The sequence below is a fragment of the Castanea sativa genome, chromosome 6, assembly GCF_040712315.1.
Source record: "Castanea sativa cultivar Marrone di Chiusa Pesio chromosome 6, ASM4071231v1".
Classification (NCBI taxonomy): Eukaryota; Viridiplantae; Streptophyta; class Magnoliopsida; order Fagales; family Fagaceae; genus Castanea; species Castanea sativa.
Genome location: NC_134018.1, coordinates 50,025,067 through 50,096,860, shown reverse-complemented (window position 1 = coordinate 50,096,860; position 71,794 = coordinate 50,025,067). Strand labels below are relative to the sequence as shown.

The 71,794-nt window shown below is 36.1% G+C and overlaps 4 protein-coding genes and 1 long non-coding RNA gene across 7 annotated transcripts; 2 read left to right on the top strand and 3 right to left on the bottom strand.

Annotated features, from left to right (window-relative positions):
- Positions 1-23,204: 23,204 nt before the first annotated feature.
- LOC142640127 (uncharacterized) lies at positions 23,205-23,765 on the top strand. Its single transcript, XM_075814221.1, has one exon. It carries the CDS (start codon positions 23,205-23,207, stop codon positions 23,763-23,765), a length of 561 nt encoding a protein of 186 aa, XP_075670336.1.
- A 10,594-nt stretch (positions 23,766-34,359) lies between these two features.
- On the top strand, positions 34,360-45,981 carry LOC142640441 (uncharacterized). 2 transcript variants are annotated; one of them, XM_075814542.1, is made up of 4 exons: positions 34,360-35,091; positions 35,534-36,394; positions 38,053-39,189; positions 42,644-45,981. In XM_075814542.1, the coding sequence occupies exons 1-4, from the start codon at positions 34,935-34,937 to the stop codon at positions 45,688-45,690; spliced, it is 5,202 nt and encodes a 1,733-aa protein (XP_075670657.1). In that variant the 5' UTR covers positions 34,360-34,934; the 3' UTR covers positions 45,691-45,981. The 2 variants fall into 2 exon arrangements, with proteins under 2 accessions (XP_075670657.1, XP_075670656.1); XM_075814541.1 differs by having other exon boundaries at positions 42,641-45,981.
- A 332-nt stretch (positions 45,982-46,313) lies between these two features.
- LOC142640442 (RNA pseudouridine synthase 5) lies at positions 46,314-56,319 on the bottom strand. Of its 2 annotated transcripts, XR_012845193.1 has the most exons (15): positions 56,114-56,319; positions 55,755-55,812; positions 55,248-55,275; positions 55,103-55,149; positions 54,891-54,981; positions 54,530-54,677; positions 53,859-53,946; positions 52,230-52,314; positions 51,972-52,047; positions 51,671-51,738; positions 49,836-49,905; positions 48,614-48,830; positions 48,399-48,477; positions 47,564-47,657; positions 46,314-46,703 (listed from the first exon to the last, which is right to left on the bottom strand). XR_012845193.1 is itself a non-coding variant. In XM_075814543.1 (14 exons), the coding sequence occupies exons 1-14, from the start codon at positions 56,217-56,219 to the stop codon at positions 46,629-46,631; spliced, it is 1,113 nt and encodes a 370-aa protein (XP_075670658.1). In that variant the 5' UTR covers positions 56,220-56,290; the 3' UTR covers positions 46,314-46,628. The 2 variants fall into 2 exon arrangements, 1 of the variants encoding a protein (XP_075670658.1); XM_075814543.1 differs by lacking the exon at positions 48,614-48,830 and having other exon boundaries at positions 56,114-56,290.
- On the bottom strand, positions 52,412-52,787 carry LOC142640444 (uncharacterized). Its single transcript, XR_012845194.1, has 2 exons — positions 52,652-52,787; positions 52,412-52,551 (listed from the first exon to the last, which is right to left on the bottom strand). It is a non-coding gene; the product is annotated as an uncharacterized LOC142640444 (long non-coding RNA).
- Positions 56,320-57,592: 1,273 nt separating the features above from the next.
- Positions 57,593-60,682, bottom strand: LOC142640691 (uncharacterized). The gene is made up of 4 exons (XM_075814899.1): positions 60,423-60,682; positions 59,301-59,457; positions 58,730-59,023; positions 57,593-58,464 (listed from the first exon to the last, which is right to left on the bottom strand). The coding sequence occupies exons 2-4, from the start codon at positions 59,433-59,435 to the stop codon at positions 57,844-57,846; spliced, it is 1,050 nt and encodes a 349-aa protein (XP_075671014.1). The 5' UTR covers positions 59,436-59,457; positions 60,423-60,682; the 3' UTR covers positions 57,593-57,843.
- Positions 60,683-71,794: the final 11,112 nt, after the last annotated feature.

Sequence of the window (71,794 nt, the reverse complement as noted above, 5' to 3'; positions counted from 1 at the left end):
TAAACTATGTAAAACAGTTTATATGCAGTAAACATAGCCCAAAAATAATAATTGAATTCTATGGTTTTGTTGTTGAAGTGGAGCTGATTTGACTAATTGATATGGTTAGTTAGTATTGGACCAATTAAAGTTAAATTGTAGGAAATTGCATAATACACAATTGCAGATGATATGCTCCAATAATATTCTATTAATACTTTGACATTTGTGGCAATATGAAACGTATATAATGGGAAGAAAAAAAAATTTTATCTCTTGTGATCTACAATTTCTTAATCATATTTTGAAAAATAATGTGTCCCCATTGAATACTTCAGTCGGTAGGTGCAGTGCCAATATCTACTGCTTTTTTCCACCTCCCCCATTAAAGTAGTTCACTCATTGTCTGCTTTATAATCCTGATTAAAATATTTCATATTATTTTAAAAAGAAAAAAATTGCACAAATAGTCAACTGCAAGTGCAAAATCTTTGGAGGAAAATCTGTTGAGTGATTACTGAAACAAAAGGTCAGCTGATGCATAATGCATTTCACTTCCCTCTCCACTGTTTCGTTCTAACTTTTCCCCCATGGTCTTCTTTAAAACAAAGTAAAAAACACACACACACACACAGGCCAACGTGACAACATAAGCCTTGATGCGGCTGGAACGATGTATGATCGTGTTGTAACCTCTGTTTTAGAGGCCGGCTAGTTTGTTAATGAAGTTTCCTTTTCACCAAAAAAAAAAGACAACATAACTCAAATAAGAAACACATGGCAAGTAAAAGAACACATGATTAATCTGCCATTGTTTTTGGTTCAAGTCACATTCAGAGCAAAAAAAAAAAACCTTTAATCATAATATCCTCCTTCAATTTGTCTAATGGCCTTTTTTTTCCCATGAAAAAAACAATTACAGTTGACCACACTATGAGCTTTTTTATTTATTTTAACAGTAGTTCGATAGTTACTATAATGAGCGAGGGGGAATTTGAACTACGATTAACCTAATAAAAAAAAATACCATTAAATTATAAGGCTTTAGGCAAAAACCACATAATACACTCTTAAGTTTGACTTCTTCATTTTCTCCAAAAAGTTATTGTTTCTTTTTTTGAAGTTTCTCCTTCAACTTTCATTATGTTTTCAATGTACTCATTCCAATCCCATCAAAGGGTTGCTATTAAGGTCACCAAAATGATGTAGTTCTATGTTTCTTTTTTAGGTCCCACGTTTTGAAAATGTTAAAAAAATTCATGGTTAATTATTGCAATTTTTTTTTTCATCTGACTAATTGATTTAAATGAAAGGTATTTCAAACTTTAAAGTTTAAATGAGACTTACCAGAAACTCTAAGGTTTAAATAAAACTATCTAAAATTATGAGGTTTTAATTAATAAAATTTAAACTTTGAGATTTAAATGAAATAATTTTTGAAAGTTTAAGGTGTAAATGAAATAAACTCAAAACTCTCTAGTTTAAAAAGTAATTTACTTAAAAATAAATTGTAATCTATGTCTTGTATACCAAAAACTTAATTTTCTTGTCAAAAATAAGGAGAAAAAACACTTTGTGTCATTGTCCCCCCCCCCCCCCCCCCTCTTTCCTCTACACCTTCTCATCAGTCATTCTCCTTTTCTTCACGGGGCCCCATTTTTCTCTATCTTCTTCTCTCTCATCCTCATTTTCATTGACCTCTCTTGATGTAGTCCATCAATACTATTATGGGTTGGTGTAATTAATGTTTTTGAGCTTTTGAGGCCTTCATGGTACAACATTGTTTTTTCTCTGTTTTTTTTTTAATATAAAGAATATATAATACTTTATAAATTACTCGAAATCTTTATAAATAAATAAAAAAGGGAAAAAAATCAAGGTTACGTTTTGTTATTGTTAAAAGTCATAAAATTACATTGTTTGGAGAACTTAATTGTAATCCACTTGGGGGACAAAATTGAAAACAATCAAAGTTTAAAAAAAAAAATTCAAAATTCAAAATTAGATAATGTAATTTGTGAATAAATTTTGTTTTCAAATCACTTTTAAATTCCAAAATCGTGGTTTGTAGTTTGTAGTACTTTGTACTGCCCATAGGTTAAGACATTTAATATTTTTGTTATTTCTTATTTAGAAGAAATTAGTACATTTAAAAATAAACTTGAGTTGGTTTTTTTAGTTTAATTGTTTTTTTATTGTCTTTTTTTTTTCCTTTGAATAAAAAAATGTTGTCTTTGGTGTGAACTCATCGATCTCATATCATATGACGACAATAAATAATATCACACGTATCACTGAGAGCTTGATAAAATTGACATTGTGAATACAACAAATTCGTTGCAACGAGACTTGAGTTTGCTTTTTTATTCTAATTCTTTTTGCTTGATTGTCATCCCTACTTACTTACTTACACGACATTCATCAATAATTTTTTGACTTATATGATAACCAATCACGGGCTCAAGAGGTGAAATCTGGTACATTTTCATTGGAGCCTCCCCACTCCCCACCAAAGACCACAGACAATGAAGCCGCTCTGAAATAATATTTATATATTTTTGCTACATGTAACATCAATTTCTAGGAGTTTAAATAATTGACTTTGGCAGTGGAGAAGCCCACGTTATCTTTGATTCTTTGATTGCTACTGATTCGAGCTGAGACTTGATAAATTGTTAAGAAACTTGTTTCGGCTTCCAAAGCACCAAGGTATCCATACTTTCCACACTACTTGAACTTTAGGGCATCAAAATGTTTTCACTTTACACCGTCAAGTTCTCCAAATTTTATTTTAAAAAGCATTTTAATTACTTCACTTCTTCTTCTTTTTTTCTTTGATAATCTTTTTTTTTTAGGAAACTTTTCTTTGATAATCTCACAGTTGAAAGATGGGGATTTAGTATCAAATAAGTTACAATGCTCTTTGCATTAGCCCATTTTTATGTGTATGCACTGTGCATACATCAAACTCTTTATTCATTCTCTATTTCCTTTTAAATATTTCTTATTCCTTTTTTTTTAATAACAAAAATACATCTTTGACCCTTAAATTTTAGTTTATAGGTGATTTTTAGTCCATTGAGTTTAAAATAGTCGGTTTTAGCTACTAACAATTTTAGTATGATAGTTTTGAATCCCAATAACATATCTAATAGAGTGATATCTGTCAATTTTTCGTTTGACCATATCATCTAAGAAATTAGATGGGATTGCTTTAAACTCTAAGTACTAAAATTGCCTATGAATTAAATTTTAAGGACAATGAACAATATGTTTTACCCTTTTTATTTTCTAAAATTATTTAAAAATATTGGAACAATTTTCAATTGAATTGAATCGTTGAAGTTAAAATTAAAGTAACAAAACAATTTTAGTAAAATATGAAAAAAGTCAAAATTAAAGTCCCTTAAGTGAAAAAAATATAAAAATAATGATTATTTTATCATTAAGGGATTAATAATCGCTTATACTAAAAACTTTGGTACGGAGTTTTTTTTTATTATTCTTTTTAAAGCAAGATTTCACGAAAATGATTTGAGATAAAAACAAAAAAAGGTTACCTCTAAATAGAGATAGTTGAAGAAGTTGGTCACAAGACTCACAAATTGACTTTGGACTCAAGGAAGGCCTGCTCTTACTTAGGGAAATTTAGGCAACTGCATTAGGGCCTACATGGAAGAAAGCTCCATAATCTTAATTTTATCATATAATACAAAAATCTAAAATAAAATTTATCATGCTTGTTGACTCTCTCTCTTTTTTCTTTTTCTTTTTTCCCTCCCGAAATGTGGTATATGGTTTTTGTTTTGTTACTTAACCCCTCCTCAATATTTACCCATCTAATTTTTTTTTTTTTAAAAAAACCTAACCAAGTAGTTTCATAAAATATTTCAATAACCAATATTTCCACTAAATTTTCAAATTCTTCGAAATCAATCTTTGTTAATAAGATCAAAGATGCTTGTCTTTACCAAATAATACAATTTAAGATAAAAGATACTTGCCCTTCCATGCTAGTAATTCATGCATTTTTCTGTATGCAATATCAAATATGATACGCTTTCAATGCTTCATACATTTTCCATAATTTATTAACAGAATAGTACAAAAAAACACATTTTAGGAAAACCATGAACAACACTCTAAAATGGGTTTAACCATCAAAATTTTAAGTGCAATAATGATTCTAATCTTTTTTTTTAAATCTCATTAATAAGCCACTTACTTTGAAAAGCCAACCAATTTCACCTCTAGCCAACACCACGTAATCAACCAATCTAGTCATTAGGTCTATCATCAAGGATCTATGAACCTACTTGTGATTGATGGTACACTCCTCTCTTCAGCTCAGGCTTATAAGTGAGAAAGTGGGGGAAGTAACTTTCGATGTGGGATTGCAAAAGTTTCCCAGGGAATACGCAAAAATGATTCCCTGGGTAAAAACAAAAAAGCGCCCACACTACTAAATACAAACCCTAACAATCTCATTAAACTAGCCAATTAGTACGGCTCAATTTGATTACTTAAAATATTGTATACTTGTATTTTATACCATTTGAATATAAATGTTAGATAGATGTGATCCGTAAGGTATGCAATATGGTTGATTTTTTTTTTTTTTAATAAAAAAATTTTAAAGTTTTTATTTTCAAAACTAAATAGTGTCCCCATGTGCTTACACAAGATATATAAGCTATTTATATAAAACAAAAAACAAACACAAGAGAGAGCGGGGAACAGAAAGAGAGAAATTTATTATTTATGTTATATGCACCCGTTTTTTATTCATTCTTATGATCTACTATGCGTAGAAAATGCTTTAAAAAAATAAGAATTTAAAAAAAAAATGTCGGCAAAAATAAAGATGAATTTAGAAAAAACACACGTAAATATGAGAGACAGAGGGGTTTTTTTTTTTTTTCTTATAGACTATTGAAACAACCTAAACAACGAAATCAATATATAATTAGAATCATGACTTTTGAGTGGAAATTGTAATGTATCTTTATGTTAGAACTTCATTTCCTATCTCCTACATGTGTGTGTATGTGTATATATATATATATTTTTTAAAGTTTTGAAGTGTTTAGATTTTATACCCTAAAGTCTCAGAAATTGGAATTTATCCTCTGAAATTTAGGGGCGTTTGGATTTTACATGCTGACGTTTTAGAATTTAGATCTTACCCTCTAAAATTTGGAAGTGTTTGGATTTTATACTCAAAATTCTAAAATTTTAAAGTATAAAATTCAAACACCTTCAAACTTAAATAAGTAAAATCCAAAGACTCCTAAAAAATTTATGGGGTAAAATCCAAATCCTGAAAAGTCAATGCGTAAAATCCAAACACCCTAGTGGCGGCTCTAGAAATTTTTTTTCTAGGGTAGTTACTAAGAAACTTAAATTATACAAAATTTAATAAAGAGAAAATTTGAATATATCAACGTCACAAAAAAACACACAAATATATGAAATATTACAATTTTTTTGTACTAACAAAGAAAATAAGAAAAAGTAGACTGATAAAAGATAAAGTGTAAATTGAAAATGCTGATATGAGAATAATAAAGTGACCACAACAATTTTATAACAAATTTTATGCAACAAATTGTTAGCCTGCTATTGGTGGGTAAAACATATCCATATTGAACCTAAATTAGAATTAGTAACAGCTTAGCACATAAGATTTATTATGCAATTATTGTGAAAATTTTGTGGATGTAGCATTACTCTTATATTTATTGAACTCAAATTCTTATAATTCTCAAATAAAGGTGTTCAACATTTTTATTAGGTGGTCAAAATAAGTTAATTTAGTATATAATATATTTTTTAAAAGTATATATATACATTTTTTTCAGGTGAGGGTGGTTACTGAACATATTAGTTTAAAATAATTATTTATATAAAAAAAATTTTGCATGTATAAATTTTTTTTAACAAGCGAGGGTGGTCCTAGACCACCCTCACTTACAAGTAGAGCTACCAATGAAACACTCCAAAACTTTAGGAGATAAAATTCAAATTCTTAAACTTTAAGGTATAAAATCTAAATACCTCAAACTTTACGGGTATAATTTGTAATTTATCAAAAAAAATTAGGACACATGAGATATTTAGTATCTGTTTGTAAACAACTTATTTAGCTAAAATTGAAATTTTTTTGCTGATAAATAATGTTTAAAGTTAGCTGAAATAGTACAGTAGAACTCATGAATAGTACTATAAAGTACAATGAGACTATTAAGTATTAAAAAAAAAGCTAAATAATAAAATAAAGTGATTTTTTAAGCAAATACTAAAGGCAACCATAGAATTGTCCATCAAATTTTACTCCTATCAAGATAATTATACTTGTCCATATAAAAGATTGAATACAAAAGGTTAAAAAAAACCTAAAAACTGAAAAGTAAAAGTAAAAAACTCAAGTACCAAAAACTTTTTTTTTTTTTTGATACAAAGTACCAAAAAGTTAAGAAACATGTTTAATATATATATATATATATAATAAATAGTAATACTCAATAGAATATATACGAAAATAATAATATAAATATTTTAAACTGAAATTATAACCGGTAAACATTAAACATAGGCAACTAATATTGAAAACATGTTTAATACTTAGAACTGTAACAATAATTCTCTAGACATCCACAGGATAAAGACGCTATAGTATAAATAATAATATTTTATTACAAATATAAGTCTAAAACTTGGGGAAGAGTGTTGTAAGAAAAAATCTAAAAAAGTCATAAATAATTAACTTTACATTGCAAAACAAAAACAAAAAAACTAATAAAAAATAAAATAATCATTGAGCGGTGAAGAATGGAGAGTGTAGAAACTAAGAAGGAAGAGAGATGGTGTTTAATAGAAAAAGGATATTGCTAATGTGTGTTTAAAAGTATACAATAGTTAATTATTTTAAAAAAATATTTTAAAATTAAAAAAATATTTTTAAAAATATATAATTTAATGTGTGCTCTAAATAAACCGAATGCATAGAAAAAGGAAAATTGATTCGGCATATTGCAGGCGGCAAGAGAAGATGCCGTGTAAGATTCGCCACGTCAGCGCTCGAGTAGGTACACGCGCGCTTTCCGAGTGTGACGTGGGAGAGTGGCAGTTTTGATCAAGCTTGAAAGTGAGCGCACAGGCACGTGTTAGGTTGCGTGCCAAGGACAACGCCAAGCGCGTCGTACTCGTGCGTCCGCACGTGTCGTGGCTGACGCAAGTGGAGAGAGGAGAAAAAAATTGTCGTTTTGTGGTTTGACTACGTCGTTCTGCGAGCTGAACTGAGAGAGAGAAAATAATAATAGTTATAATAATAAGGCGGGAAAGGGCCTGTCCTCTATGCCTTCAACCCCCTTCCCCCCAAAAAAAAAAATTAGAAGGGCGGGAAAGTGTAATTGCGTAAATGTCACAGATGAAGGATCATTATTACAGAATTGTCATTGAATTTATGAAGTTGATTGTCATGCTAATGTTAGTTTTTTAACATGTCCATAGGGGTGTGCGCGGTTCGTTCGGCTCAATTTTTTTTCAAAATTGTTACCAAATTGATAAAGATCGATTTTCTCATAATTAAAATCGATACATATCAATTAAGGTCGGTTTTTCGACCTATAACGATGTGATTCGGTCAGTTTGGTTTAATCGATTTAGTCAGTTTAAAACATTAAAAATTTTATTTTTTTATATTAAAAAAAAAATATGTTCAACCTATTTAGTATTCAGTGGGACTAAAGTAACAATGTAACACTACAAAATCCAAACAAGTGCTGAAAAATTGATTAAAAAAAATGATAAATATTAGTAAGTTTATAGTTTATAGCTTCTATTTTTACTAGTGATTTCGCGGCAATTGCATGGATTGGCCTCACTGTACAGAATGAGTATTAAAGATTGTGGTGAACTGTAAAGTGGGCCCGTTTCTTTGTTGACTAATAGTAACTTAGTAAGCTAAAAAGAACAGCAAGGTCTACTCATGTTTCGTCAGAGAGAAACAAACAAATAGAAATTCCAAAAAGCCTTTCTCACTAAGCTTATCATGTTTTTGCCGAGAGGTGAGAGAGGAAAGGCGCCTAAGCTTATGGCTTACCGGTGGTTTGTCGCGGGCCTGCAGTGAGCTGGTGACTGTGCGCGCCTACTGCTGCTGCTGTAGAGGCTAGCTAAGCAGAGCGACGAGAGCTCAGTGGCGAGCATCAGGCCGGCGAGAGACGAAAGGAGAGAGGCGAGAGGCGAGAGCCGAGAGCGAGAGAGAGAGAGAGAGTTGAGGGTCTAATGAGAGAGAATAGAGCGAATTTATAATTAGGGAATTCGAAAACCTAGCAACAAAACGGTACCGTTTTGTGTTTTTTTATTTTTTTTATAATAATACCCAATAATACGACGTCGACGTTTTAGTAAAAAAAATTAAAATGGATACTCAGCAAAACGACGCCGTATCCAAAGTTCCAAACATCTGAAACAGGGGTTGGTTCGGTTTGGTGAGCCTTCGATTCTAGATTTGCTGCTTCGATGATTGCACCGCACCGAAGTCGAAACTCCCTTCATGTTCCGATCGCCGACATTGGCTCCGTCGGTTGGTTGTAGCGGCAGTGCGGGAAGGTCAGCGCTGGTCAGTCTTGTTGGCTCCGATACTGGTTTGCACACCCCTACATGTACTTGCATCAGTAAGTGCAAAATAAAAAAAGTGTTGAGATATTTACATTTTTACCAAAAAAAAAATCCACATTAGTAAGTGTAAAATTGTGCATTTAATATTTTAGTATTTTTTTGGTAGTGTTGGGTTTGTGTGAGAGAGGGATAGTGAGTGAGGAAATAATAAAAAATTGTAAAAGAATGAATATTTTATTGAATAAATGTGTAGAATAGATAGACTGATGTGGATGTTTTGTAAAAATTGGTGTAAAAAATAGAAAAGTAGGTTTTTTTTTTTTTTTTTTGCAAAATAGACGGAAAGTTTGCATTTACTGATATGGTTGCTCCTAGATGATTGATAATTCCACTTACAAAATCTTAACTTGTCAACTAAGAGCCTAGCTTGTTACTGTGTTAGTTTTTTTAAAGAAGATTGTTACTATGTTAAATTATTAATAATTTCACACACAAAATCTTATCGTGTTATCGTGTTCAACTGTGATAGGAATTACTGCATATGAAGTGTGTGTGTGTAAGCAGATTTGTGCTTTGGAGTATGTTAGTGTTATGCTCCTGAGTATGTTAGTGCTAAGCATGTTAATTAGGGGGATTAGTTATGGGAAGTTAGTTAGGTATCAATTGTAAGTGCCAGCTGTATGCTGAGCTAAGGATGACCAATGTTGTAACTACCCTATTGTAACTACCAATTGTATATAAAGAAAGCTATGAGAATGGTATGGACAGACAGAATTTACATGAGCATATCCTTGCTTCCCTTCCTTCTCTAATCTCTCATTCCTTCCCTAACCTTACTAATTCATATTCTTCCCTTCCTTGGAGGTTGGTTCCCCCGAAGAAACCTTGAACATAACTACCCCCTTAAGCTGTTTCCTATCAAATTGGTATCAAAGCCTACTTTGTCTCCATGGCAAAAACAGGATCCTTGGATGCTTTCAATGAGAAATACAATACTCTTTCATTCACTTCTGATCAATATGAGCAATAAATACTAGGCATTCACCAGAAAATTGATGCTATGACTTTAGTGTTACAGACATGGACAAAAACTGTGCAAGGACTCACTGAAGCTATAAATCAATGGCAATAAAGGATTGCACCTTCATCTCCAGCTACTACATCAATACCATTTGACTCACTCACTGTAGTCCCAAAGTCAATGAGATTGGAGTTTCCAAGATTCAGGGGAGAGAATCCTTAATGTTGGGTCTATAAGGCTCATCAGTTTTTTCAAATGTACAACACACCCCTTAATCAAAGGATCCTTTTAGCTTCCTATCACATGGAGGATGAAGCTTTGATTTGGTTTCAAGATGTTGAGGAGACAGGGCAGTTCACAAGTTGGGAAGCCTTTGTGAGAGCTTTGCACACCAGATTTGGAGCTTTGGCCTATGATGATCCTATGGAAGCATTAGCAAAATTGAGGCAGGTAAGTTCCGTTTCTACTTACAAAGCTCAGTTTGAAGCTTTATCTAATAGGATCAAGGAATTGTCTGAAAAACACAAACTTAGTTGCTTTTCGAGTGGGTTAAAAGATGAAATTTGTTTGCCTATCAAGATGTTCAATCCAAAAAACGTTAATTTTGCCTTTGGACTTGCTAAAATACAAGGGGAATATCTCCTTAGTAATAAGAGAACTACTAAGCCCTGGATAGATGTGCCTAAACCCTCTATTCTTGGACCACCACTAGCAATCAAGAATGATAAGATAGATGTAAAAACTACCAAATTACTTGTTCAGAGACTACCTGCTGCACAGATTGAAGAAAGAAGGAAGAAAGGACTTTGTTTTCATTGTGAAGAAAAGTGGCATGCAGGTCACCAATGCAAGATTCCAAGAATTTTCCTTATGGAAGGCTTGCAAGAATTACACTCTAATGCTTAATTGCAGGGGATGGTGTCTGATGATTCTAATGGAATGGATCAAGGTGTGATGGAAGGTATGGTAGGGTTAAGAGGCATTGGTATTGAGGGTATTGTAGAGTTAAAGGGCAGTGTTGCTGAGATTACTCTTTAGGCATTGGTTGATCAACATAGGTCTGGTAAGTCTTTTAGTGTTGGTGACTGGGTTTACCTCAAACTCCAGCCTTATAGGCAATCTTCTCTGTGCATGAGGGGGTATAATAAGTTCTCTCCAAGGTTCTTTGGTCCATTTCAGATTGTCTAACGTATTGGTGAGGTGGCTTACAAGTTGGTTTTGCCTGAGGACTGCTCTATTCATCCTGTGTTCCACATTTCTTGCTTGAGACAAAAGCTGGGAGACCATGTTACTCCACTTCCTTCACTTCCATCCATGGATTCAGGAAGTGTACTTTAGCCTGAACTAGTTGCAATTCTGCATCGAAGGTTTAAGCAATTGAGGAATCGTACCATTATTGAGGTCTTGGTTCAATGGCTAGGGCAATCTACTGAAGATGCAACTTGGGAGTCCCTTATGTCCTTCACAAAACATTTCCTCACCTTGTGGCCAAGGTTCTTTGAGGGTGGAGGAGTTTCTTGGGCTGTCTGGAACCTTGTGGACAAGGGTTTTTTCTTTTTTAAGGGGAATGGTAGATAGGTATAATTGCATATGAGGTGTGTGTGTAAGTAGATTTGTGCTCCGGAGTATGTTAGTGTTGTGCTCCTGAGTATGTCAGTGCTAAGCATAGACAAAATTTACATAAGCATATCCTTGCTTCCCTTCCTTCTCTAATCTCTCATTCCCTCCCTAACCTTCCTAATTCATATTCTTCCCTTCCTTAGAGGCTGGCTCCCTCAAAGAAACCTTGAACACAACTGCCCCTTTAAGCTATTTCCTATCAAATGTTACAAACCTATGGGTAGAACTCACCCTTGAAAACCGGCTTACAAGGAGAGGGTGTCCAAGAGCTTATAAACACATGGTTAAGCTTACACTTAACCAATGTGGGACACTAGGATCATAACATACCACTATGCTCCGCAGCCGACGTCCACGACAGCTCACTTTAGCGACACTGACCTGTTGGTAGCCCTTTCTCTTTTTGGTGGCTCCACTTAACTATCAGTAATTTTAATCTAGCCTCTAGGTCACCCCATTCGGGATTCGACCACAAAACAATAACTCATTTGATCGCATACTCAATGAGCTACACCCGATTAATTGGGGTGATGGTTGACTTTGATACCAAATGTTACAAACCCATGGGTAGAGCTCACCCTTGAAAACTGGCTTATAAAGAGAGGGTGTCCAAGAACTTATAAATACATGGTTAAGCTTACACTTAACCAATGTTGGACACTAAAATCATAACAAACTAATATCTTTCTGTGTTTTCAATAAAGATATTTGCAGCTTGTTTGAGAGAAGAGAAAAGAATAGAATGAAAATTATAATTTTAGAATATTCATCTCTAGTATAGAATATTCTGTGTTTTCAATAGAGATATTTGCAGCTCGTTTGAGAGAAGAGAAATGAATAGAATGAAAATTATATATATATATATATATATATATATATATATATATATATATATATATATATATATATATATATATACACAAGATAGAATTTCTATTCTGATCAAATCTAACTGTTTATGTGTGTGAAACTCCCTCCTGGAGACTTGAACTCTAACCCTTGTCTCCTACACCCCACAAGCACTTATACTTATGAAGTGACCATTGCACCAAGGGTGCACAGTGGTGAAAATTATAATTTTAAAATATTCATCTTTATTGTAGAATTTTAAGGTTCAAATCATCTTTTTTATTGTTGTAACTATTGAATTATTAAAAAAAAAAAAAAACTTAATGTGTTATTAAAAAGAGGGCTTCGCTATAATTGTGGAAATGAATTAATCCAGATTTGTTATGCTCTCACCATTAAGTTATATTTAATAACCATTGCGCACCCTTAACGTGATGGTCACTCTACAAATACAAAATTCTTTTAAGATGGGAGGAGTAAGGGCTGATTTTAAAGTCTTCAAAATGGAGTTTCACACATATATATATACACTTAGGTTAATTAGGTTAAAATATAATTTTTATCTTACATAAAAATAAAAATAAAAGTAACAGTTATGCTTAATGGTTCCATTTGTATAAGAGGCTCTAGCTAATTGAATTTGACTTGCCTCTAGTGGCACATATTAGATGGGATAAGTTTGCCGTGGCTTTGTGCTGTGTAAAGCTTTGCTTTGTTGTTGGCTTTGCAGTATTATGCTGCTGAGTTTTTAAGCCTTCTATTATAGTATTTGTTGAGTTTGTTAAATAAAATTCTTACTGATTCATTAAACAAATTTATTAAAAAAAACTCTATTGGTTAAATATAACTAGAAGAAAAATTATTCTTAATTGATCTTTATTTTTCCGTGGGATTTAAATCTCAAGTTTTAATGCTGAATGTGTTAAAAAAAAAGTTCTAATGCTGAATCATTGATGGTCTCTAAGCATTAGTGCATTACAGTTCATAGATTGAATTGGTGTCCGTTTGGATATCTCTTAAATTCTGATAGCTTATTTGCAAAATAAGATACAAAAGATATATTTTTTGCAATTCTTATGCTAAATGTGTCACAACAAGCAAAAAGCTAAAATATATTTTCCAAATAGATTTTTGGTATAGAATTTTATCTTTATGATTGTGGGGGGCAGAATGGTCAAAATCCGCTTTTGGGCCTTGGGCCTGATTTAGAGGTATTATTTCGTCCGAGCAGAGCCTTGACGTCTATAAGCAAGCTCTTGCTGGAAGGGTTAGTGGGGTTGTCTGAGGAGGGTCATCTCCTCGGCCAAGTCAAGTGGAGGTCGAACAATGTGTCATGACGTATAGAGGAGAATGCTGGAAGGTTTGTTGGGTAAAGAGATGTTCCACACAATTGCAAGAGGAAGAACGCATGAGAAATATCATGGGAAAAGCTGCTACCATCACATTAAAAACTCTACACCTACCTCTCTGGCCGCATTAATGGGGAAATGACCTCTGAGCAGTAGTGATCAGCCTTACAACTATTATTTGAAGACTTCAAGATGGTGGTGGATGGGACAAGTATCTGGATTGGTGATCTGTGCCATACGTGGAAGATAGAGGGAAAAGAAAAGGAGATATAAAAGGAAGAGAAAGGCATTAGAGTAAGGAAAGAGAAAGGAAAAAAAGAAAAAGAAAGAAATAAAGCATTGTACACATCATCTTCAATTTTAATCTATTGTTTGGAGAAGGAAAGACAATACAAGTCATCCTCAGCTGACGTCCGAGGAGAATTTCTATTATTTTTGTCCATTGATTGTGTAGATAGTGGCAATCTAGCCCACATATTTGTTGTTCAATATCCATAAAACCTAGGTTTCAAGCACACGCTCTACAAATTTGATTGTATAAGACTTTTTGAGCCTGAACCCATCATGTGGTTGGGTTTAGGTACAAATTGTGCACTTACAATGATTATTCTTTTTCTTGAATGCTTATGGCTTTGGTTAAGCATTGTTTTTGTTAGCCTCTTTACAGGCATGTTGTGTTTATTCATGGATTTTTTAAATTAAAAAATGAATGAAAATGTATTAAAAAAATTACGTTAAAGAGTATTGAGAGAAGTTAAAAATAATTATATTAAAATTGTACTAATTAAAAATTAAGAAACTTATATATATATATATATATATATATATATATATATATATATATATATATATATATATATATATATATATATATATATATATATATATATATATATATATATATATATTGTAAGTGCACAATTGCACCTGGACCCAAAAACACACGTGGGCTCGGACCCAATGAGCCTTAAACAATGAAATTTGTAGAGTGTGGGCTCGTAATATAGTCTAGTGATATTTGAAACTTGATGAACATGCTGAAATATTATAGTGTTTGTAAATAAAAGACAAACAGGGAAAAATAAACTTCCTCGGACGTGAGCCGAGGACAAATTATATATTATTTGTTTTTTTCTTTTCTCAAAGGCCACAGTTCTTAATATTTGTCTTTCTCCTCCCCTCCCTTTTTTCTTTGCCCTCTTTCCTCCTTAAATACTTATTCTTCTTCCCTCTTTGTCCACGTGTCACACAAATCACCCTATTAGCCACCTGTCCTATCCACCACCCTCTGGAAGTCTTTAAATTATAGCAAAAATGTTGACTTCTACTATTCAGGGGCCACTCCCCCATTAATGCGGCCAGGGAGGTAGGTGCAGGGTCTTTAATGTGGAGGTAGCAGCCTTTTTATAAGATATTTCCCTCACACCGTTGCGTCTGGAGGGTGCTTAAATCCCCCTCTTAACCAACGGTTTTTTCGTAACTCTGCCTTGATCTTTTTGGCGAATCCCAGGGTCATCGTGGGTCTGTTCGAGGAGATATTTGACCTCGGATGAATCCTCGGACTCTCGACTCAGGGGCCGAGTTACAGTTCTAAGAGGCTTTTAGTTTAAAACAAATTAGCGCCCATCAACAAAGCCTGAGGCCCAAATACTTACTTAGGTCCTTTTAGCCCCCACATATATATATATATATATATATATATATATATATATATATATATATATATATATATATATATATATATAGTTGTTATTGACAAAATTTAAGTGCTTAATTTGCTTATATGCCATCTTTGTTATTTTTCCTAAAAGACTTTACAATTTATTTTAAGTGGTGAGAGACTTTTTAATTTATTTAGTGTGATTTTATATTTTTGACAAAATTAAAAATTGATACCAAAGGCGTCTTTTCTAATTATATATACAGAATATAAGAAGGTGCTTGATGAGTATGAATAGTGGACTCATCTGAATAATTTAATCAAACAAGAGACAACCAAAAAATGAGAAAAAAATAGGGTAGATTTACACCTACAAATTAATGAGAACTCTATGTTTTAGTCTTAAAGCATCATTAATTTGTTTGTGCGTGTACTCTTACTTTTGAGTGTACATACACTGATACACGTACAGGCATACTATGCCCTATTGTTGAATTTTTATAGTATATATATTAAGAAATAGGGCATAGTTTGAACATGGGTCTAATCTACTCATACGCACGTCTCACTTTGATTTGCCTTGACCAAATAAGAATAACTATTGGGCTAAGCCTGTGGGTTTTGGTAGTCATTTGCTATTGTTGGGCATTTTGACACCGTGGTTAGCTTAATTATCTTGCTCAAAATACACTTTCAAAGTGTCATTAGATATTTTATTCCCATTCTCTCTCACATAAATACATCTCTCACAAGCAAAAAACAAAAAAATTTGGTTATCTCCCAATCGAAGGAAAGGTTTTTATAAAAGGTTGTGCATGAATATTTGTATGTGAAAGTATCTCCAACACAAATTAAGTGTTCGTTTGGAAACAATTTATATAGTTAAAGCTAAAAACTCCTTACTGAAAGTATATAAAAAAAGTTAAAAATAAGCTGAATAGTATAATGAAACCAATTAATAATATTAAAAAATGTAGTAGAGCTCATGAATAGTAACAAAAACAAGTTAAAATCAACAATAAGCTACAATTTTAAGCACTTCACAAACGCACATTAAATATGTTATGTAGTTTAAGCTTGGGATTGCCAAGAAACCAATTCTCATTGAGCTGTAGTGTTGTACTCCAACTAACATGAATCAAGTAACTGTTAAAGATAACACTTTTGTATGATTATGTATTTTGGTGAGACTATTCCCAAACTTGATTTTTTATCTATAATTTTTCGAATTTAACCTCGTTTGTTTGGTAAAAGATTTTGTACATTCTTATTGAATATTTGTAGCTAACACTATTTAGTTAAATGCAAACATTTGTTCATATGGACGTCCAAATTAAGGTGGATTTCTTATAATATTTGAAAGAGAACAACAAATTAGAAAGTAATTCGTAAAACCTAGTGGACTAATGTGCTTTGAATTGATCATGTCCAATATTTGTCGGGAACAATAATTGCCCACCAACGCAGGTGTGGATGATGTTCTTCAATGTCATCTCAGTAAATAACAATAAGAGAGCAAAATGTAATTATCAAAAGCAAAATGTAACACTGAGAAAGCAATATGTAATAATCAAAAGCAAAGTGTATTTGTAGTACACTCTGTTTTGTCAGTTTTATGCTACTGTATTATATATACATATATCGGTGACTCAGCAAATGAATATGAAATTCGCAATAGAATAGCATGAAAGAGAGTAGTATAGATTGATATACATTTTGTGGGGGGAGAGATGACTCAAAGTCTCAAACCTTAAACGTGCTTGTTGAGAATACCGATATATATTTATTATTTGACTTAAAATTAAAAAAAATTACATATTTAGACTAACAGAATATGTAATTTTAAAATTTTTAAATTTGGTTAAATGCTAAAAAGGGTATCGAATTCAATCCTTGAACTAAATCCCACGATAAAGGTAGACGCTATTAAAATTTTCTCATGAAATTTAGAGTTTCTTTCCACGGCACACTCAAGCAAATAATTTTATCAGATAGAAATTTAAATTTTGTCAAATCTCTTAAGTTCACCTATATTTTCACCCAAATGCACAATTAGAAATTTAAAAGCTTATAGACTTGGATTCCGGATGATAAGATGGAAGAAGGTGAACATTTGAACATGTTAACAATAAAGTGTTGATCAATAATCAGAATTCCCGCCAATTTGACATTTTGCGACTCAAATATAGTGTCGATCAAATATTTTGATAAAAAAAAAATCATTTCTTGTGTGTATTTTTTCCCCATTTTTTTTTAAATTTTATCCATTATTTTTGTATTTTTAAGAGATAAACTCAATGTTTTTATTATAATGGATTCTTCTTCTGATTAGGTTAACCCTAATCTTGTTTAGCTTCTCTAAATTATCAAAATAACTATTTATTCATGAAAAATAAATTATTAATCTTAATAATTAACCAACACTTATCCTATTCATGCATAGCTCAAATAAAACCATTTTTCAACCAATGATTTTTTTTTTGTTGGGCACAGTTTAGTCATAATTCTTGATTTTTTCTCTTTTTTTTTTTAATTTTTTTATAGGATTGAATTTATCTCATTAAACGAACATTATGCCCTTGAATTCTATGATAACTTATTATGACATGTTGTAGATTTTAACCATAGGTCAACTATGAAATTTTAAAATGCATGTAACATGACAATTTTACCCTTGGACTTAATTTTGCTCACAAATGAAATCACTAATTGTTACAAAATTGGGTGTCTAATTTAAGAATTATCTTATCGCCTATAATAATTTTTAGTTTTGATAAAACTCGATACACAATGTGCTCACTGTAAGTGTACAATTGCACCTGGACCCAAAAACAATCACGGGCTCAGGCCCAATGAGCCTTGTACAATAAAATTTGTAGAGTGTGGGCTTAAAACCCAGGTTAGAAGTATGTGAGGATTAAATGACAAGCCACAGATTATAAACACCTGGAAACAACAAGGAATATTGTAAATCAACCTCCTCGGACGTATGCCAAGAGTTGTTCTTATATTATTTCTTGCTCTTTGTTTCTTTTCCTTTTTAGATTACAAAAAAGTGAATCCCCATTTCTGTTCTAAGTTGCCCCTTAAATACTCTTCTTTTTGATACTTTGTACACGTGTTGCCCCAACTCCCCCTTAGCCTAGATATTTCTTTTCGCAGTGCCTTTGAATAGTAACCAAAAGTTTCCATTCCACTGTTAAGGTGTCACTTCCCATTAATGCGGCCAGGGTGGTAGGTGCAGGGTCTTTAATGTGGAGGTAGCAGCCTTTATCTTTGATATTTCTCCAACATCGGTGCTTCTAGGACATTCAAGGGTTCACCCCCTTTAACCATTGGTCTTGACCGTGTCATTCCCTAACCTTTACCATGAAATCCCGAGTTCTCCGGTGTCCGTCCGAAGGGAAATTCATCCTCGGCTAGATCCTCGGATCCTCGGCGTATGGGCCGACCCGTAGTACTAAACAGTTCTAAACCCAAGAGCAGATCGGCCCTCCTTAGCATGGCCCAAAGACCCACATCCCCATCAGGGTCCTTTTACTCCCCACACTCACATTATATAATTTAATGTATTTTTTTTATTTATATTATTGTTCTATAATGATGACATTAGTGGAATTTTATCTTTCATTTATATATGATTTGTTATTATTATTATAATAATACAAAACGGTAGAATCGCTTTATTTTAAGAAATGTTTCTTTGTACAATGGGAGTAGGGTCGGTGGACAATCTTCTAACCATATAAACTAAGCTCCCTCTCCTTTGTGTGCCCATCTAAAGCTTGGACTAGCTGCTCTATTGTAATCCTTACAAACACTTACAAAAGAAACATTTCTAAAAGCTGAAGAACATGCTTTAATATCTGCTAAAGCATAAGAAATCTCTGACAGACATGCCATGGAGGAATTTAAAAAAGGACACCAGCTTATCAAGCACAAGAGCTTTCTACTTCCAGCTTATCACCCCCACAATCAATTCTCACAGCCCTGAATTCGCATGCATTTCGCAGCCACAACAATTCCCACAAAGCTTGCCTAGCTAGCCAAAAAATGCATGTTGCCACATAAACACATCCTTCCACAGGCTTTGTTCACTTCAACTTCAAAATTAACCTGGTTTTGATTTTGCAAGAGAGAACATGTATCCATAAATTCAAGTGCAGCTATAGTTACATGTTAGGAATCACGGATATTTTATTTTAATTTGCTCAAGTATTCTGTTCCAACTGTTTTTTTTTTTATAGTGCCAATACGTCTCGGATATATCTGGGAACCTTGATATGACTTGGATACAATTGTAACTAACCCCCCATAATGAGAGATAGTCCAAACTTGTAAAGATTTTTATTTGTATTTTTTATGTATTGGTTTCAATGTTGAATATTTTATTTACTTTTTTTATGAATGTTGATTTGTCTTTATAATAAAAGCGCAAATGCGCGCATGCAATGTAACACTGTAGCTACAATAGTGTTTTGGTTTAGTGAGTCACTTTTTTTTTTTTTTCAAAGTTTTGAACAGTTGCTCCTTTTTTTTTTTTTTTCCCACTGCTTTCTTTTCTTTTCTTTTTTCTCTGCTTTTTTCCAGGGTAATATCCTGTCCACTCTTTTTTATTTTTTTTATATATAAAACTGTTAATTAATACAATAAATTGTCACAATATTTTTGCAACTGTTGATATATTAATTCCTTATAGGTTAAAATAAAATATCATACTAGAATCATCCACAACTAAAACTAATGGTATAATGAAAAAAGAAGTGCTAATCCACAACATTGTTCGTAACACTTTAACAACATTGATCATTAGGCTTTTTTTTTCCACAAACCACAGTACGCCAGTTTTGGTTGTGCTGTTTTTGTCTTTTCTTTTAAATATTTATATGTGTATGTACAGTTACACTGATTTAACAAATTCTTACAATATTTTCACAATTATTGACAATTTGCACTGTTCATTGGTCTTTTTTTTTTTCACAATACGTTAGTTTTACTTGTGACTTTGAATATTATATGTGCATACACAATTACACTGACGCAACACATTTTTACAATATTTTCATAATTATTGAGGTCACAATTTTTTAAAGGTCAAAATAAAGTAATAAAATAAAAGACTGAGAACAATCACAACTAAAAATAAATTTATTATAAAATGTTATAACATTTTCTTTTTGTTACAATATTTTCACGATTGCGAGATCTCAGTTCCTTATAGATAAAAAAAAAATGCTATGTTCACTACATTTTCACAATAATTTTGTAACAAATTTTATGTAGCAAGGTATTTTTGAAGGATAAAAAAGAGATATCAGTAATGAGTTCAATTTAAAACTAATAACAACTTGTCATTTATAATTTGTTTTAAAAATGTTATAGATGTAGCATTTCTCTCAAATAAAAAAAAATATATATCTATTCGGATCCTAAACATAAAAGCATTGTAAAAATGTCTTAATATTTTGTTATATTCTTGGACTTCTTTTTTAGTATATATAGTCAAATTGGGTGAGCCAAAATTCACTATACGTTTCACACACAATTTTCTTGTATTGTCTTTTTGCTTTTTTTTTTTTTTTTAATGTATAATTTTAAAGCTAGTAATAATTTTTTACCTAAGATTCGTTGTGAAAATGTTGTGGATGTAAAAATTAAATAATAAAATATCAAACTGGGACCTACCACAATTGGAAATAAAAAATATTATGAAAATATTGTGACGTTTTGTTATATTCCTAAACTTTTTTTTGTGTGACATTTTGATGTGTTCCTAGGCTTCTTCTTTTTTTTGTTTAGTCAAATTTAGTAAGCCAAAACTCATTGTTTTAGGCATAATTTTCTTCAATTAGAATTTTATTTTATTTTTAAATACACAGTTAAAAGTGGTTAGCTTAATTTAAAACTAATAGCAATTTATCATCTAAGATTTATTATGAAAATATTGTGGATATAACATTACTTTAAAATAAAATAATAAAATATCAGACTAGGACTCACAATGGCTAAAAATAAAGGTATTGTAAAAATATCGTGACTTGTTGTGTTTCTAGACTTTTTTTTTGGTTTATTCAATTTGTTGAACTAAAATTCATTGTTTAATGCATAATTTTTTTAGGTTGATTTCTTTTTACACATTGTTTCAAGTTTTTTTAAAATAAAAATAAAAATAAACACACACATACACACATATTGTTTTACACACACAAATTGACGAAGTAACACTTTCCTTTTTTATGTTCGGCGTAGTTGCATTCCCCCCTAAAGTAAAGCTGAATAATTTCATCATTTATATTTTGTAAATGAGCATATACTCCTATTGTTTCTCTCTTAGTTAAACCCTAACAAAATCTTATAATTTCTAAAATATTCCATTGTGCAATGTCTAATATACTTCTACTAAATTTTAATTGAGGAGCTCAATTTTAATAAAACAGATTTTTGGGTTCAAGTCCATAATATTCCTTTCAGGTACAGAACCAAATCGGTGGCTGAAAACATTTGTGAATCAATCAATGTGGTCCATCGCTCAGACGAGAACTCGGAGGGTGGGGGTGGAAGTTTCATGAGAGTTAGAGTTACTCTCGATGTTTACCAACCTTTATGCAGAGGGCGTGTCATAAAACTTGAGGAGGGCGGCAAGGTATGGGTGAACTTCAAATACGAGTGTTCGCCGAATATTTGTTACTGGTGTGGATGCTTCAACCATAGTGACAAGGATTGTGATCTTTGAATCCAAAGCAAGGGGTCCCTGCAACTGGCTTCTCAACAGCTTGGCTCATGGCTTAGGGCAGTACCAAGTGCTTCCTCAAACAACAGAGTGATCCGAGTATCAGGTTTCTACAAGGGTCGAGAGGAAAATCTTTCTACGCGGCGACAAAGGGCGGAGAGCTAGAAACCAATACCAGTTGTCACACCGAAGGAGGGAGATCAATCAGAAAAGGAATGTCAAAATATGGAGGTTGAAGTTACGGGATTTTTTAGATATTAATGCAGCAGGGTCCATAGTTTTAAATAAGGAAGGGGAGCAGAGCTTATGGGATAACGAGATTTTTGGCGATTCTTTCTCCCAACAAATTAGGGATATTAATAAGGAGATTGATTACAATGAAAATTCCTTATTATCATATACAAATACTATTGTATCCAACAACCTCACCCCTGATGCAAAACATGACAGCTCACGTGAACCTCTAAAAGGGCCACGTGATTCACTTCAGGTCCACACTTCACCTCTAAAAAATATTTCAAATATTTCTAGCTCATCTGATGTTGCAGATAAACCTTCACACCAGACATGGAAGTGTCTGGCACGCCTCTCAGTCAGCTCTTAAGTCCCACTAGAAGATTGTATTGGCTGCAAGTGCCTAGTGGACATGGTCATTGATCATTACGAGTTACCAAGCAAGAAATTGGTGGTTTCAAGTAGTGATAAGGAGAACTACCCTGTATTGGCGGAGACTAGTTTCCAGTCCCGCCAGTCGCAATAAGTTGCATAATTTGGAATTGTCGGGGGCTTGGGAACCACTGTGCAGTTCAAGAGCTTGTGAATTTGGTGCAAGCAAAAGCTCCTTTACTCGTGTTCTTAGCCAAAACATGGGCAGACGAAGCTAGGCTAAATTACGTTAAAAATCATATTCGATTTGATCAGAAGTTTTTTGTGGAGAGAATCAATAAAGGTGGAGGATTATCGCTGTTTTGGAGAGATGGAATTGAAGTATATGTTGAGACTTCTTCGCTGAATCACATTGATGTCACAATTAACAAAAGTACAGAAAAGCCTTGGAGATTTACGGGCTTCTATGGTGAACCCGAAACGCAGAGAAGGTTTGAATTTTGGGATCTTCTCTGTCATCTTCATCGTCAAAGCTCTCTTTCTTGGTTGTGCGCCAGAGATTTTAATGAGATAGCTAAGCAATCGGAGAAGTCGGGTGGAAGACTACGACCCTCCAATCAAATGCAGCAATTTAGAGAAACACTTGATGAATGTGGATTCACGGACCTAGGATGCATGGGATTTCCTTTTACATGGAGCAAGCACTGGTAGAACGGTTTTTCTTTGTGGGAGAGACTAAACAGAGCCGTAGCTTCTCAAGAGTGGTTCATGATTTTTCCTGGCACTAAGGTACACCATATTGACAACACTACATCTGAGCCTAAATTCTTGTGGATTGATATAGCTGACCTGGATTTCCAGCGGAGGAAAAAATTGTTTAGATTTGAGGAGATGTGGCTTGATGAGAAAGGGTGTAGGGAGGTGGTTGAAGGTGTGTGGATTTCAAATATTGGTGGGACCAATAATACACAAGTGCTGAGAAAGATTGATTTGTGTGGGAAGGAACTTACAAACTGGAGTCAAAATCATTTTGGCTCCATCCGTAAAGAACTTGACCGAAAAAGGAAGGAACTAGCTTGCTATGAGAGGTTGGCGTTGAAAGGAGGAAATGCAACCTGTATGCTTACCATTCAAAAAGAAATAAATTCCCTAATGGTCCAGGAAGAACGCATGTGGAGGCAGAGGTCCAGGACATTGTATTTGAAAGATGGAGATAGAAATACTCGGTTTTTTCATTGTCGAGCTACCATGCGCAAGAGGCGAAACAATATTGCAGGAATTAAGGATCGGTCAGACCAATGGTGTACTCAAACAGATCAAAATTGCTAGTGTATTTGAAGAGTATTACAAGGAGTTATTCACCTCAGCCAACCCCGAAAGTGTGCCTACTGCCCTTAGCTCCATTCCTCAGTTGGTGACGGACGACATGAACTCCATTTTGACTGAAAACTTTCAGGCATGAGAGGTTGAATGTGCTTTAAAACAAATGCCAACCACACTTTTGTTACTTTGATCCCAAAAGTTAAAAATCCGGAAAAAGTAACTGAATTCCAGCCAATAAGTCTTTGTAATGTGCTCTATAAGATTTTTTCGAAAGTCTTAGCTAATAGATTAAAAAGAGTATTACCTTTTATTATTTCTGAGCATCAGAGTGCCTTCCTGAAGGGTAGACTGATAACGGATAATATTTTGGTTGCTTTTGAGACTTTACATTATATGAAAAATCATAATTCAGGAAGTACAGGTTTCATGGCTCTTAAGTTAGACATGAGCAAAGCCTATGATCGAGTGGAATGGTCTTTCTTGAAAGATGTCATGGTCAAGATGGGTTTCAATGATAAATGGATAGCCCTTGTAATGGAGTGTATTACATCTGTTTCTTACTCTTTGCTTGTGAATGGTGAACCACACGGACATATTACTCCTACTAGAGGTATTCGCCAAGGGGGCCCCCTCTCCCCATATCTTTTTCACTTGAGCTCAGAGGGTCTTCACAGGCTCATTCAGGATGCAACCAATAATGGGCATATCAAGGGTGTCTCAATATGTCGAAATGGTCCAAAGCTAACTCATTTACTCTTTGCAGATGATAGTCTCCTTTTTTGCAGGGCTACCAGACTTGAATGTAAAAAGGTACTTGATATACTCTCTACTTATGAGAGGGTCTCGGGTCAAAAGTTAAACAAGGAGAAAACAACTTTGTTTTTTAGCAAGTCCACCCCTTTGAATATGCAATCCGAGATTATGGAAGAGTTGGGAGTATCAGAGTTGAAACAATATGAGGCTTATTTAGGGTTATCGGCTTTGGTGGGAAGAAATAAAAGAGCCAGCTTTGATCAATTACAACAAAAAGTGTGGAAAAGATTACAAGGATGGGAAGGAAAATTATTATCACAAGCAGGAAGAGAAGTCTTAATTAAATCAGTCATTCAAGCAATCCCGACTTATGCGATGAGTTGTTTTAAATTACCAACCACCTTATGTCATGAGATTGAAACTCTTGTTCGGAAGTTTTGGTGAGGTCAATGGGGTGAACAGAGGAAAGTACATTGGGTTAGATGGGATGAGTTGTGTAAGCATAAAGATCAAGGAGGAATGAGTTTCAAGGACCTCACCATGTTTAATGAAGCAATGTTGGCAAAACTCTCGTGGCGACTTCTCAATGATGACAATTCCTTGTTCTTTAGAGTTTTCAAGGTGAGGTTTTTTCCAAATGGTTCTATTTTAGATGCCAAAGAATCAGCTTCTGCCTCATATGCTTGGAAAAGCATTCTTATTGGAAGGGATGTTATTTTAAAAGGGGCTTTATGGAGGGTGGGAGATGGTAAACAAATTAAAATTTGGGGCGACAATTGGCTACCATCAAAATTTCAGCCAAAGGTTATTTCTCCAATAATATTTAGGCAACAAAATTCTTTAGTGGAGGTGTTGATAAATCAATCAACCTGTAGGTGGAGGAGTGAGGTGATTGACCACTGTTTTAACTTGGCAGAGGCAGAGATGATCAAGAACATTCCTTTAAGTTCAACATCCGAGCCGGACAAACTCATATGGCCTTTCACTCCCACAGGCCAGTATTTTGTTAAGTCCGGATATAAATTCCTATTTGAAGGTAACGGTGCACAGCCACCTTCAAGCCCTTCCTCGTCTCAGTCCAGGGGCTGGTGGAAAAAATTGTGGAAAATGGAGATCCCTAACAAAGTGATAAACTTTGTGTGGCACACTTGCAGAGAAGCTCTCCCAACCAAAGCTAATCTGAACAGATAAAAAATTGTCCCTGATGGGGTGTGCAACAGGTGCAAGAGGCACAGTGAAGATAGCTTACATGCTTTATTTTTTTGTTCTGATGTGCAGGTGGTTTGGGCTTCGGATCCGCAGTGGGAGTGGCTGTTAGCTATGCAGGGATAGACGGCGAAAGAGATATTTAAGTGTGCTCTAGAGGAAGATAGGAATGCTACTCTATTGGCATTCACGAGTTGGGCAATATGGAATAGAAGAAATCAGATTCGGACCGGCCAAACAGCATGGCCACTGAACCAGATTCCGAATACCTCCAAGGAACGAAAAATTGAATTTCAGCTCCTTCACCCAAGTAACCCGAAGCAGCAACACAGAAAGCATACCAGATGGAAACCTCTAGCGAAAGACAATCTCAAGGTGAACTATGACGGCGCAATCTTTCAAGAACAAGGAAGAGCATGTATAGGTGTGGTTATACGCAACTCAGCTGGTGAAGTTATGGCGTCCCTCTCACAGCAAATACCTCTGCCAACTACGGTTGCCCCAGTTGAAGCAATGGCAGCACGAAGAGCTGTGGAATTTGCGTAGGAGCTAGGCATTACTCGAGCCATTATAGAAGGTTACTCAGAATCCATCTGCAAAGATCTCTTAAACCCGAGCCCCTCTTTAGCTCTTCATGGACTTTTGATTCGGGATGGTCAGGATCTAGCTATCTCTTTTACAAGCATTAATTTTTCCCATGTCTATCGTCAAGGAAACATTGTAGCTCATAATCTGGCTAGGAGGCAATTTTGAGCCCAAGTATAAATGTCTAGATGGAAGATGTACCACCAGATATTCTCCAATTTGTACAGGTTGATTTAAGAGCCTTGTCTGCTTAATAAAAAGTTGATGTCTGGATTCTCAAAAAAAAAAAAAAAATTTTAATGTCCCAACAAATTTCTTTGTGTATTTTGAATTTTATGTAGTAGACTGGTAGTCATACTTAAAAAGTTAGAATGATGATATATGGTATTCTATTTATTACCTAGAGAACACTAATTTATTAAGTTTAAATCTTCTACACTTATAATTTTATCTAATAAAAACTTTGATGACATATGTCTTTCGCTATTTTGTTCTTATTTTAATTTATTTTCTTACTTAAAAGGATATTCATTAAAAATAAGTAAGCTAAACACCGTAGTTAGACTCATAAAATAAGATAATAAAGAATGAAATATGAATAAAAAAATCTTCATTGTAAATTTTTGTTTTTTTAGAAACAAATCTTCATTGTAAATGATTGCTGATGATACGAAGAAAATCAATAGGCTGGATGCTTTGGACTTGAAAGGACTACTAGCTGTCTTGATGGCCTGAAAAGGGAAGAAAAACAATCAAAGGTGACCGGGATTGCCGGCCAAGAACCCTCCGACGGCAAAGTTAGTTTTCTCTCTATAATTTTGGAGTTTCAACTTTTCAGGAAATGTCAAACATACCTTTGTTTGGTCTGAATAAGCGTTTATATAGTGTCCTAAGAACAGTTATCAGACTTGTAACCTCCCCTGGATTTGAGGAGGTGTGAGGGTCTAGGGATAACTTCCTCAATTGTTTAGGAGTTACATTTTTCTCACATAATGGTCACTGGAAGTTATGCGCGTGATACGGAGTTGTTGTACATGCTCGGGAATTTTCCCAAGTGTCAAGGGCTCGTCCCAGAGTCCTCGTCCAGAGGTCCTCTGGACAAGTATATCTCGCTTCTAAGGGAGGTCGTTCCTTTATGGACGACCTTCTCATGGACGAGGTTGATAGTTTCCTTGGATGGCACGGCATGGTTTTATGGATGAGATTCTCACAGCCTTTGCTTTCTTGGTCTTGCCCTGGATGACCTCCATGGACGATATTGGAGTTTGTACCCCATTAATTGCAAATATTTAATTTAATGAAGATCTTCAAAAAATTTGTAGCATATATTATTATTCATTGTGAAAATTTAAATATTGTAAAAAGATGATGACATTTATTATCATTCTTTATAGCATTTTTTGGTGAGTATATATTACATTTAATAAATAAGTTATAAGAAATTTTCATAATACATAGATATTCAAATAGCTATTTTAAATTTAAGTACATGACTTCATTCTTCTTCTTCTTCAAAAAAAAATCTATATTAATTCTCTAACTAAAGGGCCAGCACGTGCAACCCACACTAGTATTCTATAATAAACATTATTAAATCCTAGTTGATTTATTTATTATCCATTATTGTTCTGAAATTAATATATATTTAACAATATATGAAAAATAAATGTTTAATAATGTAAAAAAATAAACATTTAATAATTAATGAACACAAATATCCCTGCTATATCAATCGTATTTAAAACTTTAAAAGTTAAAAAAAAAAAAAAAAAAAAAAAACACTTTAAAAGTTGTCTTATCGTTGTATTGTACCCTACTCATTCCTGTCTTCTTAGGTTACGCGTACATACACAATTTAATGGCAATGTAGATGCAAACTTTGTTGCATCTGTAGGACTTCTTATACTTAATTATGTGGAGGTCAATTTTTTTAGCTCCTTATTGTTTTTGCTGTTTTAGGAGTTTTCTTTGGGGGATTCTAGCCTTGTACCCCTATTTTTAAAAATATTTGGCAATATGCCCTTCAAAATCGAATTTCAATGAAAAACTTGATTGGTTTAAAATCGAGTTATGCATGATCAAACTTAAAAATTAAAAAAAAAATTTGCATGGAACTCGAGTTCCATATAAAACACCGCTATAGGTCTTATAAAACGCAGCTATAGGTTATGCACGATCAAACTTTTTAAAAAAATTTGCATGGAACTCGAGTTCAGGAGCTCGAGTTCCATATAAAATGCCGCTATAGGTCTTATAAAACGCAGCTATAGGTTTAGGGTGATCAAACTTAAAAAAAAAAATTTGCATGAAACTTGAGTTCATGGAGCTCGAGTTTCATATAAAACGCCGCTATAGGTCTTATAAAACGCAGCTATAGGTATGGAACTCAAGCTCCATGAACTCGAGTTCCATGCATTTTATTTTATTTTTTAATTTTTAAGTTTCATCACCCCATACTCGAATTTCCACCAATTGAGTTTTTTGATTGAAACTCGATTTTAATAAAATCGAGTTTCAAAACAAGGACACGAACCTAAATAGTTTCAAAACAGGAGCCTATTGCCAAATATTTTTTAAAATAGGGGTAAAAGGCTGGAATCCCCGTTTTCTCTGTACTTTTCTCCAAAAATAAAAAAGAGGGAGTTTTCTATGTATTGTTGCCAAATAATCATACCATAGCCCTTTGCTTCAGAATTTAATACCAAACGGTATTAATGAGTTTCGCCCCTTTTATTTTCAACAACTTTTAAAATACCAACGCACATACTTGGTGTGATAGTCACTCTACAAGTATAAGCACTTATGGGGTATAGGGGGTAAGAGTTAGAGTTCAAGTCTCCAGGAGGGAGCTTAATACATATGCATTTAGATTATTTTAGAGTAGAATTTATATCTTGCATAAACAAAAAAAAAAAACTTTTAAAATTTGTTTCTATGATAACTTTTGATTGGGTGGTCCAATTGATGCCTTTAACATATTTTTGTGATAATTTTTTTTAATAGAGTTTTAACGTATGACATCCGCTTTCAATAATTGTGCTCTTTATCATCAGACTAAAACACTAATCAATTTTTTGTGTAAGTCAATATTGAACCCTAAATTGTTTATTCAACCGTCAAAGACATAACATATTTTTGTGAAAGTTAAAATGTCAAGATTTGTTTTGTATTACAAATTTGAAAATCTAATGGTCAAAATTAAAATTATGTCGTTGGGTGCAAAATTGCTATTTTGCTCTTAATATTGATTAAATGTAAGTTGTAAAATTGCGTGTCTACAGTAATATTATAGATTCACACATTAATTTGACATGGTACAATATTACACATCATCATGACATTAATGTGTTTTATTACCAAAAAAATATAAAATTCTTATTAGTTATTAAGATAGTTATATTATTTTAAGTGAAACTTTATTAAAGTTTTAAGTGGTTCACTAATTTTTTTGAGTTTCGCTTACTTTTAATACTTTTAAAAAATGAATTTTCATTTGTTTTAATGTGAGACTGTCACATTATTCACTAACTAAATAAAAAGTGGGGATTAAAACTCACTACTACTACTTACCATTGTATATTTAAAACAAAAATATATATCCTTTAATATATGTCAAGTTAAAAATGTACTGAAAATAAGTCAAATTTAGTTTTTTTAAACTCTGCATTGCACATGCATTATTAATGGTGCAGAGATGACGTTTATTAAGGCACCAGCATATACAAGGTGACACCATGCCGTGCCAAACAAACAGGTGAGGAAGCACAATGGCATTATTGGTTCATTAAAACCGTTTTTTTTTTGCCCTCCTATTAACGCAGGCAAGAAAGTTTTTCATGTGAATGGTGAGCGATTTTGGATAGTTGATGACAAGGGGAATTGAGTCCTTTTCAAGACTACTACAAGAGGGGTTCCGTTGTCACTTGGCCCAAACCCTATTGGCGATGGAAACATCTTGATTGCAATATTGATGGCCATTTAATTTGGCCCCATAAACGATGAATAATTTTTGGAAAGGTTTAATAATCTATTATCACCCTAAACGAGATCAGTGCTTGACAATGACTAAAAAAATTCAATTTTATTAAAATTTTTAAATTGAATTTTTTTGGGTCATATTAATAGGTGATATTAGGGCAATTTTATTATACCACATTAAAAAAATTTTGACACTACTTTAATGAGAAATATAATTTTTTTTTAAAATTAATTATTTTATCATTTTTTCATAAAATATTTTTAAAAATAATTCATAAACCAATGCCTTTAGGGCATTTATTAACATTTTTCATATATCTTTTTGGGTTTTGGTTAATTAGTATCCTTAGAAAAATTGTTAATAAATTATATTACAAAAGTTTTAAATTTAATGAGAAATATAACAAGCTATTAAAAAAATTAATTGCTCAATCATTTTTTCGTACAATATTTCTAATAATAATTTTTTTTTTATACAAGATAGAATTTCTACTCTAGAGTAATCTAAGTGTATATGTGTGTGAAACTCTCTCCTGAAGACTTGAAGCCCAGCCCTTGCCCCTCACACCCCACAAGCATTTATACTTGTAGAGTTACCACTGCACCAAGGGTGTGCGATGGTATCTAATAATAATTCTTAAACCATCTTAGGGCATTTGTTAACTTTTTTTTTTTTTTACTAAAACAAGTTGACCTCAAAACTATTCAATTTCTTGTTTTCAAAATCGGAGATTATTCATCTCATAAATATGCTCGAGCCAGTTGGGAATTGGGATTCACAGAAGTTGGGGATATCTTATTGTGATTCTTATCACATAATTTCTCCAAATTCAAAAAAACATATTTAATTTTTGTAAGTTTGAGGAAATAAAATCAATTAAATATTCGTTCGAATTCACAAACCGTGGACACGAAGGTATTATCACTTAAAAAAAAATCAAAGGCTAAAACCGTAATAAAAAAAAAGGTGTGCGGCGAGTGAATAAGACTAGTAGGTCCCGTAAATATTCCCCAAAACCAAGGGCTTTTTTCCGGAGTCCAAATGGGGACACAGGGGGCGAAAGTAAAAAGGAAAAGTTGATTGAGATAACAATAGAAAAAAGTAAAAGAGAGGGACAGAGAAAATAATTAAACATAAGTGGAGATTTTTTTTTTTTAAATTACAACCAAATATTAAAACAAAAAGGAGGAAATTATATTAAAGGCCCAATTTTAAACCATGTTTTAAATTAGGTCCCATATATATTATTTATTAATTAAAATTACAAATTCATGAAATCCTTCATTTTTATCAAAACAAAGTATTTTTCAAATCAATTTGGAAAGTTTCTCCATGATAATAGGTGGCAATTTGAAACTGGCTATTTATACGCAATTTTTGTCATTTAACCTTAATAGTCATGTAACTTATTTAAATAATTTTATGACAAATTTTACTTCATACATATTTGAAGTCTTGGAGTCTAATCCCAAATAAGAATATGATATTTGTCATTGTCATGTGCATTATACATAACTCAGAGCATCTCCAATGGTGTAGTTAAAGGCAAAATATTCTCTATAATAGAGAATGAGACCAAAAAATGGTCTCCAATAGATTCTCTAAACTCTAAATTTTTTTTTGCTCATGAATAGTAGCTCATCAAATCTGATGGGCTATTGTACATCCTTCAAATGTTTTATTTCTATTATAATAATCAGGTATTGAATAAAAAAATGTTGGAAGATGTGTAGTTGTTAAAAAAAAAATGAATAAAGAATGGAAAATGCTAATGAATACCCTTAGAGTATTGGTTAATAATCCATTTAAATAAAGTTTTTATGGGAAAAGAAAATAAAAAAAATTAATATTTTGACAGTTTTTTTCTTTTTCCATAAAAATGATGTCAAAACTTTCCTAAATTGGATTGTTAACAAATGCCCTAAGGGCATTCGTGAGTATACCCGTAAAGAATAAATAAAAAAATAATATTTAAATGAGATAGATAATGGGATAAAGAATCTCTTGGAAAGTGTATTTAAAAAAGTGGGTAGTTAAAAGGTAAAAGTCACTGTTCATTCTCTAAATAGTACAAAAATTTAGAGAATATGCTGGAGATGCTCTCACTTAACTCAATGAGCCAAATGAGTCACGTGCATTGCGCATATGAGACACATGTAATTTTCTTATTAATGGTTGGAGCCAAACATTTTCTGTATTTTTAACGATTCATGAGATTTTAATATATGTAGATAGTTTTTTAAATTATAATAAAATAGGTTAGAGAATATTCCTCTAACCTGGTTTAGAACAAAACTTTGTTATTCACTATTATGGGCAATAAAGAAATAGAGAAAAGTGGAAACTATCAACTATACTTGATGTTTCTCTTAATGATTGTTCCTAGATCAATTTGGCGGCCTTTAAAAAAAATCATAGAGAAAAACTCTCCCTTTAAAGATAGAAAATTCGTTGGTTACCCATATATAACACACAACTTTTTCATTACATATTTCCTTATTACACTGCAGCAATTCACAGTTCCCCTCTGAATAAAATAGACTGTAAATCTCATTATTTCCTATTCTACAAACGAGCCTACCTATAGCCAAAATCTTTATGATGTCAATTTTCAATACTCCCAATACATGCTCTATAGTGTCGTCTCTTTTGGACTTTATAGAACAACCACTATCGTCTTATTCTCATTCATGTACAGATATTCAATAAGGAATTTTACAAAAAATATTGTGATTTACTGAGTAAATTTTCCTAAAAAAACTCCGAAATTCATACTTAGTTTGTGTTGCCTAGACTCATTAGAGCATCCACATTCATTTTTTTCAATTCTATCCTATTTTACCATCTAAAAAGTCACTTTATCAATTATACAATACCATTTTTCACTACACCCAGCATCAAAACTTCTATTTTCCAATTCTACTCATTAAAATAATATATTTTCTCATTAAAATATACAAAAGGTCTCTCAGTGTTCCAAAAAAGAAAAACCCAAGAAACAACCACGCCACCGGCCAGCAACCACCACCACGCCACCGCCAGCAACCACCATCACAACCAAACTCACCACCAACAACAAAAAAAAAAAACAACTACCGATGCTCAGAAAAACAACCACCTCGGCACCACCCCGAAATCACAAAAAACAACCACAAAAAATCTTAGTCACGGCGATCAACCCATGAGACCCACGATCCACGGCGATCTCGGCTCCACCCCGATCCACCACCTCGAGACCCATGGCGGCTTAGTCACGGCAAGCACGGCACCACCCCGACCTGCCACATCTACCTCCACATCAAACCCGAGCGCACCAACCCATGAGACCCACGATCCACGACGATCTCGGCTCCACCCCGATCCACCACCACGGCACCACCCCGAGACCCACGGCGGCTTAGTCACGGCGAGCACGACACCACCCCGATCCACGGCCACGGCACCACCCCGATCTGCCACATCGAACCATGCTCCACCCAATTTGAGACCCACGGAGGCTTGATTCAAGGGAAAATAGAGAAAAAAAGGAAAAAAGAAAAAGAAGGGGAAGACAGGGACGAGAGAGGGAGAAGGATTGAAGGAGAGAATCAGTGAACTGAAAAAGAAGAAAGAAAAAAAGAGAGAAAAGATGAGAGTACCGGTGAGAGGGGAGAAGATAAAGCAACAGTAGAATTAATAAAATAATAATATTTGGTTTTACAATTGAGCTACAGTGTGATTCTAAATTTAGAATCATACTGTAGCTCAATTGTATTTTTTTTTACAATAGTTGTATTTTACACTTTTCAATGGAGATGATGTTTTGAGCCTAAATGGTATAATATCCTTGCATTTGCCATATACCCTCTTCGTTGCTGATGCTCTTAGAGGTTTTAAAATAAAAGTTTTCTAAATTTGGGGATATTAATTGAAAAAGCTAAAAGTTTGTGACCAAATAAAAAAGAAAAAGAAAAAGAAAAAGAAAATTGTAGTAATATTTATTGATAGCGGACGCGAAATTAGGTTGAAATGGAATTCAAAAGGGGCGTTGAGATCCGGGCAGCAATTTTCTCTCTCCTTCTTTTTCCTTTTCTCTCTATCTCTATCTCTCTCTCTCTCTCTATTCCTCTGGGCTCTCTTTGTCCCTTATCGGCTCACGTTCTCAAAAACTTTCTCGCTCTAGATGCAGATTTTCGTTTTCCACCAGCCAAGAAACAGAGAGAGAAACTTCTCAAGCACTAGGAGAAGAGAACCAGAATCAGTGCCTATCACTCTCCCACTAGGTACTTCCTTTGATCTTCTTCACAAGCCCTAGAATATAGATTTCAAACTCTCTCTCTCTCTCTCTCTCTCCCTCGCTCGCCGCTTTGCTTTTTTTGCTTTGCGGCTAGGATTTTTTTTTTCCTATTTATCTCTTTGCGGTGGTTCAAACTTCAAAGCGCCGTGGAGTTTGGGGTTCGATATTTGTTGTTGTTGTTGTTGTTGTTGTTGTTGCGGAGGATAAAGAAGCCCTAGGAATTTGAAGGTGTTCCAGCTCTGGTTTTGGTTGTGTATACGATCTGGTTCTGTGTGAGAAACCCTAGGGGGTTGGGGTTGGTGTTTTGTGGCGTGTGAAATTATCGGTTTGGTTTTGAGGGTTAGTTGTGGCTGCCCATGCGATTGGGTTGGTTTTCATGCCGCCGGAGCCATTGTCTAGTGATCGGAAGGAGAGGAAGCACGATAGGTCGTCGGAGTCGCTAGGGTCCGCCGTGAGATGGAGGCGGGACTCGTCCTATCACGGATCGCGCGAATTCTATCGTGGAGGATCTGCCGAGTTTCGCAGACCAACAGGTCGGTTTTTCCCTCTTTTCTTCTTCTTTATTTTTGGCCCCCTTTTCTTTGTTCTCTCTTCAATTTCTCCCATTTAGAATACCTAAATTTAGGGTTTTCTTCACCTAGAATATGTATATTTTGTAACTTTTGGGGGTTTTTTTTGGGGTCATCTTCATCACATATCTGATTTGGGAGTCTGGAACTTTATTTTGTTAGTTTTATATTTTTTTTGGGTTTGGGTAGATCTATGATTAGCTTTTGATTATTTGGCTTATTGAAGATCCGGGCGTTATGATTCTTAAGAATTAGGATTTTTGGGGATTTTTATTTCTGGGATAAATAGTTTTTTTTTTTTTTTTTGGGCTAGAATATATATACGCTTCTTTTTGGCAAGAATATATACGTTGCTTGTGTTGATATATTTGGATTTTGTCTGTTTTTGTTAAATTACTTTATGAAGGTCATGGTAAGCAGGGTGGTTGGCACATGTATACCGAAGAATCTGGACATGGGTATGTGCCTTCTCGGTCGGGTGACAAGATGCTGGAAGATGAGGGTTGCCGGTTGTCATTTTCGCGTGGAGATGGAAAATATGGCAGGAGCAGTAGGGAAAACAGATTTAGTCAGAGAGATTGTAAAGGCCATTCTTGGGAAACTGGCATTGGGTCTCCAAATACGCCCGGGAGGCTGATTGATGTGAGTAATAATGATCTGAGGTCAGTGGATGACATGATAACTTGTTCCTCTCACCCTAACTCTGACTTTGTGAATACGTGGGATCGGCTTCACCTGAAAGACCAGCATGATAAGATGAATGGTGTCAATGGGTTGAGCACAGGGCAGAGATGTGATAGAGAGAACTCACTGGGATCAACAGATTGGAAGACTTTTAAGTGGAGCCGCTCAGGAAGCTTGTCTTCACGGGGTTCAGGTTTTAGCCATTCAAGTAGCTCAAAGAGCATGGGGGGTGTGGATTCCAATGAAACGAAGGCCGATGTACAGCATAAAAATGCAACTCCTATTCAGTCCCCTTCGGGAGATGCTGCAGCATGTGTGACGTCTGCTGCACCGTTTGAAGAAGCCACCTCTAAGAAGAAGCCGCGACTAGGATGGGGTGAGGGACTGGCAAAGTATGAGAAAAAGAAAGTTGAAGGCCCTGATGTTAGTGTGAACAAAGATGGGGCTCTCGTTTTTACTAGTAATACAGAACCCATCCATTCTTTTGTTTCAAACACGGCTGAAAAAAGCCCCAGAGTCACAGGTTTTTCAGATTGTGCATCACCTGCAACTCCATCTTCTGTTGCATGCAGCTCCTCACCAGGTAGGTTCATGTTTTTTTTTAATGGCTTTGTAAGTTATTTCCGAGTGGCAACTATTTTTTTTTGTCTATACTATGTACAAGGAGAAATCTCCCATGGAAGCTCTCTTTGAATCACTAATATCTTTGTTGTTTATAAGTTGTTAACGGTAATACTTTGATTTGCTCTAGAGGAGCATAGGCTTAGAAGTAACTGAAATAACATGGGGCAATTCTTTGTTGTAAGGAGCACATTTTGGCCTACACAACATGGGGAATGAAATTATAATAAGATCTGTGAAGTAAAATTGAACTGTAATATTCTGTTGGTGTTATCTGTTACAATAATCAGTTGAACCTAGTATAATTTTGTTTGTTTGTTTATTTTATGGTTTTATTTTGAGATGGAAGTTCAATAGAGTTAGGTCACATCCCATTCTTTCTGAGGGGCCCTTTTACCCATTTTTTGCTAATCCTAAAGATGCTAGCAATGGTTCCTTGGATGTTACCAAGGTTTTTTTTTTTTTGTTGAAAGATCAATGGTACTTTGTGTATATTTTGCTATTTATCTTTTGGTTGCTAAGGCAGGAAACTTTTAGTCCTTGCATTTGTGTCAGAAGTTTGGATGTTATTTATTTTTAGAAAGAGTAACCGAAGAAATTAAAAGTTGAGAGAGATTAAATTGTCAGTGACATTGGATGCCATAACCACAACTAAACCAGCTGTCAAGATCCTTACTGCCACAGACCAGCTCTATAACTGTCCTTAGGCTGTTTTAATCCTCTATGAGCAATGCATATTTTTATTGATATGAATTGAATTTTTAATTTACACTTGGGTTTTAGTCAGTTCAACAGGTAAAGTCTCTTATTGTCTTAATAAGAAATCAGGGTTCAATCCTTGCCTATACCAAAAACTAATTGGTGTCCGATGGTAAAGAGCAATCACCGAGTAGACGCCATAGGATTGAATTACTATCATGTTTATTAAATAAAAAATAAAGAATATTTAATTCACGTTCAAAAATTGTAAGAACATTTGGGGGTAGGGATTGAGATGGAGACCGGCTTGGTATATGGACCTTAGGCCATGGAGGTGTTGTCACCACGGAGAATGGAAGTTTTGGTCATGACTTCAATAATGCCTCCTCTTTTGTGAACCGTAAGATGGATTTTATTTTTTGGGGTTAAAGTTAAGCTTATTTGGACTCCATAATCTTGGTTATTGGGATTTAGTTCCAAAATAAATAATTAGGACCAAAGATTAATGAGACATGTGGGGAGTGGATGATGGGTGGCAGCTGTTGGTGGTACAAAGTATTTTCATGCATTTTGACATTTTTTTATATTGTTTGTGAAATAGTTGTGGGGCATGTGACACAAGACAAGATTGGGGTTTCCTTGAGAATCTGAATTGCATTTAATACGCACACTCAAAGACGCACACTGCTTATGTACTATATATTATCTATGAATTGAATGCTGAAGTGGCCTATTATATACTCTTGAGGACCATTTGAAGAAAATTTATTTTACAAAGCCTTTTCTTATTACATGACAGAAAAGGAATATCGGGTTGTCAAAAATACTTGCCTTTATTGCTATTTTCTCTTGTGAATAAGCATCTCATATGCCATTTTTCCACACCTCTTCTAATCTAAGTTTTGCCAATCAATGTAACAGGTGTGGAGGATAAATCTTTTGGCAAGGCAGCAAATATTGATAATGATATTAGTAACTTATGTGTTTCACCTAGTCCTGTTTCTCAAAATCTTCTTGAAGGTTTTCCTTTTAATTTAGAGAAGTTAGATACAAACTCAATATCTAATTTGGGGTCTTCACTTGTTGAATTGTTGCAACCCGACGATCCAAGTTCAGTGGATTCAAGTTATGAGAGGGGCACTGCTATCAATAAATTACTAATATTTAAAGGTGAAATTTCAAAGGCGCTGGAGTTGACGGAGTCTGAAATTGATTTACTTGAAAATGAACTTAAGTCATTGAAGTCTGAATCTCAAAGTGGTGACCCTTGTCCGGCTGCATCCAGTTCTTTTCAAGTGGAGAACAATGTAAAACCCTGCAATGAGCAGGATGCTGTCTCCAGTTTGATTCCTAGACCTGCACAATTGCATGTTGTTTCTTTTGGGGATACAGTTGCGGAGAAGATCCCTGTTTGTAATGGTGCCTCAGAAGAAGTTCATGCAGCTCTTAAGGATGATGATATGGATAGTCCAGGAACTGCAACATCCAAGTTTGTGGAACCTCTTTCTTTGGTGAAAGTGGTCTCTTCACCTGATAAGGTGGAACATGGTGATTCTTCAGGTAATTTGGATGCAATTCAATTTCAGTCTGGAGATGTGGATGTGAAATGCTCTGTGCCTGGTTCAGGTTGGGATAACACTGGTGCTCTTGTTTCCAATGAGGTGAGCCCACACACTGATGGAGAAGAGCCATTATGTGATTTAATATTGGCTTCTAACAGAGAATGTGCAAGCAGAGCATCTGAAGTCTTCAAAAGGCTATTGCCCAGAGATCAATGTATGACCGATATTTTTCAAGCTGCCAAATTCTCTTCCTGTCAGGATTCTTCTTTAATAAAAGAAAAATTTGCAAAGAGGAAGCAGTTTTTAAGATTTAAGGAGCGGGTTATTACCCTCAAGTTTAAAGCGTTTCAGCACCTTTGGAAGGAAGATATGCGATTACTTTCTGTAAGGAAACACCGTCCAAAATCTCAGAAGAAATCTGAATTGAGCTTGCGGACAACACACAATGGGAATCAGAGGCATCGGTCTTCCATTCGCTCTCGTTTTTCTTCTCCTGGTAAGAAAATTTTAGCGTCTAATTTTTGTTTTCCGAATTTGTTTTTCTGGTCATGAAATGAAGCACACAAAATTCACTTTAGTCTGTAATGCAGTATTGCTTTTAGAGTAATCAATTCTGTTCCATCCTGGTGGGATATTGGTGTCGATAGCATTTCCGTAGAATTGGCTTCATTTCCTCTCAGATTTAGTTCATTTGCTATGTATAAAATCTCGGTACTTCTATATATATATATATATATATTTTGGAATTTGAATACTGAAGTTTGATACCAGGAAACGTTGAATATTGAACTGATCCATGAATTTTTAGTTTTGTAAATTACATGTTGGTAGGATGCAAATTTTTTGAATATATAATAGGAATATAATTGCATGATTTATTAATATTTCAATATATTTATTTTGTATGGTATCTCATGTTCGTATTTATGTTTTCACGTTATTGTGGTAAATGATTGTTTTTACCCCTGACAAGTGGTGGATTTACCTTGTGAAATTTTTTTTACATTCGACAAATAATGGTGGATTATCTGGCACTAATAATTTTGCCCTCAAGGGAGAACCTATATCCACCGTGATTAATGCCATGACTCTCATCCTTCTTGAAATTTCTGTAGTTTTAATGCCCTGAACTACTTCAAGGATGCATTATATGTGAAGGCGAATTATTTTTTTGTAGTATTCTTAAATTTCTTTCTACAAGAGAGAGGCTTGTTATTTCAAGTACGTTGACTAGTTGTATAAGTGTTTTACCTGCATTTATTTTTCATTTCTTATCTCATATTACTTGCCTTTATCTATTTTATATGTATGTATATACATACATATACACAAACACAATTTTGATTAATTAATTTAAAAATTCATTAAAAAAGTGCAAAAAAAGTACTATCCTTGTATACAGGATGTATACAAAAGAATAGCAAAAAAATGATATTGTTTACTTTATCATACTTCCAACTCTTTCAAATTACTCCAAAAAAAAAAAAAACTCTTTCAAATCAATATTCTAGACTTCTAGTGCAAAATATTACCAGTACTTCTAGGTTATTACCCCCCTCTCTTTTGTTTTTACATTATATGTACTATATAAAATATAATTTTTCCTCTAATTTGTGAAGTTTGCCCTTGGTTTAAGATTGCTCTGCTCGGCTTCCTTAGTGTATGATACACATTTTTGTCTTGGCACTACCTCATTTTATTGGGCTAATGAAAGATAATTGATTCTATTTAATTGTGGCCAGTAAACCATAGGAAGAGGTTACTGGCTGATCAGAGTATTGTGGTACAACTGATAAATCCATAGTTGGGGACTGCAATAAAATTGACACAGAAGGCCCTATATTGACAGCTTTAAGAATCAATCTTTGATATTTTTCCTAGTTGGCGACTTAAAGTGCCAAGATGCAGATCCTGACTTGGCTCAGCTGGTGAAGGGTTGGGCTAGGTCATGACCTTTGACTTCACTTTTAGAATGAAGATTTTAAAGGAGTGCTGAGAGACCAAGAATATTGTTTATAGCGGTAGAGAGGACCTAATCTTAGCCAATTTCCTGCAAAGCATGAGTCTTGGATAGTGGGAAGAGTTGTGAGTCAACACTCTAGGGTCTGTTTGGTTGGGTGGAAAGGAGGGGGAATGGAAAAGGGAGGAGGGAAAAAAAGGAGTTTTCCCTTTTTTGATGTGGTGGAAAGAAGGGAGGTTGGAAAAGGGGGTGGGTGGACATTTTCCACCTGGGCCCACCAAAGACCATTCTCCCAAATTGGGAGGAAAATTTGGAGAGAACGTTTGTTCTGTGGAAATTACTATTTTCCCTTCTATTTTATTTTCATGTTTTTTTGACACATTACAAGCAATTTTTTTTTTTTCAAAAAAATAGTCAACAAAGAGTATGATTGGGAGATTATTTTCAGTGAGTTGTTTATTTTTATAATAAGTCATTGTATTTAAGTCAGCTAATCACATACTTTTTATATAAAATGAATAGGTAAAGAAGTAATATAATATAACATAATATAATAAATGCGATGTGTTCATCTATTCAAATTTATGTGAAATTATCTTTATCCTCCCATTTTTCTTCTCAACCAAATAAAAAAAAAAAAAAAATTCTACCCTTTACTTTACCATCCTCACAACCAAATGGACCCTAGATTCAATATGCCTAGAGCCCTAGAGTGAGACATAACCAACTGGACAAGGATATATATTGATAGGTAGACTGGATGAGGAAAAATATCATAAGAAATTTTGGTGCATCAAGTGGCAGCCTATTTATTTATTTTTCAATTCAAGGAGTATGATGATTATTATATTATGGTGTCCTGTGGTTCAAATATTGTATAACGTTGAAACCGTTCTGCCTTTGCAGTGATATTTTTCAGAAATTGCATTTAAAAGAAGTATACCTGGCTTATTTTGAGTGTGTTGTTTATAATTTGACATCTTTTTAATATGGAGATACTAATTTATATATTTCCAATTTTGATGGATCTTATTGTTTATGGAAAAGTCCTGACCATGAGCCTATTGTGAACCTGAAGTACTCTGTATTAGTTGAACTGGCTTTTTGATGACTTACTGTCAAGACATCCTGCCAGCATGAACAAGAGCAGAAGATATTGAATTGCTTTATTTTTCAATGCCATGAAAGTCTTCTTCTGTCTTTATGGGACATGATAGGGGTATACTATAGAACCCTTGAAAAAAAATTCAGTTTGCAATTAGTTAGGTTCCTTGTTTGATATTGCATATGCATTTTGTAGTGCATGTTTGAAAGTGCAATGACATAGGCAGGCTGTATAAAGCTGATTCAAACTCCACATGGGACTTTTTCTCTGAGTGAAGTGTTTTATGATGCAAGAGGGCTTAGCTGTGATCTCTAAGGATTTTAGCAAACTGGAATCTGATCAGGCAGATGCAGTAGGATATTAAGTATGTTAGCGGTTGCTGCATCTGATGTCACTGAGGTTTAATTAGAGCAATCTCCTAATTTTGAATTTGTCAAAATGCATTGATGCTATCTGGTTTTGGTTAGTCATCTCTGAAGTTGGAATGGTCTTTCATTAAAGTTGATGCCATTTGATGTGGGGTGAAAAACACAATGCCTTGAACCTCTCGCAGTTTTTATTATACCTCCATATTTTGGGGTCAAGCTGGATTGCCTCCTTTTAGACACGAAGGATGTTTGTGCTAGCTGCAATCTTTCTTGTGTGGTCATGTTATTTATATTTACAATAATGAGTTTGAATGCTAGGTTGTTTTGATCAATCTTTGAAGTCAATAAGTCCTTTGTTGAATTACATGTTATGTTGGTCTCCACAATTTACTCCCCCCATGCTTCCTAGAACAAAACGAAAAAAAAGAGAGTGAAAATGGTTTGAGTTTCTGTTGCTGATTTTTTATTTATTTAAATGTTAAGTTTCTGATCTTTTCTTTTTATTTTCTTGCAGCAGGAAACCTGAGCCTGGTCCCTACAACAGAGATAATCAATTTTACAAGCAAGCTACTTTCAGATTCCCAAGTCAAGCTATACAGGAGCGCTTTGAAAATGCCAGCCTTAATTTTAGACAAGAAAGAAAAGATAGTCTCAAGGTTTGTCTCTAGTAATGGATTAGTTGAAGATCCTTGTGCTGTTGAGAAAGAACGGGCGATGATCAATCCGTGGACATCTGAAGAGAAAGTGATTTTCATGGATAAATTAACCACTTTTGGGAAAGATTTCAGGAAGATTGCTTCTTTTCTTGACCACAAGACAACCGCAGATTGTGTGGAGTTCTACTACAAAAATCACAAATCTGATTGTTTTGAGAAAACAAAGAAGCAGGATTGCAGTAAGCAAGCGAAGTCCTCTACGAATACCTATCTGCTGACAGGGAAAAAGTGGAATCGTGAGATGAATGCTGCTTCTCTTGATATGTTGGGTGCAGCTTCAATGATGGCAGCTTGTGCTGACGATCATACGAGGAATCGACAGTCAAATGCTGGAAGAATCTTTTTGGGTGGCTACAGTGAGTCCAAAACATTATGGGGTGATGATGTCATTTTAGAAAGGTCTGGCAGTCTTGATATTCTTGCGAATGAGAGAGAAACAGTTGCTGCTGATGTTTTAGCTGGTATATGTGGGTCCCTGTCATCGGAGGCTATGAGTTCTTGCATCACAAGTTCTGTTGACCCTGGAGAAAGCCTTCGGGAATGGAAGTGTCAAAAAGTGGACTCTTTGATAAAGCGGCCTTTGACACCTGATGTTACACAGGATGTCGATGATGAAACTTGTTCCGACGAGAGCTGTGGGGAAATGGATCCTTCTGATTGGACAGATGAGGAGAAGTCTGTCTTCATACAGGCGGTGTCATCTTATGGCAAGGATTTTGTGATGATTTCACGGTGTGTGAGAACAAGATCACGGGACCAATGCAAAGTTTTCTTTAGTAAGGCACGAAAGTGCCTTGGACTAGATTTGATGCATCCTGGGCCTAGAAATGTGGGAGCACCTGTAAGTGATGATGCTAATGGAGGTGGAAGTGACACTGAAGATGCTTGTGTTGTAGAGACTGGCTCAGCCATCTGTTGCAATAAGTCTGGCAGTAGACTTGAAGAGGACTTGCCCTTGTCCAATGTGGAAATGAACCATGATTATGATCCTACTAAGATTGTGAACTTGCAATCTGACTTAAACAGGTTACAGGAAGACAATGGGATGGAATATACAGGCCAAGAAGTTGTTGAGGCTGTAGACACTTTGGTTTCTGGTGCAGGTCAGACAGAGGATAGGCCTGAGCTAGCTGTTCATGGTGAAAATAATATCATGGATGGTGTTAAAAACCAGTCTGACTCGGTGCATTCTGAGAAGACTGCAGTCGTCTTGGCCCATAATGAAATTGGAGGAGATCAAGTGATTGAACAGGGTATTCCGATTGCAGAACCAGTTTCTGTTGAAGAAGCAATCGACTCTGGTCCATTTTCAGATGCTTTGGTGGAGAATAGAGCTGTTGCTTCTGAGGGATTCGAAAATGAATTAGGGAGGCAAGAATTGCCAGAAAGTAGTTTGAATGGACAAGATGAGAAATGCAATGCAGATACAATTGGCTTGCAATGCTCGAGACGAGATTCAAATGCAACAGGAAATGCTTCTCACCAGGCTGCCGATGGTTCTTGTTCTGGTTTCAGTCTCAAACCTGAATACCAGCATCAGATTTCATTGGAGTCAGAATATATGGAAAAACCTCATGTCTCTTTGCCTCAACAGAATTCTCCTACTACTGCAACTTCTGTGTCCCAAGATTCTGCTGCCATCTCATGCGATACTAGGTTGCCATCAACACTTGATTTTCATGGGAGCAGGGACAAGCATTCTCTGAAATCTGTTCACCAGCATTTGCCAGGTCATGCTTTATTTGATCACGTTGAATCCTCCCAGATTTTAAGGGGTTATCCATTGCAGATTTCAAAGAAGAAAGAGATGAATGGTGATGTTAGTTGTAGAAACCTTTCTGAAATTCAAAACCTTTCACAGTCAGAGAGGAATATCTCCACTCGATGCATGACACAGGATTGCTTTCTTCAGAAATGCAGCAGTTCAAAACCTCTCAGCTCAGTGGCTGAACTTCCACTTCTGTCCCAAAAGAGAGAGCAAACTAGTGACCATTCAAGAGCTCGTTCACGAAGTTTGTCAGATGCAGATAAACCATGCAGGAATGGTGACGTAAAACTTTTTGGCCAGATACTCAGTAAAACAGCTTCCACGCCGAAGTCAAATTCTAGTACCCGTGAGAATGAGGAAAAGGGAGTGAATAATCCGAAGTCAAGCAGCAACTTGTCTAATTTAAAAATTTCTGGCATCCCCAATGTCGACGGGAGTTCAGCTCTCCTGAAGATTGATGGTAACAATTATCTGGTTGAGAATGTTCCGATGAGTTATGGCTTTTGGGATGGGAATAAAATACAAGCCGGATTTTCATCTTTTACTGATTCTGCATTCTTGCTGGCCAAATATCCTACTGCTTTTGCCAGTTATCCTACACCATCTACCAAGATAGAGCCACCGCCACCTTTGCAGTCAGTTGTTAAGAGTAATGAACGAAATGTGAACGGTGTATCGCCGGTTTTTCCATCGAGGGAAATAAGTAGCAGCAATGGAGTGAGGGAAATAAGTAGCAGCAATGGAGTGGCTGATTATCAGGTGTATAGGAGCCGAGAGGGTGCGAAAGTACAGCCATTCACAGTAGATATGAAACAGCGGCAAGATATATTATTCTCTGAGATGCAGAGACGAAAAGGGTTTGAAGCAGTGTCGAGTTTACAGCCACAGGGAAGGGGGGTGGTTGGAATGAATGTAGTGGGAAGGGGGGTTCTTGTTGGGGGACCATGCACTAGTGTTTCCGATCCTGTGAAAGCCATTAAAATGCACTTTGCTAATTCTGACCAGTATGGTGGGGGGCAGAGTGGGAGCATAATTAGGGAGGAGGAATCTTGGAGAGGTAAGGGGGACATAGGCAGGTAGTAGATGCATTCCGAGGGCCTCTTCCAGGAGGAGAGGAGAGGAGAGGAGAGGAGAGGGAGGCTCTCACTGGCAAAAATATCTTTCTTTTGCCGCACCCTGTATAATAGTTTTTGTATTGTTCAATTAAAATGATAGGGGCAATGGACGGTTCTCAAAAAGTCCGTCTTTTTGGTAAAGTATTTTAGGTGGTTGTAATATTCCCAGTAGCTTTATATTTGTTGTATTTGATGATGGAAATACAGAAAAATAATCCGTGCAAGTTAGGAGGGTCAGTTTCAATTTCTGATGCAATCCTTTCTCGTCCCACCACCCATTTATTTTTGCATTGACTACTTGTTTTTTTTTTTTTTTTTCATTGTCTTGTCAAGTTATCAGTTGCAGAGAAATTGCTGGTGTTTCAAGTGCTCCCGTGGCTTTGAACCATCCGAGCTTCGGAGGGCTCCATTTCTTATTTCCCCTGCCGTTTGATCTTGCATTGCTTGGAATGCATCCACTAGCTCTTTTTGCCCATTGCATAATGTGAGCTATCATAATGTTTGACCATTTTGATTGTCCATGATTTTTTTTTTTTTTTTGGGTCAGATGATGAAATATTGAGTAAAGCAACATCGGCGCTTTATACCTACATCACGTGGCCTTCAAAATTGCCACCATTCCTTAAATTTCGCCATTAAATGCGTTCTCTATTGGAATTATTTTACAAAAATATGCGCTCTCATGAAAATTAATGGCCTAGCATTAATAATGCATTACGATTACACTACTACCTGAATGGTGCTAGGTGTATACTTCAGACACGACATGAAGCATTGCTGTAAAGCAAACTTAATTGATCTCAAAATCTTCTGCAGCTTTGAAATGAAGCGTGGCTGTAAAGCAAGCTTCATTGCTGTCAAATTTTCGGCAGCTGACAGCAGCATGCTTAAATAGTGCTGCTGTTAATTGATGCTTATTTCCTTAGCCTCGTCCTGTGTTTGGAGGATGGATGGAAGAGGTGCAGTAATTTTGATTACCTGCAATAGCAGAAGATATTAATAACTTCAGTAAGTAAAAAATCAGGAGAGGAATTTGCAGTCAAACATTAGATAACATAGCATTCTTTTTTTATTTTTTGAGAAACATAACATAGCATTCTTGAGGCCCAGACCTCGTGTAAATGTAGCATTCAAGACCAGACCTCATGTGGTGGCCTAGGTAGATGTACCTCAAGAGAACAAGTAAACTACAAATGCCTAGCTAAAATAACAAAGTAAAATGCATCTTCTTTTAATACATGACTATTATCAACGTTTCACACTAAATTTCAGTAACACATAATAGCGTACCAAATGGATTGTTCTTTACATTATGGTAGGAAGACGTAAAAATGACATTTCTTCATTTAATCTGTAAAGTTTCAATGTCTTTTCAGACAGTAATAGAACAACATGCACAAGATCACCAGCATTTATAGATGGTAATATTTGATCTAGCTATTCAATCTTTTTTGGTAGGTAGTAAATCATAGATCTAGCTTTTGTGATTATCAGGATCACATACATAAATAGACCTCCACAATTCTGCATTATTTATCAGCCAAAAAAAAGAAAAAAAAAAGGAGACCTCCATATGAACCACCTGTTGATTAAGCAAGTCGCAGGTTTTGGAATGATTTTTAACATGAATACATCAAGGATTTAACAAAATGAGGTTTTTTTTTTTTTTGGCATACATTTAGCTGTTTACAGGAGCAAGGAAAACCATTTTTTTGTGCAGACATGAAGAGTACTTTGATACTTAAATACCATACCTGAATGACAATTATAAGTTGCATTCTGAATTCTTAAGCACTTACATTTTTTTTTTTTTTTTGGATACTTATTCCTATACTCACCTCGTTGGTAGTTGGGTGAGAGAGAGTCAGTTGATGCGCATGCAAGAAGTAACCACAGTCTCCTGGAACAGGATTTGTCGGCCTCTGGTACCCTCTACAAATTGCAAAACAAAGAGTGAAGCACATTAGCTACTTGTTTCAAACTTACTGATAACATCAACCTTTTTCTTTTCTTCCTCTCTCAATTTCAGTGGTAGCATTTGCATCTCAAACAAAGGAAATCAACTAAAGGCATTTTATGGATTGAATTAATAATTGATGAAGAGATTGCTACTGAGTGAATCAACAAGACTCAATTCAAAAATGTTTATTAAGTAGCAGGCATTATAAAATATTCAAGTATAAAAAAGACAACACTCAATTCCAAAATGTTTATGACATAACAGGCATCACAAGAAATTCATGGATCAAAAAGGCATTGTGTCTGATCTTCACGCTTTTAGACATTGATTATCTTATTATACTACCATCACATTAAAAAAAGTCAAAACCTAGTGAGGAGCATTAATTGCCCTGATTATTCAAACTATTTAAAAACCAAAGTAGAAGTATGTCTCCTTCTGGAGTCGATAGAATGCCCAAGTAAGACTAATTAGATTGGGCAACCATCTGAAAAGTGATCCAGAACCAGAAGTTGTGTCTGACTTGTTTAAGATGATCTAAGACTATAAGATGCAATTATGAGTAGAAATACATCAGTAGTAAAACAGTCGAAGGATACTTTCAAAGATTTCCTCATGAAAGGGAATCCGCCTTTATTTTACTAATAATTAGAAGAAAAATTACTCTGAAAGGGTAGAAAGAAAATGATCTTGTAAAAACAGCATTTTCGTACCCATCTTGTGCATAGCTTCCGTCAACAAATTCAGGATCGAAGCACATAGGTTGTCCACCACCAACATAAAGAGGATCACCTGATAAGCGATAAAAGATAACTCTCAAACTGTCCATGAACATAACTAAGCCAAAATTTTCAGTCCATACTCAGGTAAAGCACTTCATGATTATAGAAAACCTATTAAATTAAAGAGAAAGTTATATAAGACTAACTATTGGGCTTGTAGAATCAACACGTTCATACAATATGCATTGCCAAAATGAAATGCTAGAAGCTTTGATAAGAAAGAACTATTCCAGAACTGAAGATGTTTTTTCTTCTCTATTTGCTTGGCTGCCTTCATTGGGTTTTTATTCTTTTTCTTCTCTTTTTAGATTTCATTGATCATTGCCCTCTACACCATGATTATGATGGTCTCTAGTATACGTCCTGTATACATTTTTTTTCCCAATAAATTACATTATTTATCAAAAAAAGAAGAAGAATATGCATAGCCAAAATGAGAATGTTAAAATGAATAAATAGGAATATTGAAGATAAGAAGCAGAATCAGGTCATCTGTGGTGGCTCCTAGTGAGGAAAAGATAGGGATTAGGGAGAGTGACTTAAGATGATTTGAAGGTGCAAAAAAGGTAGAGAGATGTCTAAAATAGCAAGAAAAGTAAAAGTGAAGAAGAAAGAATGTGTTACGTAGGGAGGCAGTAGAGTATGCTTTTAAATAGGATATAATAGCATAAAATAATACATATGATTGAACCAGATTAGTTAATGAGGATCAATAGCAGACCCAAATTCAATTATGATTAAGGATTGGTTGAGTTGAGTTGAGAGTTAATCAGGTGAAGTGCTTTAGAAGCTAGACAACAAGCAAATTAGATTAAAATTTCTTGTTTGAAAAAGCTCTATGATCTAAGTGATTCACAGTACCTAAATAGGGTAGGGAGTTGGGATTAAAGAAAAGTGTATGAATGATATTTGTTAGGCTTCAAAGAAAGGGAGTTTTTTTTTTTGGTCACTACTAAAACTATGCATCTCATTGCCTCTTAGGCATGGTTGATTTGTTAGTTGAAGTTCTTACTCATACAGTCACTTTCTTTAATTATTCACCTTTTCTCAAATATAATCTTACCAGTCTTTCTTTATAAACAAATAGGGAATTTCCTCATCACTATTAACATTTTCATCTCATTGCCTATTTCCAAGTGTTGGTCAATATATATATATATTCTGGCCTCTGCAGCGCATCATAAGGTAATGTGTTTACTTATTTCCTTCAAATATTTACCTCTAAAAAATAATCTTTATTTGTTTTTCTTTACACACACACACAGATACATCTTTTCTCCATGAATTTACATTATTTTCTGCAGTAAGAACTTGAATAAGTATTCAATGTCATTAAGATATCAAAGATTATAACACATCAGACTTTACCCAACAGAGGATGCCCAATAAAAGCAAGATGAATACGAATTTGGTGCGGCCGTCCCGACTGAATTTCCACCTGTGAAATGTATCAACATATTATAGAAGGTCATATATTTATGCTATAAAAAGAAGAAAATAAATAAAACAATTTTTTCCTCCAAAAACTCCCCATGTTTAGAGTCTCCCTATAGTGAATGTTCACCAACTAATCCCAAGATATGCACGTCAAGTGCCTATCACCACTTGTTAACATTTGAAACTTAGCTTGAAATTTCCAGTATCTGGCCATTACTTACACATGTGATTAAGATTTCACAGATTAATGGCATATCATTTAACTATGTCCCAGTGCTTGCCGACATTTGGAACTCAGGTCCATCATTTTTACTAGAAAATTTTTTCTTATTATTTTAAAATTTTTTTTTTTCTTATGAATGGTCATATACGTCCAATAAAGAAAATAAAGACCTTGCTTTCTATAAAATCTCTCTTTCTCTTGCGTGCATGCACACAATAGAATTGGGAATCAAGATTCCTGTTGCAAATGAATCCTATTTCGTAGTTGTAGGAGTTCCTTGATCCCCGTTTTCCAGAAAATACACAAAGTAGAGAGATGTAGGAAATGCAAGTCTTACACTGAAATGTGTTGTTGCTAAAAAAAAGGTTGGATAAATGAAGCTAAATATAAAATGATCATTCAGGATATAAGAAAGATGGTGGATATATGAGGCCTTATTGGGGAAATAGCTTTGGAGGTACATCACTAAAAGAGAGAGGTTTTATGGAGAATGATGGTGGACCATGAATATGGCAGTATTGATGCTCTAACAACGTTCAAGGGACATACGGGGTGAACCTAATAGGATAGGTTTGGATAGATTTACTCAGTCCACTAGTTTTTGAGTAGGTGATGTTCTTGCATAAAATTCTGGCACAACTGTTGGTGTCGCAGGAAATTGCGGAAGGAGAGGTTCCTAGCACTATTTTGTATTGCATGCTATAAGGAGGCTTTGGTGGCAGGTCATTTGAATTTTTTCTGGTGGTACTTATCACTGGGATGGTAATTTTGTTAGACCAGTCCCTGATTGGTAGCTTGAATCCATTGTATCATTTATGGACATTATATACTCCAGCCATGTAATATGGAGTGGGGTGGATACTCTTAGTTGGACTCCAAGGAATGTTTAAGAAATCAAATCCTATTAAAAAACGTTACACTCCCCAGCCCATTCGTCTTTTCCTTGAAAGAGTCAACACCTATAGTCCCATCCAAGGTGGCTTCTTTCTTTGGATATCGGCTTTTGGAAAAATCCTTACTGTTATAGATTGGTGTTGCATTTGTAAGTTGGCTGGGGAAACTACAGATCACCTACTTTTTCATTGCCTTATTGCTGGAGAGCTTTGGAGTATGGTATATTCTTTTTTTCTTTGGAGTTCACCGGGTTATGTTTAAGGGGGTTGTGCAGAATTTAGCAAGTTGGCAAGACAGGCTTGGAACATGTTGCAATATAGTGACTTGGGACGTGATCCAGCATTGTCTCATGTGGTGAATTTGCAGAGAGTGCAATGCCAAAAGTTTCAAAGCATGTGAAAAATTATTCTCAATCTGAAGCTTTTATTCCTCAATTCTTTATTTAAGTGGACGAATGCTTCCGGTTTATTCTCCTTTGCCAATATGCCTAAGATGCTTGATAGTTGTACTTTTAGTGCTTAACGTTGGTACCTTTTGTGTAAATGGGTTATGCACCTTTGCAATTAATCAATGAAATATTTACTTCAAAAAAAAAAAAGATGGTATAATTATGCATAATCAGCAAATTCTACATTATAAACTGGAAAACCTGAACCAATGTGTTGTTTCCTTGCATGTTTCTCTCAAGAACATCAACTTTGCTCAGAGCTGGTTTTCCTGGTTAAAATAAGAAGTTTTTTTTTTTGGATAAGTATTGGTTAAAATAAAAAGTTAATAAGCAGGGTTAAACTAAACATGATACGAAAGCCAAGCATCACTCTGATAGCAAACAAGGACAAATACTCTATCAATATGGTGGTAATAAAAGACAAAATAAAAGCATACACCATATTTTTGACATAGCCACTGGATGTTACATCCAAGATAAACATTGCATAAATCATATAAACCTGAAGAAGACGCAACATATAGCCCCTTGGCAACACCAGGATACTGCACCATTCCGATGGGCTGTTTTATCAGTACCTGTAATGCAAAAATAACTTCCAATGTGTAAAACTGCTAATTTGGAATTATAACTGAAGACATATTCATTTTTTATGTGAAGTTAGACATGGAATTAGTGGGTCTTGAACCCATGACCACCTTATTTATACAAGGGGAGAAGGTGCCGTTTGAGCTACAAGCAGCTCAAGCTTGGGTATTACCTTATCTTCATCAAGTAGCCCAGTGACTAGTGCCCGGTATATCTTTGTTATTTTTCTTGTTCCACACATCTCCATGTTGGTTTTTCTGTATTTGTGAAATTGCAGATTGCATCAGCAACATGTATTGTGATTAAAAATGAAAGCCAAGTAATGTCTTTTTTTTTTTTGAATTACACATGCACCTAATGGGTCTTGAACCCACAACCTCTCACTCCATCCCATAATTATGGGAGGACGAAGTACCAGTTGAACTATAGCTTAACTGTATCAGGTGTTGAAACATCAGGGAATATTTAATATTCCACTTGCACGGTGGTGGGTCCTTCATGTTGTTAAAACAATTCAAGTTAGATAATTGTTCCCCTACAGTTGTGACTCAAATGAAGAAATGACGTATACGAATGTAAGTATCATTTATTTACCTTATAACCAGATTATGAGGAGTTTTCCAAATAAGAGCTTCTTAACATGAATTTAGGTCAACTGGCCATCATTTAGCTACATCAGCTTGATTTGTAATGAGAATGGCTGTCTTTTGATGGCTTCATTAGCCCTTTATTTCAAGTTAGTTATGCCTATCTTCTGGGATTCAGCATTTTCGAAGCAGATACACTAGCCTATAACAGGATCTTCAAAGTAATATTTTCGACTACTTTTGTGCCATCTAAGGACACTTTTGTTTAATATATAATGATGAGTATCTTTAAGTTATGTTCTCTTCTTTCGAGTCCCTCCTTTAGCACATTTCAGTACTTCTCTTTTCTTTTCGTTTAACCTAAGAATTAACACATGCATGCACATGTGTGCCAGCCTGCCACACATACAAAAACACACACAGACGCAGACATACATTGATGCGGGAAGCATGAAGACAATTTTATTTTAATTTAGTTTTTTTTTTTTGGAAGTCAATTGTTTTTATTTTTTATTTTTGTCAATTAGATTTTATTTCAGGTCTTATTAGTTAATTAGGTTATTAAAAAATAATTTTAAGTACCAGAGTCAAGGGTATTTTTGTTATTCAATAACTGAGCTTTCCTAATTCAACCAATTTTTTAGTTAAGTCATAATAGTTTATATAAGCACACTATTTTACTCCAATGGAGACAGCTTATAATTTGCTTGATTAATAAAATTTCCATTGAAATTTTCCCAATGGTTTGGTGACTGGGGCAGAGTTTGGCTGACCCTAACTGTTAATTCCTAGGTTTTATGCCAATTCTAAGCCTAGGCACTAATTCCTACGTTATTAGTGATTTTTCTGTTCAGCAATTTTGTTGCATCCATTTTGATTTTGTCCTGCATCATGTGTGTATGCATGTAAATGGGTGGAATAATTCAACCCTATTTTTACAGCAGTCACCTTGATTCTGTTGTGAATTGCAAATCCTAAAACCTGTTTTATGATACTCAAGAACTATGAGCCATCTTAGCTTCTTTATTCTCCCACAAAAGATAAAAAGACAGATAACCTACTGAACTTATGGCCTCAGGATTGTAGAACCTAACCATAAGCACCATTAAGGAAAAAACAAATTATCAAGAGATAACAAATCATCATCTGATCCTTATCATTGGCCACTGTATTAAGCAGAGAAAGAGCAAGGTGAAAGATGTTATTCCCCAAACCTATTGCCCTCAATATAAGATGTTCCATCGGCAAAGTATGCTGCAAGGCGAGTTTTGGCAAGCTTCGTCTTAGCACAAAGCAATATTCCTATAACCAATCCAACAGTAAACAGGAGTATAATTAGATAGTATTTCTGGCAGTAGCTTAGACAATGAAAACAAGCATCTCTACTAGAACAATACAGCCATAAAGTGAGAACACTATTGAATATAAAGAAGCACGCAATATTGACCTGTTACCGATGAAAGATGCAAAATGATTAATATCATTACTTTAGGCTACTCATACTCTTCTTCTATTCACAACATGAACTTATCAGTAGTACCAATCTAAAATGAGTTAAAATCTTGAGTTGGATCGCGAGACTGACCACAATCAACAAAAAGTATTAAGGTTACGTTATTAATTCTCAGCATTTGAAAATCCTTCTCACAGATTATTCTCTTTTGATCTGCATCAGTCAATACCTAAACCTAAGCTGAGTAAATTGGCTGTGATCAGCAGTCAATCAGATCAGCAAGCCATCTCTCTTATTGCCTGATTGATTCACATAGTTGACAAAGTAGCTTTTTAATTATCTCACGCACACAACTCTGCTAAACAAACTGAGCGATGCAGATGGAAAATTAAATTTTGGTCATGTTATTCAGCATCAGAATTCATTGTTAACCTGAAGTACCCCTTCCGAGGCGATGAACAGGAACGGGATGTGGTTCTTGCTTCTTGCTTGCCTGCCATTGGAGCTGTGACAAAACTGTCCGTTGCTGGAAAAGGCCCCCGGGTAAAACTTGTAGGCCAGAAGGCTTGTTAAGAGCAATCTGAGAACATAATAATGAAAAAAATCTAAAACTCCAACAATAGAAGGAAGAACCTCATCTAATATAGTGCAGAAATTCCATTAATTTAAAAAGTAAAAAGATCTTGAAACACATATTCATGAACTACTTGCTTAAATCAAGGAATTAAAAAATATTAAACTTGAAGAAAAAAAATCAATTATAGACATAGTAACCCAGAACCAAAAAAATTACCATATCACCATCCTCGTATAAAACTTCAAGCAAACACGGTGCATCGGGCTCTCTCCAAGGAAGTCTATGATAGACAAGCTTCGAACCAACTCTAGTAATTTGAATACATAAAACAGAAATTTGGAAGAAAAAAAAAGAAGACACATTAGGAATCTCTCAAGGATAAAAGTTTATAGATAATTCACAGTCAAATGGTTTCCATTAGAACAAACCTGAGGATTGTTTCGGGATCAGTAACAACTGTACCATCAACACTTATCTGTGCAGACCAGTAAACATAGTATTCTAAGAATTACCATATTGTAATAATATACATCCTCCAAAAAAAAAACTTTTTCCGGATTTTGATCATCGTACCTGTCCGTTCTCAATTCGCTGCACCCAACTGCTCTATAATTAGTACAACATTATAAAATTTAAAAATAAAAATAAATTTTAAAAAAATATCTAAATATTTAACATTTTTTATTTAATGATTAAATAAAAAAAGAGTTTTTCAAAGTTTAGTTTATTATAATATTTTCCTTTCCTTCAATGCTTAAGTAAGCTTGAGAGCTAAGTTACTTACAACTAGTTATTTAACGAGGGTATTTAAGGTATTTGTTAATAGATTATTTTTAAAAAAAATTTATATCATTTTTATGATAAATATTTTAAAAAAAAAATGTCAAAAAAATCATTTTCTTTTCCCATTAGAAAACCAATGACCTTACGGCACCAGTTAACTTTTCCAAACTTTTTATTATATTAACATTATAAAAATCTCTAACATTGGATTATAATTTATACAGTCTCTTTGTTATACTAAATTTTCATTTATCTGATCTATAAAATCATATTTTGATGGAATTGTAATAGGCTTACCCTTGCAGAGGAGCTGAATTCTTGTACTTGCTAGAGTAGAATTCGATCAGTGTCGATTCTGTAAAGCAAACGCATATTCAAGGTCAAAATTGGTAACATAAAAACGAAAAAGAGAGAGAGAAAAAAAAAATTTCTTCTACTACTTCGTTTGGTTGATCGAAAATTCGAAAACCAAAGGAACAAAAATAGCAACGAACTGTGCTGATTTTGAATAAACAAACACAAACACAATTTCGATTTTTTATTTTTTTTACTTAATTGAATTCAAAGCGAAATTTCAGTGAGTCAATGATGTTAACACAGTATTATATATATATATATATATAGTCTATAGGAAATGAGAGAAGAGGAGGAGAGACCGGAATCGGAGGACCGAACGACGTCGTTGTAGGACAAGCCATCGTTGAGATCGGGCCAGACTAACCCGAATCTCTGAGTCTGACGTGTCTCTGAAGGGTTTGACATGGTATCAGGGCTCTGTGTCTGAGCTAACAACGACGACGTTGAGCGAAGTCGCGTCCAAATCGAAATAACTGGAAATTGGGCCTCATATATGTCACAACCTTTCAATCCTTGAATTAGATATTTGATTTAGCTCAGCCCAATCTAAATCACATTGGGCCTCCAACATGCGAGCTTTAGCCCAATCAACTGTTTTTTCATAACATTTTTTTTTTAAAGTTGACACAGTCAAATTGAGTTAGGTAGGTTTTTATTGTTCTCACGTGAGCCGGATTATTTTATTATTTACTATTTACAACTATCACATTGATAATTATGAATTATTGTTGAAAATTTTGTCCATGAATTGTTGATATGGTCCTTTGTAATTGGAGCAAACTTATTCTTCAAATTTGACAGATTATTGGAGGTAATTTGTTTTGATATCTTTGGGATATTGACGGCAAGGAATGAAGTCGTGTTATCAATTGTGAACAAAAAAGTTGTTTCTACTTTCTAGTCTAGAACTTTCTCCAAAAAAAAAACTTTCTAGTCTAGAAGTGAATTATTGAGTAATTTTAGACTCCTTGGTTTGAGGACTATTTTGATTTCCATGATTAATGTCTGTGACGTCATTGACATGGTAGAGGATAAAATTGTCCACAAGTCATTGTTCTTGATATAGAAAAAGTCAACAGTATAGTGTAACTTTCAACATGTAACGGCTTTGAAGGCAATAATTAGATTAAATATTTTAAAATACTAATTAAGTATAACTGGCGCTAAATTCAAATGCTTAACCAGTGTGAATATTGTGATTTTCCGTTAACTTCAATCAGTAAAGATCCAATCTGATCTACTTTGCCAAAATGATAAACTTATGTATAATACTTTAGGTGCTAAGTACAATTACATGACTAAATTTTAAGAGAAGAACCTAATGAACAACACATATTGTACTTAAGTTTTGCCTTTACCAAATGATCAAAATAAAAACTGTTATAACCTATCGATAAAGAAAGTAATCACTGTGATGTGCTCTCCTGTTTACATCATCGCTTCCTAAAGCAGCATACTTTGTAGTATTCACAAGCATATGAAACCTTCCACCCTCTCTCATCTGATCTGATCTGTCACTAAGAAACTAAAAGCATAGCATCTGGACGGTTCAACATAAGACCGAGTACAGTGCATTTGGATGAATATATATTTTTAATAAAGTATTAGTTGACCTGCTCCCAATATAGATTTCAGCTAAATGGGCTGTCCAAAAATCGTAATTGAGAATATATGCCAGCCGGCTTTGTGGAATTTTCTACGAGAAGTAGAGGTTGTAGTTATTGCACTTGCACCCACTTCATCCCCACTTTCCCTTGCTCCATTGACCAAATATACCATTTGCAACAAACTTCAACAATTCCATTCATGAAAATAGTACACCAAGAAGTAAATTATTGTCATTGTCATATTATATATTTATTTTATTCGCTCGATTGCCGGAAACTAGTCCTCAATAAGAAAGGAGCAAAGACGTAGGAGATTAAGAAACAAACAAACAAACAAACAAACAAACATAACTCATTGAACACAAAGAATTGCTCCTTGTAGAAAACAAGGACACATCATACTAATGACAACTTGACAACCATTAACAGAAAACATCTGTTGAAGAAGGCCCAGACGCCTCAAGGGAAACCGAATTCCAGTTCACAATATCACCACAATGTCCGCCTTGTGATTTAACTGCTGGAAGCTGATTTGATCCATCAACAGTTGCAGTAAGAGCTAATTTATTTGAAGCTGTTGTCTTCATTCGATGACGCTCTGCTCTAGAGCCAATGACCTGTCCTAACACGGATGCTGCAATGGTAAAAGCCATAGCTGTCTTGGGCATCAGCACAGACTTCCTAAGCATGGCTATGAATGGAACGGCCGCATGAACTGCAGCAAACCAGGCTGGTGAGAATTTTTCAGTGTGTTCTCTCCATATACCTAAAGGAACATTTGCTGCCATTCCCAGTAGCCCTATCACAAGCACTTTTGCTGGCAAGGGTTGTGGGCGAAGGTTCTTTGCAAATGCAGTTTGTGCTAGAGCTGCTCGGGCTGCAACTATTGCAGGTGGGCACTTGTATTTCATGCCTGGAGGGAGCTGAAATGCCTTAGCAACTAGGGGAAGAACATTGCTTACTGCTCGGTATGACTTTGCAATGGGACAATTTCCACTTTGCAGCCACTCATTGCCCATTGCCTCATGCTTTGAACTTCCTCCCTGAAAGATCAGTTATGAAAATCAAGGGACAAGTAATAGAGAAATGTATAATGCAGTTCCATTAAAAGCATAATTTGAACAGTTTCAATAATTTAATGCACAACATTCAGTATGCTGATGAGATTCTAAGTTCAGAGAACTGAAATTTCACTGTGTTTGGAGTTTGCATAAAATTGCTCAAAAATAAGCCTTTAGACCTTGTTTTGAATTTGTATAACAGAATTTAATATGAAAAACATAATTTGAACAATTGAGGATAAATTACCTTTGAAGAAGGCTCTTTCTTGGATGAATTGGATTTTCTTTTCTGATTCTTCCACTTCTCAGAAAATGAATCAAAACCAAATGGCCCTCCAAGTCCAAAGGATGACAAACTGATTGTGGCCGCCTTAGCAGCTAAAGGATTAAATTGGGATGGGGTTGACTCAGGCCCTACATTCTCAGAATGCACAAATGATCTCCCAGAAAGGGGGACTACTCCATCATGCCCATGAAAAAGCCTAAATGCCATATCAAAATTGGGACCATCTTCAAAAATGGGACCTTTGGTTCCACGTACCTGAGAAGGAAAAGTCATGAAAATATATGAGTAGTGTTTGAGTTGAACAAGAAGCCTGAGAGACACATGGCATAGGTCTGTAATTATAAGCAGGAAGATATCTTGCAGGTTTAGATACATGATTTTGGGACCTAAATGTTTGGCTAATAAAATTGAACACAAATAGATACGATCAAAATCAAAATTCCTTTCAATCTAATACACTTAAAGTTAGACCCATCAACATAAAGAAACTATTACGAAACACAGGCACACGTATTGAAAGTAGGCAACTTACGGGCATTGGGAAAGCCATGGAGGGTGAGAACGAGAAATTCGTTGGCTCATTAATGTTCCTCAAGAATGGACATCTAAGCATGTCCATCTGAGATGGTGTAGACTCTTCATTTAGGTCTCTGAAGAAATAGTCCATATCTGTTGAAGGAAAAGGTCACCTGCACAAAGATGAAATTGCATAAACAATGTCAGAATCACAGTGCTAGACTTAGAATATTTAAACTGCAAATTCTGAACCCAAATTTTATCTAGAAAGCTAGAAGAAGCATGCACTTGACAATCCTAAAGAATTGAAATTCTGACAAAGTGTGCCTGACATTAACTAGAGAAACTAATGTTTAATGTAACTTTCCCATATAAGATGGTGATACAGACAAAACTCAGAATTTAGTGTTTGTGTGAAATTAACCAAAGAACTAATATTATGTAAGAAGTTAAATTGAAAAACTAGGAAGCACAGGACACGGGTACAGGTACAACACAGCGACATGAGCAATTTCTGAAAAATTATAACATAAAACAGCCAGTATGACAAAGGTCCGGCACCCTACATGAAGGGTCCGTGCTTCCTACTTGAAAAAAAAAGAAAGAAAGACGGATTGATTGTAGTTTAGTCTCACAATTAATTAACCCCAAAACAATAGAATCCCAAACCATGAGCTGGAAAATGCTAAACTTCACTAAAAATGCCCAAACCCATATACAAACCACAACTATAAGGCACATGAAAACCCAATTGAAAACCCACCTAGAATTTCTAATACTCCAAAACCTTGAACCCTTTTTTTCAACAATTGGTTAACATATGGTACCTAAATCTCCTAATTATCAATCAATCTCTAACCCAAATCATCAATTGAGATCAGAGTCAATTCCCACATATTACTCCACCCAAAAAAAAAAAGAAACCCAACTTTCAAGGAACAAAGTCCCTAATTACAGGCGTGTAATAAAAAAATCATTTCTTCACGAAAATTAATGAAACCAAAATTAAGAATCAATATACATCAGACAGATTATGCAGATTAAATCTACAATTCTGAGGGCTAACATTACAAATTCTATAAAACAAAGACCAAGAAAAGAAAAAAGATCTGACATGAAATGAAACATGCATTATTACCTTGAGAGAGAGAGAGAGAGAGGTTGAGAATTTGGGTAGAGCAAAGGTGAAGAAACTCAAACAAAGAGAAGGGATTCGAAGAGTGTGTATGGTAACCACACGACCCTATATTTGAGATTTGAGAGAATGAAACGGCGTCGTGGTAAGCACACGACTTGCTCGTTTCTTTTTTGGAGCTCTCCAACTTTGATTGTCTTTCGGTTGTTGGGAATGGTCAGCGCTTGCGTTTGTTTACACACATAGCTGTGTGTGTAGCTGGTGAGCTGAAATTAAAATGCGTGTTGATTTTTTATTATTTTTTCTTGTGGACCAATGGGAATTTGACACGCTGATATGTTTATACCACGCGATTCTTGCCAACAATGTTTTTGGCTACTTTTCTTGTTATTTGAGTAAGTCCAAATGAAAATTGGGACCGAGTTTGGGTACCATATGTATATATGGACAGTGGGTTGTCCTTGCATGGAATTTGCTACCATATCATGTCCAGGTGGGGGTTGATCTGGATCGCAAATTCACAATAATGGTGGGTGTGTGTGTGTGTGTGTGATATGACCCAAATAATATCTTAATAGTTCTTGTATCATGTGCTTTTAAACATGGATATGTATTGTTCATCCAAAAGGAAAAACATTAATTTGTATTAATTTGGATAGCACATTTGGAATAAAAAGATAAAATTTTCAGTTTGTATTAGCTAAAAGTCTTTTTCATGCTATTGGCACCCGCCCTCCTTGTAGAGTAATTCTTAGATATTCTCGAGCACAGTAAATAATACTTCCTCCTCTTATATTTATGGTAGAGTATATTTATTAAATTCATGATGGGACCCATCATAAATATGAGAGGAATGAGCACCTGCTCACTTCACTATAATTCGGAAGTACCTAAAGCTCCGCTTGGAAGTTCATAAGGGAAGAGAATGGAATGGAATTGAATGGAATGATCAGAAGGGAATGAAAATGAATAGAATAGAATGAAATGTATTTAAGTAAGGAAAAAGAATGGAATGGAATTAAGTAACCTTGATTGGATGTTTTAAAATAAAGGAATGGAAATGAATGAAATTGAATGGAATGTAAGTGATCTTGTTTGGGAGTAACATGGAGGGAATGGAATGGAATCATTTTATGACAATATTACTATTAGACCCATATTTTAAAATAAATGGTTGAATATATAGAGGTATTTTGGGAGTTTTAGTAAAAAATTTATTAAATCTAATTTCATTTCCTTCAATTCCTCCCGATTTCGGGGGAATGAAAATTTGAGGTTTTAAGGGAATAAAGAGGAATGAGTTTTCTCTCTTATCCATTCCATTCCCTCCCACTTAAACTTCCAAATAAGGTAATGGACTTTTCATTCCCTCCATTAAAACTCCCAAACAAATGAGGGGAAGAATATTCTAAAATTATTCTTTTCATTCCATTCCATTCTATCCTCCCAAGCGAAGCCTAAGTATTTTCCTCCCTTGTCACTTTGTTCTAAGGCCAAATCAATATAGTTTCGGACTTAAGGTAATAAATTTAAATGGGACATTTTATATTTAAATATTAATTAAATAAATTGTATTTAATATTGACCAAACCAAGGTTGATTTGATGAATTAATACTAATAAAACTAAAGTCAATTTACACATTCAACAAATTTTAAGCTAATTTTATATAGAGAATCAAAAATATCAAAAGTATAAAATACAACAAACAAGAAATGAGTTACTATTTTTTTTTAAGAAATGAGATTTTAAGAAAGATATAGAGATTATTTGGTGTGTCGCTTTGTGGGAGATTAGATAATACAAGTCACATATTCCACTTTTTGTTACATTTTATGCTCCAACAATCATGCCATCATGGTATGCAATATGTTGGATTTTTTTTTTTCCATTTTAAACTCGTGTTATTTTATAAGGAAGGTAAAAAAAAAAGTTTTAATTTGGTTAGCATATTTGGAACAAAAGATAAAATTTTCAGTTTGTATTAGTTATGAGTCTTGTGGGGGGTAAAAAGATCCTAATGGGAACATGGGCCTTTTGGGCCGTGTTAAGGAGGGCCGACCTGACCCTGGGTTTAGAAGTTGTTAATACTATGGGTCGGCCCATGCGCCGAGGATCCGAGGACCCAGCCGAGGGTGAACTTACCCTCGGGTGAGCACCGAAGAACTCGGGATTTCATAGTAAAGGTTAGGGGATGGCACAGTTAAGACCAATGGTTAAAAGGGGGAAACCCTAGAATGCCCCAGAAGCACCGGTGTTGAAGAAATGTCAAAGATAAAGGCTGCTACCTCCACATTAAAGACCCTGCACCTACCACCCTGGACGCATTAATGGGGAGGTGACACTTGAACAGTGGAAGGGAAACTTCTAGTTACTGTTCAAAGGCACTAAGAAAAGAAATATCTAGGCTAAGGGAGGAGTTGGGGCAACACGTGTAGAAAGTATTAAAAAGAAGAGTATTTAAGGGAGGACCTAGAACAGAAAGAAGGAGGACTTTTTGTAACCTAACAAGAAAAAAGACAAAGAGAGAGAGATAATATAAGAACAGCTCTCGGCTTACGTCCGAGGAGACCTATTTACATTACTCCTTGCTGTTTCCAAATACTGGCAATCTTTAGTTTGTCATTTAATCTTCACTCACTTCTAACCTGGGTTTCAAGCCCACTCTCTACAAATTTTTATTGTTTAAGGCTCATTGGGCCTGAGCCCATAACTGTTCTTGGGTCCAGGTGCAATTGTACACTTACAATTGGCGCCGTCTGTGGGAACCTAGTCTAGAAGTAGTAGGGATATTATGGCAGGCTTAGGCTCTCACCATGCAGAGTCACAAGGATCACAACCGGAAGATCATTTCGAACGTCTTGAACATCTTAGGGATCGTGAGGGAAGCGTCCATACAGAATACCCAGGGGCTAGCCATACTCAAGGAGGGGGTAGCACTACCCACGATGAGGGCTCTAAATCCATGCAGAAGGAAATTAATCGTTTGAAGAGGAAGTTACGCCGTGCTAAACGTAAGGTTTCCCCGTCCTCATCTAGTTCTTCCTCAGAGAAGGATAGGGGAGTTGGCTACAGTTCAAGGTCATATTCCCCCACTAGCGCAACATCCTCCGGCGAGGAGGACGACCAATCAACTCGTAGACGTAAGAAGCTTCGTTCTAGGGGCTTAGGCAACGATACCATGAGTAGGGCGTTGCACCAACTCTCTAAATCTCCGTTTTCACGGAGGATTGAGAGGGGGAGGCTTCCCAGGAGGTTCACCCAGCCCACCTTTACCATCTATAGTGGCCGGACTGATCCGGTGGAACACGTGAGTCACTTCAACCAAAGGATGGCAGTGCACTCTCATAACGAGACTTTGATGTGTAAAGTCTTCCCCTCCAGCTTGGGACCTGTGGCTATGAGATGGTTTAACGGTCTCAAATCGGGGTCTGTGGGCTCGTTTGGGGAGTTAACTAGGGCATTTGCTTCGCGGTTCATCACGTGTAGCAGAGTCCCTCGGCCATTGGATTCGTTGCTATCCATGGTCATGAAGGAAGGGGAGACACTGAAAGCATACTCCGACAGATACTGGGAGATGTTTAATGAAATAGATGGCGACTTTGATGAGGTGGCGCTTAATACCTTTAAGGTAGGCCTCCCTACTGATCACGATCTAAGAAAGTCTTTGACGAAAAAGCCCGTCCGCAGCGTACGCCGTCTTATGAATCGTATTGATGAATATAAAAGTGTAGAGGAAGACCAGCAGCAAGGAAAAGGAAAGGAGAAGGTTATCCCGCAGGAGAGAAGGGATTTCAGGTCGGACAGATATCACAACAACAAGCCGAGGAGGGATTACTTCGGACAATCCGGCTCGGCAGCACCCCAGGCTGTAAATACTGTGTTTCGAGAACCAGTGCATCAGTTATTAGAAAATGTTCGTAAAGAGCCCTTTTTCAGATGGCCCGGCAAGATGGCAGGGGACCCTGCGAGAAGAAATCAAAACCTTTTCTGTCAGTACCATCAGGATGTGGGCCATACTACTGAGAACTGTCGGACCCTGTGGAACCATCTGGAGCAGCTCGTCGGCGAGGGAAAGTTAAAGCAGCACTTGTGTCAGCCACCGGGCAAGTAAGTCAAGTTGGTTCAAACAACCGGAGGAACAGTTCATCTCGGCCGACATTGGGAACAATTAATGTTATCTTCGCCGCACACAGTAGGACCGGTTCAGGTCCCACTAGGATTATGGCAGTTTCTCATCCGCAGGCCGAGGATGTAGGTAGCGGGCCGAAGAGATTAAAGAGCACTTTACCTGTCTTGGGTTTCTCCGAGGAGGATAAAGTAGGGACTATCCAGCCCCATGACGATGCTCTTGTGGTTACCCTCAGGATAGGGAATTATGATGTGAGAAGGGTGATGATAGATCAAGGCAGCGGTGCAGATATCATGTACCCTGATCTATTTAAAGGACTGAGGTTGGAGTTGGAAGATTTAACTCCTTATGATTCTCCACTTATAAGCTTTGAAGGAAGGGCCGTTGTGCCGAAGGGGCAGATCCGTTTACCCGTTCAAACCGGCTCAGAAACGGTTGAGGTAGATTTCATTGTGGTTGACGCGTACTCTCCATATACAGCCATCCTCGCCAGGCCATGGCTGCATGCTTTGGGAGCTGTCTCTTCTACCTTACATGTTAAAGTAAAATTCCCCTCGGGGGAGCATGTTGAGGAAATCCTCGGCAGCCAGGTAGTTGCTAGGCAATGCATATTAGCTGCGGTGCTTCGTCAGTCAGAAATGGAGTCATCAACCTTGCCCATATAGGAGTCATAGCAATTAACAGCTCCGGAGGCACCTGGAGCGATGATAGAAGATGAGGCTGTTTGTGAGGAGTTAGAGAAGTTTGTAATAACCGATGATCCAGAGAGATTCTTCCAAGTTGGCATACGATTGCCACACCAAGAGAAGATGGATTTGTTGAAATTTCTGAAGGATAATTTAGATGTCTTTGCATGGAACCCCTATGAGGCTCCAGGTGTAGATCCGAACTTTATTTGTCATCATTTAAATGTCAATCCGGCCATTGTTCCGAGGAGGCAGCCACCTCGGCGATCTTCCCGAGAACATTCTGAGGCTGTGAAGGAAGAGGTTCTTAAACTCAAAAGGGCGGGGGCTATCAAAGAAGTTTTCTACCCTGAATGGTTGGCTCATACTGTTGTCGTTAAGAAGAAGAATGGCAAGTGGAGAGTATGTGTAGACTTTACTGATCTGAACAAGGCCTGTCCTAAAGATTCGTTCACAATGCCACGGATTGATCAACTGGTAGATGCTACTGTCGGACATCCTCGGATGAGTTTTTTGGATGCCTTCCAGGGTTACCATCAAATTCCCTTGGTGTTAGAAGATCAGGAGAAGACTGCTTTCATTACACCAACCGGAACTATCATTATAAGGTCATGCCATTTGGGTTAAAAAATGCGGGGGCTACTTACCAAAGAATGATGACCCGAATGTTTGAGCAAAGAATCGGGGAAAAATATAGAAGTATACGTGGATGATATGGTGGTGAAGAGTAAGACGGTACCTTCGCACATGACAGATTTGGCCGACACCTTCCAGATGCTGAGGAAGTATAAGTTGCGCCTTAACGCCTCCAAGTGTTCTTTTGGCGTGGGATCTGGAAAGTTCCTAGGATATATGATCACTCATAGGGGCATAGAGGTGAACCCGGTGCGAGGTTAAGGCTATTCGAATTTGCGGCCGCCTCGGAACCCAAAAGAGATTCAAAAATTGACCGGAATGATTGCCGCGCCGAATAGATTTATTTCTCGGTCGGTGGCCAGGTGCCGTCCTTTCTTTCAGTTGTTGAACAAGTGGAAAGGGTTTCAATGGACCGAAGATTGTGAGTCAGCTTTCCAACAGCTTAAGCAATATCTTTCTCGCCCGCCCATCTTATCTCGTCCTGAGGTGGACGAGGTTTTATTCGCTTATTTGGCCGTGGCTATTCATGCGGTGAGTTTAGTCCTTATAAGGAATGAAAATGGAGTGCAGAGACCAATTTACTACGTTAGTAAGTCCTTGAATGAGGCCGAGGTGCGCTATTTGCCCTTGGAAAAAGCGCTTCTGGCAGTAGTCCACGCCACGCGCAAACTTCCCCACTATTTTCAGTCTCATACTGTGGTTGTTTTGACCCAGTTGCCTCTCAAGGCTGTGTTGCGTAGTGCTGATTATTCTGGCAAGGTGGCAAAATGGGGAACCATTTTAGGAGCCTTTGATGTTAAATACAAGCCTCGCACTTCGGTGAAGGCGGTGTCCTCGCTGATTTGGTGGCAGAGTTTACTAAACCATTGTTAGAAGAAACTTCAAAGGAAGCACACATGGGTGAAAAATCAGTTGGTGTGATCACAGCCGTATCGCCCTCGGCTTGGAAAGTTTATGTGGATGGGGCTGCTAATCATAAAGGGTCTGGGGTTGGACTTGTTCTAATGTCCCCTGAAGGGATTGTCTTTGAAAAATCTTTGAGATTGGCCTTCTCGGCTACTAATAATGAGGCCGAGTATGAAGCAGTCTTGGTAGGCATGCGAATGGTACATAAGATGGGTGGCAAGGAAATCCATGTGTTCTCGGACTCTCTGTTAGTGGTCGGCCAAGTCATGGGGACCATGGAGGCTAGAGACCCCAGAATGAAGGACTATTTGGCCCAGGTTAAACGTCGCCAGCCGAATTCGACTCCTTTGCCTTAGCTCATGTCTCTAGGAGTGGAAACACTCATGCAGATTCTTTGGCTACATTGGCCACATCCTCGGCTCAAGGTCTACCAAGGGTTATTCTCGTTGAGGATCTGGTAGAACCTTCTCTTGTAACTGCTAATGCACCTCGCATCCATCTAATAAGGCCTGGTCCTAGCTGGATGGATTCGATCATATCTTTTCTTAAAAATGACATCCTTCCTGAAGACAAGGTCGAAGTAGAAAAGGTACGTCGAAAGGCGCCGCGTTTCTGGTTGTCCGAGGACCGAGAAGTTATACAAACGATCCTTTTCGGGACCGTATTTGTTGTGTGTACACCCCGAATCAACGGAATCATTGCTTTGGAGGAATTGCATGAAGGAATTTGTGGGAGTCACACTGGGGAAGGTCCTTAGCCCATAGAGCCCGACTCGGGGTTATTGGTGGCCTAATATGCAGAGGGAGGCTCAGGACTATGCCAGAAAATGTGATCAATGTCAGAGATTCGCCCCTAATATCCACCAACCTGGAGGGGTTCTTAACCCTCTCTCCAGCCCTTGGCCTTTCGCGCAATGGGGCTTGGACATTGTAGGGCCATTTCCGAGAGCTGCTGGAAACAAAAGATGGCTGCTCGTAGGGACAGACTACTTCACGAAATGGGTTGAAGCTGAGCCCTTAGCCAATATCCGAGATGTTGATTCCAAGAAGTTTATATGGAAGAATATTGTTACTAGATTTGGTATACCGCATACACTTATCTCGGACAATGGCGTTCAATTTGACAGCAACGCCTTTAGGCAGTACTGTGGTGACATGGGCATCGTAAATAGATACTCTACCCCAGCTTATCCTCGAGGAAATGGACAGGCCGAGGCCGTTAACAAGGTCATAGTCAACGGGCTCAAGAAGAGGTTGGATGATGCGAAAGGCAGATGGGTAGAAGAGCTCCCTCATGTCCTGTGGACGTATCGGACCACTCCGCGCAGGTCCACTGGAGAAACGCCATTCTCTATGACTTACGGAGCTGAGGCGGTGATACCATTGGAGTCTGGTTTTCCTACTCTAAAGACAAGTTCTTTTAGTCCAGAGAATAACGAGGAACTTCTAGAGAGAGATCTTGATTTACTTGAAGAACGGCGTGAGGCAGCTATGGTCCAAATGGCTTATTATCAGCAGAAGCTAAAACAAGGACATGATGCCCACGTGAAGCTAAGGCCACTTGCGCCTGGTGATCTTGTATTAAGGAAAGTTGTAGGCACTTCTAAGAACCCAGCATGGGGTAAGCTAGGACCTAACTGGGAAGGCCCCTATCGCATTGTTTCAATAGCAGGCATAGGGTCGTATAGGCTAGCTGACCTGGATGAACGAGTTGTACCACGTCCATGGAATGTAAATAATCTTAGAAGGTATTATTATTAATCAAATAAGCTTTTGTCAATTAATGTTTCAAAGTTATGGCTAGCTCTCGCATTTGAAGTTACAATTTTTAAGAATCAAACAGAAACTTGGTTAAGTGTAGTCCTCGGACCACAAACCTTGTGGAAATTGATGTCTTGTCATTTGTTAAACAGAACCTTAGTTATGCCGGGTCTTCGGACCTCCTACTTTGGGAAAATTAACATTTGAAGTTACAATTTTTAAGAATCAAACAGAAACTTGGTTAAGTGCAGTCCTCGGACCACAAACCTTGTGGAAATTGATGTCTTGACATTTGTTAAACAGAACCTTAGTTATGCCGGGTCTTCGGACCTCATACTTGGGTAAAATTATCATTTGAAGTTACAATTTTTAAGAATCAAACAGAAACTTGGTTAAGTGTAGTCCTCGGACCACAAACCTTGTGGAAATTGATGTCTTGTCATTTGTTAAACGGAACCTTAGTTATGCCGGGTCTTCGGACCTCCTACTTTGGGAAAATTAACATTTGAAGATACAATTTTTAAGAATCAAACGAAACTTGGTTAAGTGTAGTCCTCGGACCACAAACCTTGTGGAAATTGATGTCTTGTCATTTGTTAAACGGAACCTTAGTTATGCCGGGTCTTCGGACCTCCTACTTTGGGAAAATTAACATTTGAAGTTACAATTTTTAAGAATCAAACAGAAACTTGGTTAAGTGCAGTCCTCGGACCACAAACCTTGTGGAAATTGATGTCTTGACATTTGTTAAACAGAACCTTAGTTATGCCGGGTCTTCGGACCTCCTACTTTGGGAAAATTAACATTTGAAGTTACAATTTTTAAGAATCAAACAGAAGCTTGGTTAAGTGTAGTCCTCGGACCACAAACCTTGTGGAAATTGATGTCTTGTCATTTGTTAAACAGAACCTTAGTTATGCCGGGTCTTCGGACCTCCTGCTTTGGGAAAATTAACATTTGAAGTTACAATTTTTAAGAATCAAACAGAAACTTGGTTAAGTGCAGTCCTCGGACCACAAACCTTGTGGAAATTGATGTCTTATCGTTTACAGTTACAATCTTGAAGAATCAAACGAAAGATTGCTTAAGATTTATCTTCGGACTATGACTTTGATTTAACTTAACTTCTGATTGTGTCTGGATGTTAATACGTTACTGTTTATTAAACTCGGACCTTAAGTTTTATATCTCCAAGTGTTAAGCAATTTTGTGTAAGGAATGGTCCTCGAATCTTACATCCTACTCGAAACAGTGTTATGCATTGTAAGGGCTTAATCATTATATGAAGTTCTTTTTTCTTTTTAATCAAGGCATTGTTCAAACGTATTAACTATGTCACCTTGTATAAAATCTTTAGTAATATACGCATGATTATGTGGAAGTTATGATTGTGCAATCCTTGAAGTTAGATTTTTATACTCTGAGAAACTTTTAATATGACTTAATGGGAAACTTTTGTGATAAGTACAAAAAAAAGAGTAAAGTAGAAACAGAGACAATCCAAGTGAAAAGTAAACGAAATCGTTCTTCATTAATCAATTGAGTATGCATTACATATAATTCAAAAAAAAAAAATGGAAAAAGAGAAGCCCTAAGCTAAGTCCTAAGCTGTTGGAGGAGGATTTTGCTGAGAGGTACTAGTGCCCTCGGTCTTTCTCAACTCAAGCTCAAAAGGAGTCATAATCTGCTCTCCTTTATCCACTGTCGTTGTTGAAAGGACGATGGGTTCCACTGTCTGGCTCAAGTCCTTCTCGGCATCCACTCCTCCTTCCTTCTCTTTATTGGAACCAGAAGGTTCTGTAGGATCAGGAATTTGCTGTGGGACCATCGGAGGTAAAGCAGGAAGAGTCGTCTCAGGGGTAGGAGCAGCAACGGGGAGCCTCTTCAATCTCCTGTATTTCTAGGGGAAGCCAAACGTTCTCGGACTTCCTCAAATCCGAAGATTGGGGAACTCCTGCTGCGTTTAAAGCTTCCCCCCATACTTTTTGACAGTATTCGCGGCATAAAGCCGCGAACTCCTCTGTCAGCTGCTCCTCGGTGGTTGCTACCCCTTCATCGAAACTGGCCTGCTTGGCAGCTTGAAGAGAGAGTTGGAAGGAGCTGGCTTCTTCCTTCATCAGCGCCAGTTGCTTCTTCAGATCCGAGCACTCCCTTTGAGCTTGGGAGAGCTCTTCATCTCTTTCACGAAGGAGCTTGCGCTGTCCTTCTATCTGGGTCTTCATAGTCTTCAAGTTTGACTCGACCCCGTTTTTCTCTCTCCTCGCCCGCTACCTCCGAGGTCGGCTTCTCATTCTCGGCAAGGGCCGTGCCCAAGGACTTCTCGCCTCCAACCTTATTTCGAGCTCAGTTCTGGCTACTTTCCGAGTGTCTTCAATAAGCTTTTCAGCTACAAAGACCTCCTGAATAGCCTGTAACAAAGTACGATGGAGTTAACAGCTATAAATATTATTAAAAGTGGAATCTTCCTAAAAAAGGAGAAAAACTTACCAGCGCTAAGTCTCTTTTTAGAGAGAGAAATAGTTGTGGCTGGCCCATCTTCTCCAAGGTCTCCATGTCCTTGGGCGGCGAAGAGAGGACGTTCCAAGACCTCGGCCGGGTGGTGGGCGTGGCCTTGTTGAACCGCCCTTATACCGGACCGGCAGAGATAGGAGCGCCGTCCAGCCTTAGATCGGGGGACCAAGTGGTCGGTGCTCTGCGCACTACGGCCTCATCCCCGATTTCCCCGAGTTCAACCGAACGGGCTCGCCCTTGCCCTTGTCCGCTTCGCCGGGGCCGGTGGGAGTTGTTGGCGTGGTTTCTTGGGGTCTTTATTAGTCGTCCCATCATTATCCCCCTTCCTCTTCTTCTTGGGATCCTCGGCTAGCAGTTTGGGCTCAGCTGGAGGAGGAGGAGGAGGTAAAGCTGGGGGAACTTGGGACGTCCCCGTTTTCTTCTTCTCTGCAACTTTGGCAGCCCTGTTGGTGAGGAGACCCTCCATTCGTCCCATGTCTTCTCCTACGTCGTCTTCGGGAAGGGCAACCACAAACCCAGCAATTCCAGAGGTCTCGGTGGCTTCTTCTTCCTCGTCGGAAAGTACCACAAACTGGTTCCCGCGAGGTCTCTCGGTGTCTTCGAGGTGGAATTGGTCTATCTCGTCGTCAAGTGTGTGTGAAGAAGACACCTGCTCTTCTGGAACGACAGTTGTTTGTGAGTGCACGGCGAGTGGGACTGCTGCTATCGGCCGGTTGTACAAAATAGTGTTAGGAGCGTCCGGGAG

Excerpts from the sequence above, each read along its gene's own strand:
- LOC142640442 (XM_075814543.1), bottom strand. The coding sequence starts at position 56,219 with ATGTCAAACCCTTCAGAGACACGTCAGACTCAGAGATTCGGGTTAGTC. Across the intron at positions 55,150-55,247 it reads AGCGAATTGAGAACGGACAG|ATAAGTGTTGATGGTACAGT; the intron begins GTACGATGATCA and ends TGGTCTGCACAG. Across the intron at positions 49,906-51,670 it reads GAAACAACACATTGGTTCAG|GTGGAAATTCAGTCGGGACG; the intron begins GTTTTCCAGTTT and ends TACATTTCACAG.
- LOC142640441 (XM_075814541.1), top strand. The coding sequence starts at position 34,935 with ATGCCGCCGGAGCCATTGTCTAGTGATCGGAAGGAGAGGAAGCACGAT. Across the intron at positions 35,092-35,533 it reads CGAGTTTCGCAGACCAACAG|GTCATGGTAAGCAGGGTGGT; the intron begins GTCGGTTTTTCC and ends TACTTTATGAAG. Across the intron at positions 39,190-42,640 it reads CTCTCGTTTTTCTTCTCCTG|CAGGAAACCTGAGCCTGGTC; the intron begins GTAAGAAAATTT and ends ATTTTCTTGCAG.
- LOC142640127 (XM_075814221.1), top strand. The coding sequence starts at position 23,205 with ATGATTTTTCCTGGCACTAAGGTACACCATATTGACAACACTACATCT.
- LOC142640691 (XM_075814899.1), bottom strand. The coding sequence starts at position 59,435 with ATGGACTATTTCTTCAGAGACCTAAATGAAGAGTCTACACCATCTCAG. Across the intron at positions 59,024-59,300 it reads CCATGGCTTTCCCAATGCCC|GTACGTGGAACCAAAGGTCC; the intron begins GTAAGTTGCCTA and ends TTTCCTTCTCAG. Across the intron at positions 58,465-58,729 it reads AGAAAGAGCCTTCTTCAAAG|GGAGGAAGTTCAAAGCATGA; the intron begins GTAATTTATCCT and ends CTGATCTTTCAG.